The sequence below is a fragment of the Ipomoea triloba genome, chromosome 6 (assembly GCF_003576645.1).
Source record: "Ipomoea triloba cultivar NCNSP0323 chromosome 6, ASM357664v1".
NCBI lineage: Eukaryota > Viridiplantae > Streptophyta > Magnoliopsida > Solanales > Convolvulaceae > Ipomoea > Ipomoea triloba.
In genome coordinates, this window is record NC_044921.1 from 5,956,215 (window position 1) to 6,028,115 (window position 71,901).

General features: G+C 38.5%; 6 protein-coding genes and 1 long non-coding RNA gene across 8 annotated transcripts in view; 1 reads left to right on the plus strand and 6 right to left on the minus strand.

Annotated features, from left to right (window-relative positions):
• LOC116022169 overlaps positions 1–1,520 on the minus strand; it is a 3,890-nt gene extending 2,370 nt beyond the window's left edge. Inside the window, exon 1 of the long non-coding RNA XR_004099143.1 lies at positions 1,298–1,520. This is a non-coding gene — a long non-coding RNA (uncharacterized LOC116022169). The remainder of the gene's footprint in view (positions 1–1,297) is intronic.
• Positions 1,521–15,785: 14,265 nt separating this feature from the next.
• On the minus strand, positions 15,786–18,369 carry LOC116023405 (replication protein A 70 kDa DNA-binding subunit D-like). Its single transcript, XM_031264404.1, has 9 exons — positions 18,220–18,369; positions 17,950–18,023; positions 17,292–17,416; positions 17,125–17,209; positions 16,911–17,043; positions 16,544–16,831; positions 16,220–16,450; positions 16,017–16,126; positions 15,786–15,798 (listed from the first exon to the last, which is right to left on the minus strand). The coding sequence occupies exons 1-9, from the start codon at positions 18,367–18,369 to the stop codon at positions 15,786–15,788; spliced, it is 1,209 nt and encodes a 402-aa protein (XP_031120264.1).
• A 6,627-nt stretch (positions 18,370–24,996) lies between these two features.
• LOC116021533 lies at positions 24,997–25,519 on the minus strand. The gene has a single exon (XM_031261957.1). The coding sequence runs from the start codon at positions 25,471–25,473 to the stop codon at positions 25,162–25,164; it is 312 nt and encodes a 103-aa protein (XP_031117817.1). The 5' UTR covers positions 25,474–25,519; the 3' UTR covers positions 24,997–25,161.
• Positions 25,520–29,638: 4,119 nt separating this feature from the next.
• LOC116023039 (early nodulin-like protein 3) lies at positions 29,639–30,550 on the plus strand. Its single transcript, XM_031263986.1, has 2 exons — positions 29,639–29,911; positions 30,062–30,550. Exons 1-2 carry the CDS (start codon positions 29,719–29,721, stop codon positions 30,418–30,420), a joined length of 552 nt encoding a protein of 183 aa, XP_031119846.1. The 5' UTR covers positions 29,639–29,718; the 3' UTR covers positions 30,421–30,550.
• Positions 30,551–31,587: 1,037 nt separating this feature from the next.
• On the minus strand, positions 31,588–39,786 carry LOC116021850 (nucleoid-associated protein At2g24020, chloroplastic-like). The gene is made up of 7 exons (XM_031262344.1): positions 39,601–39,786; positions 34,516–34,673; positions 34,207–34,307; positions 34,070–34,109; positions 33,528–33,599; positions 32,439–32,495; positions 31,588–31,958 (listed from the first exon to the last, which is right to left on the minus strand). The coding sequence occupies exons 1-7, from the start codon at positions 39,701–39,703 to the stop codon at positions 31,884–31,886; spliced, it is 606 nt and encodes a 201-aa protein (XP_031118204.1). The 5' UTR covers positions 39,704–39,786; the 3' UTR covers positions 31,588–31,883.
• Positions 39,787–46,177: 6,391 nt separating this feature from the next.
• On the minus strand, positions 46,178–49,501 carry LOC116021815 (nuclear nucleic acid-binding protein C1D). 2 transcript variants are annotated; one of them, XM_031262296.1, is made up of 6 exons: positions 49,143–49,501; positions 48,984–49,039; positions 48,520–48,574; positions 48,125–48,205; positions 47,803–48,045; positions 46,178–46,526 (listed from the first exon to the last, which is right to left on the minus strand). In XM_031262296.1, the coding sequence occupies exons 1-5, from the start codon at positions 49,375–49,377 to the stop codon at positions 47,810–47,812; spliced, it is 663 nt and encodes a 220-aa protein (XP_031118156.1). In that variant the 5' UTR covers positions 49,378–49,501; the 3' UTR covers positions 46,178–46,526; positions 47,803–47,809. The 2 variants fall into 2 exon arrangements, with proteins under 2 accessions (XP_031118156.1, XP_031118155.1); XM_031262295.1 differs by having other exon boundaries at positions 47,770–48,045.
• A 21,249-nt stretch (positions 49,502–70,750) lies between these two features.
• Positions 70,751–71,751, minus strand: LOC116023124 (probable acetyltransferase NATA1-like). Its single transcript, XM_031264099.1, has one exon. The coding sequence runs from the start codon at positions 71,739–71,741 to the stop codon at positions 71,037–71,039; it is 705 nt and encodes a 234-aa protein (XP_031119959.1). The 5' UTR covers positions 71,742–71,751; the 3' UTR covers positions 70,751–71,036.
• Positions 71,752–71,901: the final 150 nt, after the last annotated feature.

Here is a 71,901-nt window from a genome sequence, read left to right on the forward strand (position 1 = left end):
ATTACAATACAAGGTTTATGATGAACTACGGGATAGTATTGCTCTACGCTCTCTCATATTTTGAAACCGGTGTAGAATTGTTTCATTGGAAACGTGATCAAAAATACCTTTCTCAACATACGGCACTAAGCAATCATTTAATAAATCATCACTCATCCGGTTGCGTATAGGTGTACTTGACACTTCGGGACTACCTTGACTAGATAAATACTCAAAAGTTGATTTTCTTTTAGGGTGTGTTTGGAAACCCGGAAAATGATTTCCGGAAATCATTTTCCGGGTTTCCTTTGTTTGGGAATGCTTGGAAAATGTGGTCAACGGAAAACAATTTTCATTGACCAAGGAAAATGGTGCCAATTTTCCGGAAAACAACTTCCGGAATAATTTTCCGGAAGTCATTTTCCGGAAATGAGTTAACGCACAAAGCGAGCTGCAGTGAAACCATGGCTAGTGGCCGGAAATGGACCACTGGCCGGAATATTAATCTGGTTTCCGGCGGAAACCTGTAATGGTTTCCGCCGGAATATCCTCGTGACGTTTTTTTTTTTAAATTTGAATTATAATAACATTACTTTAATATTATAATATTTTTTATATTTTAAATAAAATAATTAAAATGTATAATTATACAATTCTACCTATTTTCCTATCCATTTTCCAAAAAATAACCAAACACACAAAAGACAGTCTTACAGAATACATCCAAACACGGAAAATGAAATCATTTTGCGGAAAATGACTCATTTTCCAGAAGTCATTTTCCCGCTTTTCAAACACACCCTTAAAGAATTTTTCTATAACTAATCAACAAATCACTAATTAGCTAATTAACTAATAATTAATAACAAATTAGAAATCAAACAAATAGAAGATTGGCGTTTAGGCAGTGAGCAGTCAAAGAAAAACAAAATACTAACAGAGGGTTGATAGATGGCGTTTAGGCAGTGAGCAGTCAACAGTGAGCAGTAAATAAGGCAAAAACTAATAATTAAAAAAAAACACACAAAATTGAGCAGTGATTACAGCAGAGCAGTCCAAGAGCAACAAAATTGGGAGTCAATTAGGCAGTGAGCAGTCAACAGCGAGCAGTCAATTAGGCAAAAACTAATAATAATAAAAAAAAAAAAAAACACAAAATTGGGAGTTGCGAGTTGGAACAATTAGGGCAAAAACAATCAGCAACTAGTATCAATTGAGTTATGGTGAGAAGTTGATAGTCATCACTGGAAGTTGATTGTAATTAGTATCGGAAGAAATGGAATTATCATAATAAGAATTGAAGAAGAGTAGAACAAACTTGGTGAATGTGGCTGGTGTCGAGAAGTCGAGGGCGGAGGGCCGAGGCAGAAATGCAGAAGCCGGAGGTGGACAGCCGGTGGCGTCGGCGCAGCGCCGTGGACCGCGGTGGACTGGCCGCTGGGACGCAGTGGGAGGCGGCGAACTGGCGATGCAGAGAAGCCGAGAGCCGGAGAAGGGATCAGGGATTAGGGCTATGCTATTTTGTGTTTTGTATTGGGCTATTTGTGTTTAGTATTGGGCTATTAAATTGACCCAATCTATCTATATCTCTATATATTAATTCTTCCCGATCTTTACGATAGTTATGTCATGGCCCGAGTCCACCTTGTAAGGTGGATCCATGTTCATATTTACAATTTTAAAATTTTATATTCACAATTTTAAAATTTTATACCCATAATTTTTAAATTCTATATTGACAATTACATACTAGTATAACAAAATTTTTGAATTTTTCAACCTACTGAAGCCCAACAAAGTCAACATTGCCCCCACTGAGGCTCGAACCCATGACCTCCCACTTGGAAGAATCACTTCATACCACTTGACCACAAAGCCTTTGGCAAATTTTTGAATCTATATAATAAAATTGTGAATATAGAGTTCAAAAGTTGTGAATATTGAATAATGTAATTTTATATATTAAGATTTAAAATTGTGAATATAGAATTCTAAAATTGTGAATATAAAACTTTTAAATTGTGAATATGGAATTGGGTCTACCTTGAGGTGGACTGGATGTCCGGATCCATAGCATAATTTGCCCAATCCTTATATACTAGCAAATTATGCTGTGGCAAGGTGGACCTGGGTCCAAAACTACGTCGTTTTTGTCTTTTTTTTTTTGGCTAAAGTGCCATCTCGCACCATGAACCATAAGCTATTTGTCATGCCGCACCCTGGACTTTTATAAGTGACTATTCGAGTCACAAACCAAATTTTTTTTTCCACCTAGTCTGTTTAGCTGGTTTCCCTGTTGCCTAGGTGACATGGCAGCGGTAAAGTGTGATGTGGCTTTGTTCCTCCTTATTTCCAATATTAATATAGAACACCTTTGTCATTTACCTTCTATACAGTTGTCGAATTCACAGCTCTGGGTGCACAACTACTTGCTCCGGCCGACGACGCAATCAGACACCACCATTTCCTCCGGCGAGAAGCTATTCTTGGACGAAACACTTAGCGTAGAAGATGTCATCTTCCTCGAATACATCTCGAGTGAGAGTAAACATGGATTATGAACCTAGTATTTATTGTAATTGTGAGTTGAAAGCTCTTATTTGCACAAGTAGAGAGTCGGGAAAGCAATTCTTTGCGTGTCAAAGATGGAAGGTAAGAGCTTTGTCTTCTTGTGAATGAATTTTGATTTTCAATTGATAAAGTTAGGGTTTTCTAAAATTTGTGGGTTTTTTTTCGTAATTGAATTGTGTAGGATGGGAATAGATGTGGCTTTTTCCTTTGGAAGGATCAAAATGCAAGGAGGTGCGAAAGTGAGCAAGATGACCTAAAGAATCTAGTGGTGTCTTTGAGGAGTGAATTTGAAGGTGTGAGAGCACTCATTTTAAATGAGTATAGTGCAATGAAAAAAGAAAATCAATTGTTAAGGATGAAGTGTTTTTTCTGTTAATTGTAATTGTGGTGATGCTTTTAGCCAAAAATTGTAGTTAGAAAATGTAAAACGTTGTTAACATTGTAATGAAATGTTCCAAGTTTGCAGAATAGTCTGTACATCTTAAATGAAACGGAATCTGCTAGCTTCTCTCTTAGATTGTCAACAAATTTTTGGGGAATAGTCTACAATTTGTAGTGGTTCGAGAGGTTAGCGAGAGGTCGATTCGCGGAATCTGTTTTACAAGAGTGATGTCTCGAACATACTCTGCGTAACCTCTCGAATGGAATTTGGTTTATGTCTCGAAGGTTCGATATGAGAAGTGTTTTACCTCTCGCGAAGCCTGAACTTTTCATTTGCTATTTATGTCTCGAGTGTTTTGTACATGCACGTGAATGCATATTTTGAATACCTTGGAAATAAAGGGCTTTCACCTCTCGAAGGTAAAACCTTTATCATCATGTAATTCATTCTAATTCCATGAGATCAAATGGACAAAACAACATGCTTGCATCTATACCAATTACGACTTACAGAGCAGCTAGAATAAAAAAACAACCATAAAGAAATACGCGAGAAATGAAGCAGCACTGCATGCAACCCGAAGTTATACTCCTGTTCTTCTTTCTCATTCCATCAATGCTCCCTTTGTTTCTTCTGCCACTACTACAAAAAAACCTTTTAACGTCGGTTATTTTGGGCATACAACGTCGGTTATTTTTCGACGTAGTTCTAGCAGACGTTATAAATAAATTATACGACATCGGTTTTAAAAACCGACGTCGTATATAATTTTTAATTTTTTAAATAAATACATACGGCATCGGTTTTTTAAAAAAACGGACGCCGTATGTCACTTTTTTTTTAAAAAAGAAGATATGGCGTCGGTTTTTTATCTAAAAACCGACGCCTTATGTTGTTTTTTAAAAAAATATATAGATACGACGTCGATTTTATATAAAAACCGACGTCGTATCAATTTTTAATTAAAAAAATTGTAAAAATTAGCGGCGATGCACAACAATTATTTACGGCGGCATGCAAGTTCGCAATGCACCGGCGACCATCATTTTCTCTCCATATTTCTGGTGTTGGTGGCAACAAACCAGTCACTGGAATGTCACAAACCCAACTCATTCAACTACCACCAGAGACAATTCACCAACTCCAACTCAATACACCATTCACCATTCACCAACTCCAACTCAGTAGTCCAACCTCCAATATGCCATTTTCTTTTAAAGTGAGTCCAAGAAGGGGTAGAAGCCTTTAAGTGCAATTAGTCACCAACTCCAACTCAGAGTTCACCGGACGAGTGTAAAAAACAGAGGGAAGCGACGGGAAGACGAGCCACCGTGGGAAAGCGACGGGAGCTCAGTCATCGGCCATGGGAGCTCGTTGTGGACCTCCAACAATGAAGGCTGGCCAAAAATACATACCTGGGGAGCATCATCCAAATAAATCACAGAAAAACACCATGGCTTACAATACGTACGTACCTGGGGAGCACGGCTCTCCTCTCGCGGTTGCTGCTGACGAAGGAAGAAGGAAGATGACGCTGCTGTGATGGCAACGCTGCTGCTGTGATCTGATTTGATCTCGACGCTGCTGTGATCTGATGTATGTGATCGACTATGTATGTGATCTCGACGCTGTTAATGAAGGAATAAGGAAGAACGAAGATGAAGCTGTGATCTGATCTGATCTGATCGTGTTTAATAAATAAATAAATAAATAAATAAATAAACAAATAAATAAATAAATAAATAAATAAGAAATATCACTGTTATCTCACTAACTCACTACGTATTTGATGTTAATATACTCGGTAATGTCTCGATCATATCCCTTGTACAAACATAATTAAGAAAAAAATTATTTAAGACATACGAAGTCGGTTCTACATAAAACCGACGTCGTATGTCTTTTTAAATTTTATTTAGAACATACGACGTCGGTTCTATGTAGAACCGACGTCGTATGTCTTTAAAAAAAATTATTTAAAACATACGACGTCGGTTCTACATAGAACCGACGTCGTATGTCTCTAATATTTTTAAAAAATATTTATGACGTCGGTTTTTGTCAAGAACCGACGTCGTAGATAATATATATTATTTTTGCTTTATTTTATTAACATATAACGTCGATTTGTCAAAAACCGACGTTGTTTGGGCTACGTAGTATCATTTTTCTGTAGTAGTGTGCAATACTTTTTTTAAATGGATACTTACAACAATTTCAAACGTGTTATCCAAATATAGCACAATACCAACATAATTCAGCAGCCAATTTAGTAGCAAAAAAACTGCCAGGACAGTAGCAAAAAACATACAATAATCAGTAGCTAACAACAAACTACAAGTACTCTAATTATTCAATCTGCTAGCATCTTCAAGAGTGCTTTCTTGAGTTCCAACAGTGTTTTCTTCAGCTCCTCTAGCTCTAACACTAGCAGGCCCAGATGCTCCTACTTGGCTTGACAAAGTTGGACAAAATCTTTTGTTGTGCCCTTTCTCCTTACATAGTTGACAGGTCATTACTCTTCCTTTCCTTGACAGCTTTCTAACCTCTGTACTCAATTTGTTCTTGTCTTTGTTCTTTTCATCATCTTGAAGCTTTCTTTTTTCTTTGGCCTTCCAGTCATCTTCCTTGGGACTGGAGCATGGATCTCATCTCCTTCAGTTCTTGGCCAAAACATTTCTCCATTCATTGGCTCTATGACATGCTCATAGGTCTTCAAGTACTTATCCTTACTATACCACTCATGAATGTACTCATCTGGTTGATGGCCCTTGTGAAATATAGCACAAATGGAATGAGAGCATGGCAACCCTGTCAACTGCCAAAGTCTACAAGAACATGTCCTCATTTCTAAATTCACCTTGAATTGAAATCTTCCTTTTTTGACTTCATATCCATCAGCTCCATTATAAACAACTTCCCACTCTGCACTTCCAAGTATGTTCTCATTCAATTTCTCCATCACAAATGACCCATAATTCCCACTCCATCTACCAGCAATTGTCTTTTTCTTTGCAATCCTCTTCATCACAGATACTCTTATATCCTCTAGCATTGGAATAATATTTTTGGACCTTGCATTCAACAATGTCTTGTTGAATGCCTCACTCAAGTTGTTATCCACCAAATTACATTTGACATCATCTTTGAAGAATGCTTTGCACCAAAACTGCATAGGGTACTTCTGTAGATCTTGAAGTGCTGTACCATCTACCTTCTCCAAAGCTTTCAAACCTTCTGCAAGTAGTGGTTGATTAGGGGTCTTAGCAATCTGCAGGTTAACCTTCCCTCTGTGCTTCTTACTCCAGTTGGCATGGACATGCCTAGCACAATTTCTGTGCTCAACTCCATGGAAGACTTCTTGTATGACACTAGATAACCCCTGCATATTCAGATTGAAGTTAATAATATCATGAATATTGTAACTGAACAGATTTAGCAAAGTCAAGTATTCAATTGGAGTTACCTTTTGCTGATCACTCATTAAGGTCCATTCAGTGAGGTCCTCAATGCACAAATCTGCCTTCAATAGCTGCAGAAACCACCTCCATGATGAGTTATTCTCAATCTCAACTACAGCCCAAGCAATTGGGTACATTTGATTGTTCCCATCTCACTACAACAAAATGTTCTTTTAGCGACATATACTTAGCGGCGTTTATATAAAACCGCCTCTAAATAACTATTTTGAGGTGGTTATAGGAACCACCTCTAAATTTAATAGGGAAATCTAAATAATTAAATAACTCCTACCATCTTAAATCACTCAGTTCTCTTCTCTGCCCTAAATCCTAAATCTCGTCACTCTCTCACATATTCAAAATCAGCCCTAAGATGAAAATCTATTCACACTCTTGCCGCTCATCTTTAGATTCTGGCCAGGTGCATTGAAGAGCTTGGAAGACAACGCAGTTGTGGAAATCGCCGGTGCATTGAGGAGCTTGGAAGACATCACTTTAGATATTGGATTTAATATGGGTTTTTGAGAAATTGCAAAGTAGAGCTTGGATTTTACATTCAACAGCCTTGAGCATTTGAGCGTCGTACTTGTGCTCATTCTTCTCAAAGATCATCTTTAGATCTTCTCAAGTAAGTCTTCTGTCTTGTACTATTATACGGTTCCGAATTGAGATGTAATGATTGATCTGAGATGTTCTATGTATTTACCATTCATAAGAATCGATGCATTATTATTTTTATTGAATATGTTTTTATGATTGTGAATTTTAAGTTTATTGCAAGTGAAAGATAAAATTGGAAGCTTCTATCATTTTCACATTTTGCAGTCCCCTGCTCTAGATAATTTTGCTTGTAGTTTCATTTGTGTACTCTTAATCTGCAGTTCTCTATTTGTACCATCATAATAGGTTTAAAAATGTTGTATGCCTCTTACTGCTGCTTCAGATTAATCTAAAAAAATCTAATTCTAGAGAAGAGATAAAATGCCAAGTCCCTTTAATTTAACCCATCTATTCTGGATAATTGAGAAAATTGTTCAAACTTTATAGTTCGAGAATCAGCTAAACATGTTGTGTTGTGTAGGGTCATACATAATAATAATATAAAATGCCAATTCCAGAATTTTCAGGTTGTGTTTAATCCTAATATGCAACTGATACAGTAGCAATTATTGAGAATGAAGAGTGGACATTAGTTGGCATGATACAATGATTATGTCCATTTATGTGTTTGGAGTATCATTATAGGAATGAGTCTAATAGTTGATGTTTCTTTTTGCATTCATTATGCGTTATCAGTTGATGATGTAGAACATAGTACTTCTTCAAATTATTAGGCAACTCAATACAGTATCAATATTCTATATCAGGAATTGAAAGAGCAAATAATGATTAAATTTTACAGGTTAACATGCTTGCTCTCCTAGAGCTTTGCTCTTTTTCTTCTTATTTTGTTGTTCATTTTTGTTCAAACAGAAATTTGTTTTTCATTTGATGTGTAGGTATGCCAATATAAAAAAGGTTCATGGATATGAGTCGGCCAATGTCTCAACTTAACAACAATCTTCTTCAAGATGGTTTGATGTATTTGTGCTGTTAAACTATGTGTTTCCATATTTGAGTTGTAATTGGTTGATTTGTAATGTAGGTACCCGATGAAGGAAGCAAGCACCAATCTTCACAAGGGAGTGGAAAGCAATATTCATCCTCTAGTCATCATGTTAATGGACAATCTTCTACATGATATGCAATCAGATTACTATAATATTTTTTCATGGAGGCAACTGTAAGTAGTTTCATGTTTTATTTTAATTGGTGGATTTTAGCCCATGATAATGTGATATCAATGCAAAGTCCCAAGAAGCCATCTCACTTGGCTAATTAACCTGCGGTTTCTGTGTTGGGTTGTTTATTTGGAACCACTGACTTTGGGTGTTTTCATTGTTGATATAATGCATGATTGCTGTTAAAGATATTTGATATTTGATACATCACAAAGAAGGGCCTGAATTCTACTTGCTTAATTGATCATTCATCATTGAAAACTAGAACCTACTCCTACTTTAATTCAAATTCAAAATGCGTGCGTAATTGATCATTGAAAATTTAGTTTGAAAAACATTGTTGACTTTGGACTCAATTGTTCAAGAAATATAAGTTACACCTGATTGGTTACACAAGATAACATTTTGCATTTCTACATATATTGCTTCTGTGCCCTTTGTGATATTATGGTGGTCTGAATTCGGCTTGCTTCCCATCTCTATTTTCACTGTCAATTCTCCAATGTGCAAAAAGTTGAAGGTATTCAAAGTTGATTTTTTTTTGTTTTTTGCTTAATCCTTTCCTGGTTTTCTACAGTTTAATTTTATGAGGTATCAAGTGGTTGATTGTTGATACCATCATTGATTATCTATCATATGCTTCTTTAATGCTTTCACTCACTGTTGTTTAATGATTAGTAGTACTAATTGTTTATTGTTTGTCGGTCAATCACCTTTTGCCTTTTGTTAATCACACTTCCTTAGTCAGTCGTCTTTGTGTAATAGGCCTCTATTTGATAGTTTGAATTTTCTTTTTGTTGCATCATTTTCTGTTGTAAGTTATTATTCTTCAAGATTTTTGCAATTGGTACTAGGGGTAGTATTCTAACTACAACCTTTGTTTATTCTTTTGAAGTGGACTTTTCAAACTTTGTTTTATGGGAGAGCACTGGTGCCCAGTGGTGGTTTGCATCCCCGATTGACAGCTGCCAATGAACACTATGATCCGGTCAGGGAACTTCTTCGGCTGGACAACAATCACTTGCATGAAATTAATATTTTTGTGCGGAGTTTGTGTTTTTGGTGGGATCACTTGTTATCAAAAATACTATTGAATACAATGCTAAAATTACTAGTGATTGTTGTTATAAAAAATTACAAGCTATTAATTAATATTATTGATTACTATTGAATTTTATTATTTGAATGTTACATAGAGTTTATTTGTGATTGCAATACACATTTGAATATGAAGATTTTTTTTAAAGAAATACTAGTAGTTGCACCCGTGCGATGCACGGATATTAAAATGAACAAATTGTTACTTTTGATGTATTTATTGTGTAGAAAAAAGCCTAAGCAATTTAGTATTAAAAATGAAAATTGAAATTATGGAGCAATACAAAAAAACTCATAAATGAGAAAATGATTTACAAATTGTTGAATACTTCTTTATATACCACATTCTTAGTGGTATTTACAGATTCACCATTGGTATTACATATTAGGACTTTTAACCCTATCGGATTGTTGACCCTTGAAAGTGCAACGTACAACTGACCATGATTAAAGACCGGCTTTCTCAAAAACAATCCAACATGTGATAATGTTTGTCCTTGACTTTTATTGATAGTCATTGCATATGAAAGCATTAGTGGGAATTGTTTTCTTTGAAACTTGAAAGGTAGCCTTGCATCTGAAGGTGTTAGTGACATCCGCGGTACTAACACTTTTGTTCCTACATGAGGCCCACACATAATTTTAGCTTCAATAACACTATCCGCCAATCTGGTAATTATCAATCGAGTGCCGTTGCAAAGCCCTAGAGAGTGATTAATGTTCCTTAGTAGCATTACTGGGGAACCAACTTTCAGTGTAAGTGAATGATTTGGAACACCAGAACATTTGATGCCATTGAGGAATTCCGGTGTATGTAAGTCAGACAGCATATCAATATTTGCATCCGATTTGCATACAGAATCGCAGCTCAAATAAGTTCTCCCTTCTGCTTCATTTAAATTATTCATGTACTCATTGATGTTGTCAACCACATCCAATGTTGGGGCCAGTATAGCACGGTTCTCCAGAAAATGTTCCTCATTAGGTGTAGTTCTAAACATAGGAAAAGTGTTTTCCACAATAGTTGCTATCGGATCATCCCCACTATCCAATAAATGCTTTTGAGGGATAGAGATTTCAAAATCAACATCACTAGCTTTACCAATATCACCGTCACCAACTGCAGCTTTTGGGGAAGTACTTTGAACACTTTCCATCTACCATGCATGGTGAGCTTGTTCGTGCAGGACCGCAGGGGCCATGTAACATGAATTCTCCAACAGCAGCATAATAATCCGGATCAACTTCTTTGTCTGGGATTTCTGCAGAAATAATTGAGTCCAAATAATCAACCGACTCCTCAGCACGATCTCGCTCGAGGAATAGTAAAATATGCGCGTGAGGTAGTCCCCTCTTCTGGAACTCGATTGTATAAATAACTGAAAGATAATAACAATTTCTTAAGCAAAGTACATGTGATTTAAGACATATAAGTGTCGAGTGCACTTGGAATAAACAAAGCATTTAATAAAAGTATTTACCTGCTCTCACGCTCCCAAAAAGCTTTTTCTTACGACAATCGTTCAACAAACCGTCTAACTTCATTTTGAATATGCGGCTCATTATGTCAGGTCGATCTTCAGGACGCAAGCCTTTTGATGATAGGTAACGGTCAACTTCTGGCCACCTAGGATTGGAAGTAAAGGTAATGAAGAGATCAGGGTATCCAACCCATCGACAGATTGCCATTGCATCCTGGTAGTTTTGAATCATGTATCTGGCGCCACCTGTGAAGCTTGATGGTAATATCACCCGTCGGCCCTGCGCGGAAGGATTAACCTCACCTCGAGTTAAAGCATCCGTTAAACAGCTGTAAGATTCCGATCTCAATCTTTTTTGGTGTGTTCTAACATATAGCAGCCTTCCCGCCTCAACCATGGTATATGCATCAACCAAAAACTGTTGGAAAAGCCTACGGGAATAGAAAAGTGTGGCAGTCTCCATTCTCCTTTCGTGCAAGTGGTAAGCAAAATACTCCCTGGGGCTAACTCTTTTCCTACAATTGTTTCCCACACCAGATACTACATTGAAAGGTATATCTTCTCTATACCCATCCTCGCCGTAAGGAAACAACAATGGGTATTGTAATGGTAGATAGGCGGGATTTAGTTCATTAATTCGCTTCAAACCGCCACCTTTTGTCTCAACCAATATGTCACGTGGCCCCATGTTTGGATCAATATCACTGACAATGAGCGCAGCAACCTCAGAAACCGAAGGTAAGTTGTATGCGCGAGCATCCTTGTGTCTTTTCCCAATCAACTTCATTTTAACATTTGTCGGTTGATTTTGGTCTATAAAATCCCTTGCCATCCTAAATGACTTCACCAAGACATTGTGTTTGTCCAATTCATCCTGTATATTAGCAACAATCTCGGTGTGCATTGTAGTATCTTCTCTATTTGGCCTATTATTATATTGGGACAACAAAGAATACAATAAATTTGTAAATGTTTACTCATGTACAATTAATATTTATGAAATAAAAAACATCAATTATAATTTCTACCTTATAGATTCAATGCGATTTGAGATCTCATTTTGTGTATCATAAATGTACAATTGAGCAAAATTTGGTCGATTTCCATCGTCCGGTAGTAAACTCCCAATGAGATGGTAATTTTGACCGTTAAGCCGGAAAGTAGGTGGTCCACCGCCACGGTTAATCGATCTATCAACTCGGCCACCCATTGAGGTGAAACAAAACATGTTGTTGTATGACCTAATGTGTTTAAGAAAATGCTTACTCTTGTCGTCACCATTAAAAAATAAATTTCCTATAGCTGCAGGCGGGGTCGATTTATTTGGCACTTTGATCTTTCCTTGATTGCAACATATGGAGAACTTTGGCTTACCCCGTACAACTGTCTTGTTCATTCGTTCATCATACCAAAATATAGCTCCACAACTATCACAGAGGTATTGTGCATCTCCGTAATCCGCATATTGAACTACATGTTAGAAGTGGGATTAATATAATGATTAAATTAAATAAGATCATGTGAGAACTTTTGAGAATTTATACTTTCTCAAAGTACTTACCAGGTTCCAACAAAGTCTTATCATTGGTACCAATTGTATTGTCCACACCATCAAAATCCATAAGTAGATCTCGGGCAGCTGAGTTATGTTGAGTATTAATGGTGCTATGATCCATTGTCACGTCATTGCTTTTATTGAGACGATGTGTAATCGTTGCTACATTATTCCCCAAAAAAAAAAAATTAGATGGATGGTTAAGGAATTTAAAACAAACCTTGACTTTAATAAAAATAATTTTAAAATTTTAGTGCAAAAAACAACTTGATAATCAAACATATTAGTATAATGTATTAAAGCGATAGAGACTACCATCTATGGTACTTTTGGTGGCCGTAGCAATGCATGAATGAAGATCTTGCGTAGAGGTATTCTCACTATTGGAATGAATAGTGAGAAAAGGAGTACGTAGTATACCTGTTAACGAATTCCACAATTTTATATGTATTTACAATGGGTAATTATTGTATAAAGTATAGGACAATAAAAAAAAAATTGGAATGCTATTGTTACCATTAGTAATAGTACGCATTGAATGCAAATTTGCAAAATTTACAACATTGTTTTCATCTGTACAATAAAAACAAAGATGTATACCAATTTAGCGTTATTAATGAACCAAATATGTTTCCATGACAGTTTAGGATTGATTTATGTTGGTTCAAACATTTCTAATTGAAAATAAAAACTGTTACCTTGAGTAATGCAACTTAACGGTGTACGTAATGAATTGGAATGGGTTGATGGTAGTACACGTCTTGCTTTAGGATTACATATTGATTGAACATGTTCATGTTGGATGTTGCCGTCTTTGACAGAATTATTTTCATCAACTGAAAAAATATATAATGCATTTAATAAAATAAAAACTACTAATACGGAAAATAAAGTGAGATTAGGCCGCATTATGTAATACAATTTATAAATATTATCATATTATACTACTATATCTTATATAACCTAAACTATACAAATAATCAAATTATACATAATATGAATACAACCTCAAAATGTTTAACATTTCGATGTTATGTTACATATAAAATATAAAATCTTACAATATAATGAATCTATAATAATCACAACAAATTAATATATGGTAGAAGCAAAAATGTACCAGCAAATATTAAGCCCATATCATTAATACAACTCTAACCCAACATAGAAGCCCAAACCCGAAACCCATTAGCCCAAATATAAATAGGGGGTCTCAGCCATCTCTCCCCAACCCTAATCGCCGTTTAGTCTTCCTCATGCTTTGCTGCGCTCGTCCTTCTCTCTACGATCGAAAGCTTTCTCTGATTTCCACCACGACCTACGCTAAAATCACCTATTCTTTATGAAGTGTTGTGAAAAATTATCTGATCTTTGATACCACGTCCTTCTCTCTACGATCTAGAGGTTATTGATTCTGAAGATTATGTAAAATCTATGTTCTCAATGCCGCGTTCACTCGATAAACGACGAAATTTCATTACTCCCCAAGAGATAAGTATCAGATTCACTCATATTGTTAGTAGATCTTCTCTTCAATTAGGTATTAGTTTCGTTTCTGCTAGGGTTTCTTAAATTTTGATGTTCTTAACAATAAAATTGAAATGTAATACCTAAATATATGAAATTAAAATTAAAAATATGTATATATGAACGTGTTCCTGGACATCCGAATTTCCTTCATATGATTTTTTTAGAATGCAGTAACTTAATTTGCGTCTAATGGAATTTATTGCCTTTTTAGGAGAAACGCAAGGACCTACAAATTGATATACTATTTCACAGTCTTCGTGGACAGTTCCTGAGTACGCAGTAGGTAATGGTTTTTAATAATCTAAGGGTGTAGAAATCTAACCTCTTATTGTTGACTGTTGTTTCCTCTTTGCTCCTATGACAGTTGAGGTAGTTATTTTCCTCATCTTGATTTGATTCGAATTGTAGAGATGTGTTCTGCATATATGCTTATTTAGAGGAGAAAGAAAAAATGGCTAATGATAGGGTATATATAAGATTTATCTGTAAAATAGCATATATTAAAACCTTACATGACTTTTGGGTTTTTTGTATTCCTTGGAAAAAGAATTAAAGCAGCCAGAATAATTCATCAATAAATGTGTATTAATTATTCAATTGTTATGAATACATACATATAACTCATGTACATATGTTGAATTTATATCATACAGGAATACTAACATTTGCATTGCAGGTTATGGCATATGATGATAAACAAATTCTGATGCCACAGAAAAATCATATGAATTCGTGTTCTATGTGTATGTAATAGTATAGTTTGTTTTTTCATGCCTATGCAATATTTATAGAAAGAATGTAGTGAGTGCAGTTTTTACACTGTTTTGTAAAGCTTGGGTGGTTATAATGAAAACAGTTGAATGAGGAAATGTTTGTTTACAACTTATTATTTGTAGTAATTATTAGGAAGTACAGTAATTGTATAAACTTCAGACGGTTTATCTTAATATAAAGCAGTGGTTCATATTGTTCTATGTAATAACTTTGATTATATTTGTTTTGACTGGGTTGAAGTTTACACAATAAAAAAGAGTATACTTGATTAATTGTTTATCTTGATTAAAAAAGAGTATACTTAAAAAAAATTACCTGATCAATAATTGATTTATATTGTACATAGTATTCAAAATGTTGGTTATGGGTCCTATTTCTATATTGATTTATGTGTGGTTATAATTTAATGTTGGTTCTGGGTCCTACTTCTATATTTTGTGTACAGTATTTGTATAAATTGTAAATGTTTTAATTTTTTTCTTAAAATCTAAAGTGTTATGTATTTCTGAATTTCATTTTATTCTTCTGTAATACCTGGTTAGTGTTTTCAAGATCACTTAACTTGATACTTAGTCTATACTTTACTCTATGCTTTAGACAAATGTTTTAAGGATCAATTGTTGATTCTTACAAAAAAAAGAATAATAATAAATCTGTGCTTATAGTTTAATGTTGGTTATGGGTACTACTTCTATATTTTGTGTACAGTATTTGTATAAATTGAAAATGGTTTAATATTTTTTTCTTAAAATCTAAAGTACTGTGTATTTCTCAATTTCATTTTATTCTTCTCTATTACCTGGTTAGTGTTTCCCAGATAACTTAACTCCATCCTTAATCTATGCTCTACTCTATGCTTTAGACTAATGTTTTAAGAATCAATTGTTGATTTTCCCAAAAAAAAATAATAATAATAAAAAATTGTGTCTGTTTTGGAAGTATATTTAGTATATATATCCTTTTTTTTCTCAATACATTTGTGATTATTAAATGATGAGCATTAAATTAAGTATCATAAGTGTTTACATTATACAAAAATGTTAAAATGAAAATTGCTTTAATATACATGCATTGTAAATAAGTTTTTTTTTCTCTACAAAACATAGTTTACATTTTGAATAGGAAAATAGATGATGATGCAGCCTCCCTTTATTTGACTTGACAGAATGTGCTTTAGTTGTTGTACCTGAAAAACATGTTAGGACAATAGTAGATAGAATGCAGTAGAGAAAGTAAAATGGAATAGGGAAAAACTTCATTAAAGTGAATGTTCAACATAAATGTCCAGAAAACATAAAACACTTAAGTAGTAGGTCTTAAAAGAAAAAGTGAGGCAACTAATTAATTTTTTCCTTCTTGATAGAGTCAAGTTTTCCTTTCTTCAAGTTGTGTGTAGAAGAAAACTGGTCCAGTAGGCAACGTTTAGTTAAAGGACTGAATTGATTGTCTCCTTCGTGTTGAATCTCTTTACATGCAGTATTAGGACTGTTGACTTCATCCCCTTGAGATGCTTCCTATAAGTGTAAAAAACTGATAGTTAGTATACTAAGAAAATTTAGATGGAAATGACCTAGATAAATAGAAGGATGCACTAATCACATCATTACCATATCTGAATCATCATCTGAACATTCTTCAATCATTTTTGATATAAGGTCCCTTTCTTGATCAGGAGCAAGTGATGAACAGTAAGCAGTAACAATGCCATCATCACGTAGGACCCTCATAACAGTAAAAGCAGAACCATATATGTGCTTGTTCTCTTTTTTAATATTAATTTTGAAGACCATTGCCTTTCCAATCATTGTTTCCAATTCTGTGGAAACTTCACCCTTTTCCTATAGGAAATTTTTATTTATATTAGTAGTTGAAAACAGTGTTTGAGCAGATACTGTGAACTAATAAAATAAAGTAAGTGTAATCCCCACTACCTCATTATAATTTGCTATCAGTTCAGCTGCTGGCATACCAAGTAATTCAGAACACTCCCTGTCCCACATAAGGAAGGGAGCATCACTATGTGCATCAGCCACCCTAACTACCACCTTGTACCTAACTACACCCTTCTGCCACTTGCGTTTACACTTTTCACAAAAAAGCAATCCCTTATCATCTGACTTGAGCTTTTTATTGCAGCCAGCTGATTTGCAGGAAATATAGTACCATTCACCACTTGTCTCAATGCCAGTAATAATTGCAGGTACGTAAAAATCTCCACCCTGATATAAGCATACATGCATTAGAGTTTGTAATGTTGTAATGAAATTTAGAAAGTAAGACAGTTCAAGAATTGTGCACCTCAGTCTGCATATATAGATCAGCTAGTGTGCTTATCACAACAGTTCCAGTTATGAAATCATTAAGCACTGTTTTCTGAGAAAGAATAGAAGTAGTACTGATACTCCTCATAGGTGTGCCTTGACTACCCAACCTGTTTTAATATGGATTACATTAAATAATTTACTTAACTGTTAGACAGTGAAATAAGTATTAGACAGGTTAGGGATCTGACTTAGCCCTAAATTCTGTAAACTCAGGTGAACTGTGATTAATCCACATCTTGGTCGCATCATAGGAGCTTGTTATTCTAACCTCACCTAGAAAAAATTAGTGTAGTATAGGTAAAATAATTGTATACACAGAAAACAATTGTATATAGAGTGGAGTAGGATTACATACCACTGACAACTTTTGCCCTACACATTTGAATCAAAACAATAAGGGGCTCTTCTTGAATTGAATTAAAAAATGGGACCATGGCTGCAACGTGATCATCCCATATGGTACACTTGAGATGTCTATCCCTATTGAACATAGATTTAAACTCTCAAAAATAGACAGAATATGGTAGGCAACAAATGAAGTAGTATATTAATCTATATGATAGTGAAATGTCAGAATTAATTAGTTTAGGAACAACAGGTTTTAGAAATACTTACTGTGTGTCTGCAAGTAAAAAATCCATCAATAAGGATTGTTTGCCGGCAATTACTTTCTCGACTGGAGAATACATTTCAACAACTCTTCCCATAATGTCTTGTTAAAAAATGTAAAATAAATGTCAATAAATCCATAACGGGAAAGTAAACACAGGTATGGAGTAGAAGATTTAAAAAAAAAAGTATGGAGTATGAAGGTACCAAATAGCTCCTTATCATTGACTGTTGTTGAGTCCGACAAAGATTCAAATGATTTAAGGCGAAACATGAAATTAGGGAAGTTTCTATTCTTACTTTCCTTGACAGATGTTTTATAATTGAACTTGATGATATATTTGTGGTGAGATGTTTTGTAGGTATAGTAGTTTGTAACCACTAAGAAATTTTTGACTGAGTACACTTTGCCTTCAATCAATAAACTGCGATACTTGAAAACATCTTCCTTAGGAATCGTTGCATGTATGTATGTACCCTACATATAATTGAACTCAGTGTTTATGAACTGTGAATAGTCTAGAAATATAAAGTGCAAATCATACATCATACATAATGGAAATGAAAATACAACTCAGTGTTTATGAACTGTGAATAGTCTAGAAATATAAAGTGCAAATCATACATCATACATAATGGAAATGAAAATACATTGTTGTAAACTTTTAATTTACCTCTTCGTCATGGAATAAGCACTCTTTGCTTTTGCTTGTAATGCCACCTCGCAATTCAGGAACTTCATATGTTCGCACAAGGCGAACTCTGACTGCTCTCCTAGTGTGCAGAGGAGTAATTTGAGAGGCCAGAATGTATTGGTATGGCATGTTTGCAGTAAGTATGTCAAAGCTGTACCGAAAGGAAGGATATCAAGTGGTTTTAAACTGATTTTAAAACCATTATTTATAGATTGAATATGAAACATTTAGGGTTATGTTATTTAATATTTATTTCATAGTTATTACATGGGAGATTCGAAAAGTTTTTCACACTTCATTTATTTTAAGTCTGTGTGTATTCTATATTAATTGTAGATTATAGATGAAAAGTATCTTATGTTAGTTAGTATATACATCCGCACATATAATTGACATGCCTTAAGTAAATCAGAGAAATAAATGAGGATGCATCGTTCAGATAAATGAATATTGGGACTTTACATATTACATACATATTCCAATAACATCATTCAAAATTAAAACTAATACGGCATAATTTAATACAAAATTGAACAGTCACCAATTGATACAATTAATCAGCAATTTTAAGAAATAAATTCACCCATCAAAACGACACAGTTTCATTTAGGCGGGAAGATGACGTGGCAGAAAAGTTTTTGCTATTGTATAGAGAAAGATAATTAAATGATAATTATTTAGCGACACTTAATTATGAAAACACAAAGTAATTTAGCGACACTTAAAATAACCACCTCTAATATTTTAAAAAATAAATAAAGAAAAATATTTAGCGACACTTAATAACCGCCACTAAGATTTAAATGAACAAATAAATAGATATATTTAGAGGCGGTTTTAAAACCGCCGCTAAAAGCAAAAGTAAAATGCATTACTTTTAGAGGCGGTTATAAAATCGCCGCTAAATGCAATGCTGGTCAAGAATTCCCACACTTGTCTAAAACCGCCTCTAAATCCTCCGCGACACACTATTTAGACACGGTTAAAGAACCACCTCTAAACAACTTAGTGGTGGTTGTAAACCGCCTCTAAATAATAAATTAATCGCCGCTAAATAGCCTTTTTGGTGTAGTGTCTCTACCCACAGCACTGAGTATTTCACCCTTTAGTTTCCCCTTCAAAAAGCAGTCATCCAGTCCAATGAACCTCCTACAACCCTCTAAAAAACCCTTCTTCACTCCAGCAAAACAAACATATATTCTCTCAAATACCAAAGGTGAATTCTCCACAGTACTTGTTGTTTTTATCTTCACTGTACTCCCTTGGTTAGAATTCAAGCACTCTTGTGCATAATCTCTTAGCCTTTTGAACTGGCTTTCATACCCAATATCTAGCTTCTTCAAAATCCCTGTAATTTCCATTCTACATATATTGACAGTTACATTCAAATTCAGTTCAGATATAATGTCCTTGCTCAGGTCTGAATACCCAATACTTGGATTTTGCCTCACCTTCTCTTCATACTTCCATTCTACCCATTTCTGACTAACTATCCCTAAGCTAAACTGAGAGTTGCATTTATGCTCCAACATAATGGCTTTCACCTGAAAGCACCTAGTTCTTTCTTCCCACCCTGCACTAACATGAAACTCACACCCCTTTCCAAGGCACTCAACCCTAACATATTTTAACCCATTCTTTTTCCAAAATAAGTCTCTCTTTGTGTGTACAACATATGAAATCATAGCAAGCTTAAATTGCACATTGTCATCAAAGTACATACCTAATTCAATAAAATGTGGATTTGATTTAGGGTTGTACTTAGGGTGTTTATCGTTGTACTTTGATTGCACCTCAACCCCATCCTCATTCTCCAAATCTTCTTCAACTGTTGGAGGATCTTGTGAATCATAATACACTGAGTCTGCATCATCTCCTAAGGGATTTCCATATGGTAGCACATAAGGTGGTATTGGTACATCATCTACTCTACCTTTTGTTTTTCTCTTCAGCCCCCTTTTCCTTTCTATGTGCTCACTGTCACTTGTTATGTGCTCACTGCCACTGGTAATGTGCTCACTTCCAATGCTTAAATCAGTATCCTGCTCACTGTAATAATCACTCCCTAGTCCAGAATATGCTTCTGCCTCCTCAACTCCAAAATCATCCCCTGGTTCTGCCTCCTCACCTCCATAATCAGCCCCTAGTTCTTCCTCCTCACCCCTAAAATCAACTTCTAGTTCTGCTTCCTCACCCCTTATGTTAGCCTCTACTTCATTCCCCTCATCCTCAGCTTGAACTACACTACCCCTTTCAGGCCCAGGTAAAGATAAAGCACCCACCTCAGGCTCATCTATCCCATGTTCTACATAAATCTCACACCTTTTATTTTCACTTGCAATCTGAGCTAAGTGGAGACTAGTAGCATCATTATGAAGTAGTTTTAAAGCTGTAAATGGTTCTGTGGTCAACTTATAAGTCAGTGAGGATATTTTCCCATATCTTTGGTCTTTTATATACTTAACTAGGTGGGGATAACATATTAAGTCAGGGTCCAAGTGCACTACTTCAGTCTCACCATTCACATATGTAAGCATAGGCTTTTGCATAAAATTTCCACCATGATGAATAATTAGTTCCACACTTTCACACATCCTGGAAAAAAAAAATCAATGCATATTTAAACATAAAAGCAACACCACACCACACTGTCTCACTTTATACACACAATGCAGTATACCAGGACCACTACATCACGTTCAAATACTTTGGCGCAAAGCAAAAGACATACAGCAGGCAACAGGACCCACTACATCACTTTAATCAAATACAGCAGACAGTAGGACCACACCACATCAAAATCAATGCAAAATCTATACTTTAATCAAAGCAAAACCAGGACCACAACACATCATATCCAAAGCCTNCATCCAGTCCAATGAACCTCCTACAACCCTCTAAAAAACCCTTCTTCACTCCAGCAAAACAAACATATATTCTCTCAAATACCAAAGGTGAATTCTCCACAGTACTTGTTGTTTTTATCTTCACTGTACTCCCTTGGTTAGAATTCAAGCACTCTTGTGCATAATCTCTTAGCCTTTTGAACTGGCTTTCATACCCAATATCTAGCTTCTTCAAAATCCCTGTAATTTCCATTCTACATATATTGACAGTTACATTCAAATTCAGTTCAGATATAATGTCCTTGCTCAGGTCTGAATACCCAATACTTGGATTTTGCCTCACCTTCTCTTCATACTTCCATTCTACCCATTTCTGACTAACTATCCCTAAGCTAAACTGAGAGTTGCATTTATGCTCCAACATAATGGCTTTCACCTGAAAGCACCTAGTTCTTTCTTCCCACCCTGCACTAACATGAAACTCACACCCCTTTCCAAGGCACTCAACCCTAACATATTTTAACCCATTCTTTTTCCAAAATAAGTCTCTCTTTGTGTGTACAACATATGAAATCATAGCAAGCTTAAATTGCACATTGTCATCAAAGTACATACCTAATTCAATAAAATGTGGATTTGATTTAGGGTTGTACTTAGGGTGTTTATCGTTGTACTTTGATTGCACCTCAACCCCATCCTCATTCTCCAAATCTTCTTCAACTGTTGGAGGATCTTGTGAATCATAATACACTGAGTCTGCATCATCTCCTAAGGGATTTCCATATGGTAGCACATAAGGTGGTATTGGTACATCATCTACTCTACCTTTTGTTTTTCTCTTCAGCCCCCTTTTCCTTTCTATGTGCTCACTGTCACTTGTTATGTGCTCACTGCCACTGGTAATGTGCTCACTTCCAATGCTTAAATCAGTATCCTGCTCACTGTAATAATCACTCCCTAGTCCAGAATATGCTTCTGCCTCCTCAACTCCAAAATCATCCCCTGGTTCTGCCTCCTCACCTCCATAATCAGCCCCTAGTTCTTCCTCCTCACCCCTAAAATCAACTTCTAGTTCTGCTTCCTCACCCCTTATGTTAGCCTCTACTTCATTCCCCTCATCCTCAGCTTGAACTACACTACCCCTTTCAGGCCCAGGTAAAGATAAAGCACCCACCTCAGGCTCATCTATCCCATGTTCTACATAAATCTCACACCTTTTATTTTCACTTGCAATCTGAGCTAAGTGGAGACTAGTAGCATCATTATGAAGTAGTTTTAAAGCTGTAAATGGTTCTGTGGTCAACTTATAAGTCAGTGAGGATATTTTCCCATATCTTTGGTCTTTTATATACTTAACTAGGTGGGGATAACATATTAAGTCAGGGTCCAAGTGCACTACTTCAGTCTCACCATTCACATATGTAAGCATAGGCTTTTGCATAAAATTTCCACCATGATGAATAATTAGTTCCACACTTTCACACATCCTGGAAAAAAAAAATCAATGCATATTTAAACATAAAAGCAACACCACACCACACTGTCTCACTTTATACACACAATGCAGTATACCAGGACCACTACATCACGTTCAAATACTTTGGCGCAAAGCAAAAGACATACAGCAGGCAACAGGACCCACTACATCACTTTAATCAAATACAGCAGACAGTAGGACCACACCACATCAAAATCAATGCAAAATCTATACTTTAATCAAAGCAAAACCAGGACCACAACACATCATATCCAAAGCCTTTTCACAGCATATTCGCATATACTTCTCAATTACCAAATTCCTATATTATTCGCATATATAGTCCTACGTACCTTACTTACTCGTCATTCGCATAAATTCCAAATGCCTTCGTTCGTGCTCCATCGTCCGTCTAATGGTTCGTCCACTACCTCGTTGCGCTTAGGAATTTAGGGTTTCAGTCGTCGGAGGCTCGTCGTCCGTCCACTGGTTCGTCCTTAATTCAACGCGATTTAGAGTGAGAGGAGAAATTGAAATTAGGGTTAGCTTTTGTGTATCAAATTTGGGTTTAATTGAAGGAGTTGATGAAATGGCTACCACCTCAACTAATTTTAACACGTCAAGAAGTAAACACATCCACATCAACATCGTATTACCTGTTACCTAAACGAAACTGGCTAAACAGACTAGGTGGAAAAAAAAATTTGGTTTGTGACTCGAATAGTCACTTATAAAAGTCTAGGGTGCGGCATGACAAATGACTTATGGTTCATGGTGCGGGATGGCACTTTAGCCTTTTTTTTTTTTTAATTAGTAAACATATTGCTGAATATAGAGTTGTCCAAAAATGTGTGAATGTAGAGGTTTCAAAGTTTGAATGTAGAGTATAAAAATCGTGAATGTAGATTTATGATTGTGTGAATGTAGAGTTGCCCAGAAATGTGTGAATGTGGAGGTTTCAAATTGTGAATATGGAGTATAGAAATCGTGAATTTAGAGTTATGCATGTGTGAATCTGTAATAGAGTTAAGAAGTTCTAGCAACTTATAGCCATGTAATGTGTGAATGTAGAGTTCTCAAGTTTTGAATATGGAGTATAGGACATGTGAATATAGAGTTTTGAATGTGTGAATGCATAACAGTGATAATATAGTTACTAAACATATAATCCTGTAATGTGTGAATGTGGAGTTTACAAATTGTGAATGTAGAGTATAATGTATGTGAATGTAGAGTATAGTGTATGTGAATGTAAACCCAGGTCCACGACATAACAACCATTATATACTCGTATTAATTTAGTTTACAGGTGGATGTCCATCAGTCCATGGTATGATGGTGTAATAATAATCAAATCCAACCCAGAGCCTTAGAGCTACATGATTCGTTGATTGTGAAACAATTACTCCGTAAATCAATACAATCACTAATACTACAAGATTATTCATTTTGTTTGGATGTGGTCACTGGGATGATATATTGTTTGCATTAGTTTAGTCAACTATCGATTTTACATACTAAAAATCTCAATTCATTCGCAACTTGAAAAATTTGACATCATTTTGTATCTCAACAGTTCTAATTTGATTACCTTTGTTGCTTAATAAAAAAAATCAAAAACTATTATGATAATATTTTCACATGCCTAAACACAATGATCAAGTGATCTTTGTTTGTATTAAGTCTTAAATTTGTTATACGAGAGTTAGATTCCTAACAAGTCATACTGAAGTTATTATAATGCTTTTAAAATTGAAGAATATTGAAAATAAGAAGCTAAGAAGTGAAAAATAATGTTGTAAAAGTGATTTTGATATAAGAAAGAGAATAAAATGTAAATTTACTGTTATACTCCTCAAATTTCAACTAGTTTTAAATTTTTCCGTTAGTTTAAACTGTCGAGGACCAAATGCGCCACTATAACTAGGGGACTAAAGTCGGATATGGTCATAACCCTGGGACTGAGTCGAAACTTAGTTAAAACTCAGAGACCAAAGACGTCATTTTTACAAAAATTTAAGAGCCTAGTTAACTCCTAGTATAAACTATAAAGTTTAGAGACTTATTTTGATTATTTTTATAGTTTGTTTTTCTTTTTTCTTCATCTCCCCCTTAAAAACTAACCGAAAAAACTCATTCACTATAAGGCGGAGGGCAAATTATGCTATTGATCCGATCCACTTTGTAATATGAAATAGCGTTCATATTTACAATTTTAGATCTCAATATACAAAATTACATTACTCAATATTCACAATTTTTGAACTTTATATTCATATTTTTGTTATATAGATTCAACGAATTGTGTTATACTATTGAATGTAAAATTATGAAATTGTGAATATAGTGTTCCAAAATTGTGAGAATAAAATTTTAAAATTGTAAACATGGATCCGAATCCACCTTGCAAAGTGAACAAAGATTCATGGCATAACAACCGGATGCAGAGAGCCTGTTATTTCTGGGCTCAATTAAAACCATAATTCCAGTCCTTCTAAACTTTGTTGATGTGTTATAGTATTGATAAGCAATAACGATTGAAACAAAATGGAAGATAACGAACTAGCCATCGCTACTGTATGTAACAATGGAACAAAACTACTTCCGGGGGTGAGTACTTTCCGGTCCACCGCCTCCGGCGGCGACTTTGGCAACATCGGCGGCGCTAGCTTCCGGCTTTTTCTTGGCATACAAAGTGAAGTACCAAACGGCACCGGAGATGGCGACGCCGGCGATGGCGATGGTGGTGAGGCTGAAGGGAAGCTGGCGTCTCTGGTGGAGAACGGTGCCGGGGTTGTGGCCGGGCGGCCGCTTCGACTCTTCCACTCCGGCCCTCTTCACTTCCTCCGGACTCATCTTGTGGGTGTCCGCCGCGTTTCTCCGTTCTTGTTTTCCCGTTCCCGACTCCATTGTTAACTGTTTGGTTTGCAGATCAAAAGAGAGGCTAGCAGGGGTTTCAATTTGAACGGTGATGATGGTCTTTGGTGTGTCTGGGCAGGTAGTTGCTAGGTGTAAGTTTTGTCGACACGTGTCCCTCTCTGCTCTCTCTTTGCTTACGGCTATGACGAGTGTCTGTAAATTCATGAACCCGCTAAATAATATTTTAAGAAATTTTCACTTTCGTCCCCCAATTATGACATAATAACACATAACAAGTGTCAATTTTGATCTTAGGAGTATTAGCAAAATGACAATTTTGATTCACATGTTTAATTATTATTAATTTTCATTTACTATTATTATTTTTGTGTCAAAATTAATCACTTCGGTCACACCTCTGACTAAAACATGCTACAATGTGTAATTTGTAAGTTATTTTTGTCCATTCATACATTAATGGAATTGACTTATTATACATAAATAGACGAAAATACCATTACAAATTACACAATACGATATGTTTTAGTCAAAAGAGTGATCGGCGTGATTAATTTGACACAAAAAAATAATTGTGGATAAAAATTGATAGTAATTAAACATGTAAACTAAAACTATGATCACTAGTACAAAATTGAACATAGAAAATTGACTTTCCGCTACACTTAAAAAAAAAAAAGAAAAAAAAAAAGAAAAAGAAGAAGAGTAGCGTATAGTTGGAAAAAAAAAATACAGTCGTGGATAACCTTGTACAAGTGTAACAAATATGCAGTCGCAGATACCCTATAGGTTCATTGATTAGATTATTCTTTCATAAGACAAGATCGATATACTCTATGCATACCTTCAGTAGATTCACTCATCAAATTGTTTTCTCACAAAGCAAGATATATTGAATACATACCTTCTTATAGTGACCGCAAGCCTATATATATGAAGATACACTCCAACTTATTATCGACATGAAAATAACAAATTATTTAAATTAATAATATTTATTTCAAGCAATAATATTTAGTAAATTCAGAATCAAAATAATTTTAAAATTTTAGTTACACTTTAATAGTTAAAAAATTGTTTGTCAATCTCAACGATTAATTATTTAACACAAAATGATATAAATAAAAAATAACTAAAGTCTCACTTTAAAAATTTAAAATCCTATTATTAATATTAATATAATTTATTAATGATAGATACAATCTGCCACTACACATAATTAAAAGAAAATTTATTTATTATATAGTAATAATTCATGAATAATATGAGTATAATTAATGGATTAAAACTATTATCTTTCTTAAAATTAATCTTGTTTAAATTGTTACTTAATTTTTTTTTTATTAAAAACATAAATACGAAAATATACATAAATTTCCTTTTTCTTCAACTCTGTTACACTATATTATTGTTTATAACTATTTTCTCAAAATACAAAAAATAAATACCCACTATGTTCTCAAACACAAAGAAAACTCATGACCACTTTAATTTGTGGCTAACCTTTGTACCATTAGACCTTTAGACCGCAGGGTCATTGCGGCATAAACTTACTTAAAAAGTAAGAAGCTAAGTTTTACGATTTAAGAATTCATTTTCATTTTAAAAAAGGAAAATGGCACTTTTTCTCCTATGTTATGTGCATATAGCACTTTTTCCTCATGTGTTATTAAAGTGGTTATTTTTCCCCTTAAAATGTTAAATTGGCATTTCTACCCTTAAAAATAATTATTTCATTTATATTTCTTCTCCAACAAATTATTACTTATATGTATGGATGATCACGATTCGGTTCGAACCTAACCAAACACTGTAGCAATCATACCGAAATAGTATGGACGGTTTTGGTTACGATTCAGAACCGAAAAAAATAAAATTAAATAATTGTTGAACCGTGAACTGGAACTGAACCACAGTCATATATGGTGAAAATGATCAAACACTTATTTTGATCAATCGGTACGGTTCAATTACAATTTCGATTTTGAACCGCCAATAAGAACTTATTTATTTATTTATTTTTAATTTTATTCTTATTTAAAAATAGTCTTAATTCAACAATTATTTTATTTTGTTTTTTCAGTTATGAATTGTAACCGTAACCGTCCATACTATTTAAATTCAATTGTTACAGTGTTCGATTAGGTTCGTATCGAACCATATCTTCCATACATATTAGTAAACTTGGATGGAGAATAAAAATAAATGAATAATTATTTTAAGGATAAAAATGTCAATTTAACATTAAGGGGGGAAGTTACCACTTTTAAAATAACTGAGGGTGGAGCCACTTTAATAACACAGGGAGGAAAAGTGCTATATACACCTAACATAGGGAGAAAAAGCGTCATTTTCTCTTTTAAAAATTCTTCAATTTTTTTTTTTGTTTGATTGATCCAACTCAAAAACAAGAGTACATACATGAATTATTATATTATTCGAGAATAGAATTCATATATACTCAAAGACTTCTTCTACAAGTGTTAATCGATCACTGTACTACTCGATTTTGCATTTATGCAACTACTAATTCGTTTGTCAATGGCCTCGTATAGAAACATAAAACTAACGTTGTTCTAGGTTGCTAGAAAGTATGGTGATACAGCCTGAGGTTATATAGAAATATGTCAGGAGTTAAGTTCCAGAAAATAAGAAAAGAAGACATATATAGTTAAGTGACAGCACTAATTTCAAAAAATATAATTGAAATAAGAGAATAGAATATCACCAACAAATTTAGTATATATTCTTTAATCTCTTTCTTCAAATTATTCATACAGAATCATAAAATTATCCATTACCCTATAACTATGTTATAATAATAATAATATAACATGGTGTATGATATGGGCGGAGAATCATATGATATGCAAAAGAAGTCTATTTGCGGGGATGCGTCTCCTCCGGACTGGCTGCCCCGGCGGATACTCTGGCGACGTCTCCGGCACTCGCTTCCCGCTTCTTCTTGGTGTAGATGGTGAAATACCAAACCGCGCCAATGATGGCGACCCCGCCTAGCGCCATGCTTGCCGGGCTGTACGGCAGACCTCGCCGCTGGTGCAGCACTTCTGCGGCCGGGTTTGCTCTCTTTGGTCCCTCCGCCGCGCTCGTCCTCGGCGCATCCGCCATACTCGCGATATATGATAAGGGGATAACTTCCTTTAAAAAAAAATAAAATTAATTTATGTTTTGTTCAGATTTGCTATATGCATATATGGATTGCTGAATCATTTTATGGGGAGATCGTTTTATGCGTGTTTGAGTTGGTGCGGCAGCTTGGGCTTTGCATGAGAGAAGACGTTAAAGTCCGTAGAATATTAACGCGTGGCAGATAGCGCTGCTGGTTGATGACACCTGGACTCCTGAGTCACAAGTACAACTGCAACGTGTTTTCCCTGAGAGTTATGCTACATGCCAAAGGCCTTTTTCATCGAGCTGCGTAACTGTGGCCGTCCCAAGTGAGAAGTCACAGGTTTAATCTCCTGTGGGGCGTTGGCTCATATTAAAAAAAGAGTTATGGCTGTTATGCTACATGCCAAAGGCCTTTTCCATCGAGCGGCATAGCTGTGGCTTTCCCAAGTGAGAGGTCACATGTTTAATCTCCCGTGGGGCGTTGGCTCGTATTAAAAAAAGAGTTATGCTACTCTTACTTTTACCCCATGATGTGACAAATAAATATTGAATATTTTTATTATTCTACTTTTACTTTTAACTTATGATGTGACAAATAAATATTAAATATTTTTATTATGTGGGTTCCAAGATAAGTGTCTATATCAAAAATTTGTAAGATAAAATACTTTCCGTTGTAGAGTTGTGTAAGATAATATTTACTTAATTTTGTTAGAAAATGTGTAAAAAGTAATTGTGACAACTAATTCCGGGCCGGGGAGTATAATCAATGGTGAATAACAACAAGACAACGGTCAGGATCAAAATAAAGTATAATTAAGTCATGCAGTGAAAGAAGCGTTACACATAAATGCCTTTGAATCCTGACCGTTAAAGGGACAAATACTTTCCGTTGTAGAGTTGGCGACAAAACAATATACTCCGTATTCCAGTTCTCGTAATCCCAGAACATAAATTAAACAAATGCTTTTCAGCTACCTGACAACTCCAACGGCTAGTTTTCACTTTTCACTCTCCCTCTGCGCTATATATACTCACCATCCCTTCTTCTCTTCCCCAGCAACCATCTCATCTCTTTTCTTCTCTTCTCTCCTATTCTCTCTCGCTGATAATAGCGTTTCTTCAAGCAGAGAAAATTAAACAAAAATGGCTGGTTTTTCTTCTTCTTCTTCTTATTCAGTGGCGGTTCTGTTGTTATTCTTCCTCTTCATCAGCTTCACAGAAGCTAGAGACCACTTGGTCGGCGGCAAATCTGACGCCTGGAAAATCCCTTCTTCTCCTTCCGATTCTCTGAATAACTGGGCCGAGAAAACTCGCTTCCTCCCCGGTGACTCTCTAGGTAAAATACTTACTATAAATAATATTCACTTTGGAAAGTTGCGTATTCGCAACTAGTTATAATTGTACATAAAATTGTGTATTCGCTACTAGTTATAATTTTTTGCCTAATTAGTGGTATCGACTTAATGTTTTTGTGGTGGTTTTGCAGTGTGGAAATATGACGGCAAAACGGACGCGGTGCTAGAAGTGAGCAAGAGGGACTACGTGACCTGCAACACATCAATGCCGATCGGGGCCCACAATGACGGGGACACGAAGATAGTGCTGGAGCGATCCGGGCCGTACTACTTCATCAGCGGTGCAGAGGGGCATTGCCAGAAGGGGCAGAAGTTGATTGTGGTGGTTATGTCTGAGAAGCACACCAGGAAGTTCTTGGAGGCGGCGGCGCCTTCTCCGGCGGATGAGGTTGAAGCTCCGGCGGTGGCTCCGACTAGCGGAGCTGTAGGCTTGAAGGGCAGCTTGGGTGTGGGACTTGGGCTTATGGTTGGGTTGTTGTTTCTGATGTGAGTGAGAGTGAGACATTTATAGAATTTTGGTAGATCTCCATTTGGTGTATGGAGTTTCATATTCTTTAATTTAATTCATTTATTTTGATGGTATTTTAATTTAATGATATTAATATATTGGTGTTTTTTTTTTTTTTGGTTAACAAAATATTCTTTACCTCCCAAACGAACAGAATAAGCAATTCTGAAAATTTCTTAAATTTTTAATGTTTTAAAGTATCCAAATTTAGTTTTTTTTTTTAATAAATCAATACCGATTTTTTTGTTTTGTTTTTTTTAGTTAATTTAAAAGAATTACTTAATTCTTGTGAGTATTAACCATCATGAATTAATTTCACTTTTGTTCCTATAACTTTTGAGGTTCTCTATTGCACAGTTTTGATTTTTTTAATTTTAATTTTTTATTGGTTTTGGTCATTCCAACCAAATTGACAGCGAAATGTTGCCAAGATTTTATATTTTTAGTGGTAAATTTGTCATCACAAGGAAACATCTTTAATAAACAAAATCATTGTAAAATCATATCTATGAGATTTATAGCTTGCTTTTCTTTTTCTCTTAATATGATTTTTTTTTTTGTTTAAATATTGAAGATCTTTCCTCGGGATGACGATTTTCCCCGTAAAATATAAAATTCGGCAACATTTCGCTGTCAATTTAGTCTAAAAGAACTAAAATTGATAAAATTAACAAAATTAGGCACAAAATTTGAAAATTTTTAAAATTATACACAAAAAGTAATAAGAACTCAAAAGTCATGAAATTAACTCAACAATCATTATTGTGTTGATCATACTATCAAATAATGTACATTGTATTAAAAAAATACATTATTTGAGTACTAAAAGTATATTATTTTGTATAATGAACATTCAATACACAAACAATGAATTTTTAGTATACTAAAAATGTAAATTTTTTTATGCTCCACAACATTGTATTGACCATAATCCACACAATAATTTGCCACTACTAATGTAAAAAGATATTGAGCAACTTCAACCAAATTGATAACCATAAAGTTGTAAAAATTAATTTAATGACAGGCTTCACCCGGTGAGCACCTTTGAATAGAAACAATAGGCTTTTCTCATAAATCAGAGAATATAATTTTCTTATAATTTATCATGATGCTTTGTTTTTAAACAATTTATCTAATTTGCTTTAATTTTCACCAAATAACCTTTTTTCATGATTTCTTTCTTCATACAGAGTGAGGTTGTGCAATGATTTTTTACCTAGAGAGGGTTGTTGTCCAATCTGTCTTATTATTCCCCTTACAGATGTTGAAATAAAAGTACATACAGAATTTTAAAGAAGATATGACTTGAAAACTGGTGAAGGTTAATTCTCTAAGGGACAAAAATAAATAATACTATGGGGGTACAAATTGAAAACCTAGAGAGAAAGGGACAAAGCAAAAACTAAGATACAAATTGGAAAGAAACACCATCATCATCATCATCACTTCAATCCATCACTTAGGCCCTGTGGCATTCCTAAACTCTGAGCAAGATTACTCATTCTCTCCTTCATCCCCTGCCAACACCATACAAAGTTTTAAGAAGCATTAATCTCCGGAGACTCACATGCTAAAGAAGAGTTAGGCATGGGCGGTGTCAATGCGGGCTGGTCCACCCGCCATGGGCTTTTTTTTTTTTTTTTTTTTTTNTTTTTTTTTTTTTTTTTTTTTTTGCGGGGCGGTCTGTGAAGCCCCAGGGGGCTAGGATTACGCAACCCTAGCCCGCCTCATGCGGGCAAACTTCAAAATTTAAAAAAATAAATTTATTATAGTATTATATACGGAGCATATTCTAATAATTTAACCTGAACAATATTAAGATTCCGTGTTTAGAAATTAAAATTTTTTAATTTTTAAAGTTTTTAATGTGTTGTGTGTGTGTGTGTATTATGGTAGGCCGGCGGTACTCGCAAGCTAACCCGTGATTTAAGGGTTGGCCTGCGGACTTCGGCCCACCTTAACGCCACTAGCCATGGCCATGGGAATTGGTTTCTCACCTGTACACTTTTCTGGTGTGCATCCTTGTATGCCTCAGTCACCAAAACAGAGAGCTTCTGCATCCAAGCAACACATTCTGTTACCACTTCTTTTCAAGTTACCCAAGTTCAATCCCATTTGACAAAAATGTGTATAACTTTTAAAAATTGAACAAAAAGGTGCGATATACCATCATCGCCAAATGAGTTTTATAGGAAACGCATAAGAGTGATGCGTTTAGAAATTTTCAAAAAATTTTCTTTTGGATATTGAAATTTTGAATAAAGCGTGTGCAATCGATTTTGCACCATATATATATAATAATGCACATTTCTACAAATTTTAAGTTTTTTGAAAGGGAAAAGAACAGTTTGTCCCTCCAATTGTAAGCAAATAGTGAATTTAGTCGCTCAATTATACATGTCACCACCACACACCACCACATTTGGTACCCGAGTGTTGTGGTGGAATTAGTCCTATGATGGAAATGTTAATTTTTTATTTTTGAATATTGAAAACCCAACCTTATTAAAGTTATTTTTGTAAATATAAAGCTTTCTTCCTAATGAAGTACTGTACAGCTTAGAGAGTGTAAATATAAACCTTTCTTCCTAATAAAGTTATTGCATGCTGCAAAATTTACAAAAATAACCTTATAAAGTTGGAGTTTTGTGTATTTAACCATCAATGTAATGCTAATGTTACCATTACTTCAAGGACTAATTCCACCACAACCTTGACAACTCAAAGACCAAATGTGGTGACATATAATTGAGTGAGTGATTTGACTATCTGCCCATAGTTGGAGAAACAAAATTCCATTTTCCCTTTCCGGAAAATTGCAAATTTTTAATTTTGAGAAGAATTTCTGGAAAGCTGATGAACGCATTAGTTATCCTGAAGACGCATTACACAATGCTTATTACACATTTTTGTCCAATTTTTGAAAGTCACACGTTTTGAGAAGTTCCTTTCAAACTTCCTCTCTTCCCTCCCAGAGGGGAATTGGTGTAAACAGTAAACATTCTATTTAGGATTTGATGAGCAAATGATGTTGAAACAGTAAACTAATGTTGAATTTGACGTGTAAACATATGAAATCTACTTACCTCGGGTCCCAATTCCATTGCCGCTTCAGTTATTTCAATCCGCACAGGCTGCTGGTTACCAGAAAGTGTTGCCTAAAACAAAAACGAAATTACTTCCACATACTCACTCTTTATCTGAGATCTAGATAGAGTCTAAGGCAGAGCTTATTATGGTAACAAAAAATCATCCCCTTTCTTCAAGAATAGGTTTTTTACAGTAGATAGAAACTGGTTTTTAATCAATTATAAGATATAATGTGATTTTCAAGGAAAACCATCAATAAGATTATACTACGTAAATCATTCGAAACATGTAGGAAACAATAATGTAATTTCCAAATAATAGGCACAACATAATACACTACGATGATGCAAACTAGATGAGTATCCCAAAACTAACTACCATGTATTGCTCATGGTGTGAAAATCGGATGTCGACATTAATAGATAGTTCCAAGCTTTGTTGTGTTTTCTTCCCCACTCCTCTAAACTACACTAAGATAGAATCTATGCATCATGAAGCTTGTGCCATGTGAAATATTTCAAGGAAAGAAATGTTATACCTTTATGAGCTCACCTTCACAATAACCATCAAACTCTGCTCTGTAAAGAGTGGCAACGATAAACAGATCTTAAAGAATTGAGATAAACATCTTACACAACATTATATGGAGAAGGAGAATCTATTGGCAAAACCTACGCTGCAAGTTCTTTCTGTACACGTACTGCCTCAACTTGGACAACCATCTGTGCTTTTTTTACAGTCTCATAAAGGTTTTGCATGTTTCCAAATATTCCAGCCTGGATATTACAAGAAGGTTACAACAGTTGCATCAATAGAAAACTCCATTTTTTATGGCTAACTTTATTGTGTTTATTGTTTGCTGAGTTTCTCAATGGAACTCAAAGATGTTCATCTAAGGGGTAGCTCACAATATACATCAAAAAGTCAAGTTCCCATTAAATAAAATCTTATGGAATAATTAAATTTGAATTTGAAGAGAGAAACCTTTGAAGCATTATCATTATTGTCACCATTGTCATTATTGTCCTTTTTACTGCCAAATAAACCATACACTTGTACAGATCTCCTAGCCTGCCTACTCTGGCCACCTGGGCATGACAAAACTGGAGTACCAACAAGTCCTGTCTTCAAGTTTAATTTACCTATATTACCCAAAAAAAAAAAATGTCAGTAAAAGCTTCAGCATCATAATAAACAACTAAAAAAGAGAAACAAGAAGTAGAAAAGAGTTTCCTAGCGGGTTGATTAGTGGTAGGCGTTATGCATATATATTTAGTATGTATATATTTAGCCTTTATTACAGCATGATTTAGGCTTAAGTTTAGGGATATTTCCAATGGCAATCCTTACCATAGTTACTATTGGTTCTAATTGTATATATACATGTATTCCTTCCTCTTCATATAATTGAAATATACATATTCTTCTCTAGATTACATCGTATCAGAGCTTTAGGTTCGAGAAGGAAATTTTTCTCTCTTCTTCTGTACTCAACAGAAGTTTGGGTCGTGCTTTCTGCCAGCCGTTTGTTGTCACCGCCCATGTCAAGAGAATCGCCAGTCACTAATCGACCGGACTGTGAAATTTGGGGTTGATCTGACCTGAACGTGACTCTCACACGCTGCAGTAGTCGCTTGCCAGATTCTCATGTGCTAGCGCATGCGTCGTGTTGCTTTATCGGAATCAACTCCGGCTGCCCTTCCCAGGGTTGCCTGATCATTTACAACGCTATTTTGGACTCAATTTTTGCCATTGGAGGCTCCGGTAACATCTTTCTATGTTATTTTAGTTTAGACAGTTTCTTAATTGTTGCGTTGCGACTAAAAATTATTTCCTTGCCTAAGTTGGGTGTACTCTTGGTTTGTGTGGTGTGTTGGTGCATCTTCAATTGTCATAATGGCTGAAAATAAGTCCCTAGTTGTGTCTGACATTCTTCCGATAAATGCAAGAATCACAGAACACAAACTCACGGGTTCTAATCGCCTCTACAGACTTAATTTATCATGCTGAAATGCTTGACAAACCTTTACAGACTTACATTATGGAATTCAAGAAAACTTATGAGGCCCTTAATGAATTAATGCCATTTACATTGGATACAAAAGAACAATAAAAGCAGCGTGAACAGATGGCTATCATGCGCTTTTTGGTTGGCCCCCATCCTCGGCTAGAACCACCCAAATCCCAAGTGATGTCAAGTGAGGAGCTCATGTCTCTATCTGATGTATTCTCCAGAGTACTACGTACATAGACTTTTCACACTACTCAGTTAAGTAGCGTACTTGTGAGCCACAAATATATGGGGTGATTCTGAGAGGCAATCTTATCAGGGTAGGGACTCTCTAGGACAAAGCTCAAATGCAATAATTTGTCATTATTGCCAGGAGCCAGGGTATATGAAGAAGGGTTGTCAGAAGCTTCAGAATAAAAATCAAGGGAATCGATTTGCAAATGTGGTTTCTTCAGATGCTAATTATGAGAAAACGGTTTTAATCTCTACAGATGACTATGCTAAGTTCCTAAAGTACTAGGAATTTTTCATCTTCTGCCTCAATCATAGTTGTTACCAAATCAGGTAATCCAAATACTTGCCTAGTCTCTTCCACTTCCAAATGGGTTATTGATTCGAGAGCCACAAATCATATGACAAAAAACTCTAGCCTCCTATCTACCTTTCAATCTAATCCATCCATTTCCCATGTTACTTTAACAGATGGATCCACCTCAAAAGTGTTTGGGCTTGGCACTACAAATCTAACTCCTGACCCCTTGTTATCATCCCTTTCGAGTCTTCCCAACTTGTCTTTTAATTTGCTTTTTGATAGTAAAATCATTCATGCTTTGAACTGTTTTGTAACTTTTTCCCCTACACACTGCATATTTTAGGATCTTACAACAAAGAAAATTATTGGTAAAGGACATGAATCTAGTGGTCTCTACACCCTTAATCCCTATATATCAAGAGTTGTACCTATTTGGGGATGGGTACTCGCTTTGAAGCTCATTGTCGCTTGGGTCATCCTTCTTTACCTTTGTTGAAAAAGATGTGTCCGCACTTTCATCATGTGTCTTCTTTAAAATGTGAGTCCTATCAGTTTGCTAAACATCATCGGGTTAGCTTAAGTCCTAGAGTTAATAAACGAGTTAGTGCTCCATTTGAGTTAGTTCAATCTGATGTCTACCCATGTCGCGTTATATCCAAATTTAGGTTTCAGTATTCTGTTACTTTTATTGACGATTATTCTCATATGATTTGGTTATATTTCATGAGAATTGAGAAGTCAATTTGAATTGTTTTCTCATTTTCATGCTTTTTGTGCTTAGATAAAAACACAATTTAATATTCCTATTCATGTTTTACGAAATGATAATGCTAAAGAGTACTTTTATGATCCCTTTACCTCATATGCTTGAACATGGTTTTCTACATCAATCATCTTGTGTTGACACCCCATCCCAAAATCGAGTTGCTCAATAGAAAAATAGATATTTATTAGAAGATGCTCGGGCTCTCTTGTTCCAAATACAAGTTCCCAAACACTTTTGGACTGATGCAATCTCTACTGTTTGTTTCTTAATCAACCATATGCGATGTTCGATATTACATGGAAAAACGCCCTACCATTTTCTCTTCCCACAAAAGTTTGTGTTTCTTATTCCTTCGAAAACATTTGAATTTACTTGTTTTGTTAGGGATGTACGGCCCCATGTTACAAAGTTAGACCCAAAATCACTAAAGTGCATTTTTTTGGGATACCCATGTGTCCAAAAGGAGGTATAGGTGTTATTGACCAAATACGGGAAGATATCTGGTGTCAATTGATGTAACTTTCCATATAGATGTTCCCTTCTCTTCCCCTTCAACTTCTCATAGTCAGCAGGGGGAGGGGGGTATGATCTTCTAATCTAAGATATTCCTTCATGGTCAATTTCAGACTAAAGATCTTGAGGTGACAAGGAGTACGAAAGGTATATTTCTCTCTCGGAAATATGTACTTCCTATTAACAAAAACAGGAAAATTGGGAGCCAAGCCATGTAGTACTCCAATGATCCTTAATTCACAGTTACCACTAGAAGGGGAGCCATTTGATGTAACTCGTCCATATATTGCATATTCACTTTTCAATCAGTGGTGTAAATCAGATTATGGCATCTCCAACCGTTGACCATTGGAGAGCTGTAGAACAAATCTTGAACTACTTGAAAGGGGCTCTAGGGCGTGGAATTGTATATAAAAAATATGGACATATGAGGATTGAATGATTTGCAGACGCGGATTATGCATGGTCTAAGGAAAACCAGAGATCTACAACCAAATTTTGTGTCTAATTTAGTGGGAGTTTGATCTCATTGAAAAGCAAAAAGCATAATGTTGTCTTGTGGTTGAGTGCAGAGTCAGAATATAGAGCAATGACACAATTAACATGTGAAATCTTGTGGTTGTGGATGTATCACATTCTGAATAAAATAAAATTCAAGGCTCCTATTCATATGCAGTTATGGTGTGATAATCAAGTTGCTCCCCGTATTGTAGTCAAAATTGTCTTTCATGAACGAACCAAGCACATTGAAGTTGATTGTCATGTCCATCCGAGAAAAGAAACAACAAGGCCTAATTTCTACAGAGTTTGAGAAGATAGGATAACAATTAGAAGATCTTTTTACAAAAGTAGTAAATGGGTCTTGGGTGGATTACTTATGTAACAAATTGGGCATGGCTAATATCTATGCTCCAACTTGAGAGGGAGTATTAGACGTTATGCATATATGTTTAGTACGTAATATATTTAGTTATTACAACATGGTTTTAGGCTTTAGGGATTATTTAGGGAATAATCCGAAATATCATAGTTAGTATCATTCTGAGGTATATATACGTGTATCCCTTCCTCTTCATATAATTCAATTGTATGTATATATATATATATATATATATATATATATATATATATATATATATTCTTCTCTTGATTACAATTAGCTATAGTGGAAGAAAATCATCTCGCCAGATGATGTGTTTAGATTGGAAAGCAGAAGATTGTGTGCCCCAAAGGGCTCTACAAATGTTTATTCAACATAGAATGCCTATTGGCTTTACTGAACAAAAATAATAAATAAAAATAAAAGGCATTCTAAGTAATCATATTTCTGATTCAAACAAGTTGGTCCTTAAAAGTGTAATACTGCAATCCAACTGTCATATTTTTTTTTGGATTAACGAGGTAAACCCCACTCCTCACTGTGTGAGTATGTGAGTAATCCAACTGTCATATTATTGATGAGGAATTGAGGATAAGAACTGCCTTAGAGCAGCCTCACCAGTCACAACAAGGTTGAAGTAACAAGCCTAAGCTCGACCAGCAAAAGCATCCATCTACTACATTATCAGTCTCTAAATCCTAACCTTGTATGCTAGGCTACATCAGTTTCCAGGATAATAGCTTTTCACTAAGCATTCATAACACATAGTCACTCACCCTCCCTTCCATTACTTCTCTATTCTACAAATACACAAGTGAATACGCAGACACACACTTAAATCTGATACCAAGTCTCAAACAAGAACTTGTTACCTCATGTACCCACCAAGATTATATTTTGTGCAGATAAGGGCAGGGAGGGAAGGAGTGGAGTGTAATAATGTTAATCAAAGATTAAATTTTACGCTAAAAGTTACCATTTTTCACAAGTTAAATCCATTTAAGAGTTCAAATGCCCAATCCCCAAATACAGGCATTGCCTATCCCTATTTTCATCTTCATCAGTTTTTTGTTCCTGCTATTTCTTTAAAACCATTAAAGACCCACAGTTTTCCATGTTCTTAACTTCATATTACCAGAAGGGGAAAACGATAAATAAAAGAAAAAATATTCCCACACGCTGCCGCAGGGCAATGGTGAAATCTCAAAACGCCACAGTTCCTAAACCAGCAAATTCAGAATCTGAAGAAAACCATTTGACACAAGAAAAATACCCAATACCCAGACTGAAAAACCATAAGCTAACGCAAATTTACAACACAGGAATATTAAATGCATCAAATCAAGTAAAAGGGAAAACAAGCTTACAGAAATTGAGCGAAGAGAAACACAAGTTAGGTCTTTTCTGTTCAATTACGGAGTGGCAGCTTGAGAATTTAGCCGAAAGGGCTGCGCTCGGAGAAACCGCCATCTCTAGGAAGCTCAGCTACGAGAAATGGGCATTCGGGCCACGGAAGAAGAGAGGGGGCGGTGGTCAGAGGTTTATAGCATTAGCTTTGGATGATAAAACTCAAGCGCATATTTTTCTTCAGAATTAAATTAAATTAAATAAAACAAAAATCTTTTTTAAAAAATTACTCCGTAAAACTATATTATATATTATTTTGAATTTTAAATTTAGTATTTTTAAAAGGATTGGTTAGCAAAATGTGTAAATCGTGTTTCCAGAAAACTAGAACACTTCAAGAACATATAAACACGACATTTTCCCAGGTTTAATGATATTGGTATTGTTTACGATCCGTAGTTAGTAAATTAATTAATAGATAGCGAATTATAATAATGATTCGTAAAAAATAAATATATAAAATTAATTATTTATAATTTGTGGTTAATATGAAAAACAAAAGACAATATATGGATTTGCGAATATTTTATAAAAATAATGTACTAATAATTATATAATAATTACTTATTATAAAATAATTATATTTAATAATCAATAAATTGATTTTATGTAGATATTTAAATAAATAAATAAAAATAACTTTAAATGATTAATTATATGAAAATTTAAATAATATTGTTACTAGTATTATAATATAATTAATAAGAATTAAGAAAAAAAAAGTAATACGAAATTGGAAGACAAGTTAGTAAGGTATCTCCAACCCAAAATGACAAATTATGTACCAAATTTTACATGAAAATGGATATATTTATATATTTTTTTTCAAATTTTATTCATTTTCAACCCATTTATATCAAAGTTTATTCATACACCAAAATAATTTATATTCTCATAAATAAAAACTTTATATTAATACTTTAATTATTTTAATATAAAATATAGTTGTAATACAAATAATATTTTTATTATAGAATTTTAATTTTGTTGAAATTTTGATTTATGTAGTTTAACTTTTAATTAATCTATGTTTGTTTGTTCCGTAAGAAAGGGGTACAAGTCTAGGGGAGGGTGAATAGACTTGTAAGATTTTCAAAAATTTTATGAAATGTTAAAGTATCACAGAAGTAACTTTAACTTCTCGAGAGTATGCACAACGGAAATTAGTTTATCCCCTTTTTAAAGTTCGTGGCACGTAAGTTTGTTCTTGTAAAATTTTAAGTTTGGTTCAAGACTATATGCGATGAAAAACAATAAGTAAAAAAGAGAGAGGGATAGGGAGGGAGAGAGAGAGATATTTTATAGTGGTTCGGTCAACTCAGCCTACTCCACTCTTCTCCTTGGAATTCCTAGGAGGTTTGCACCTCCAGTATAAAATCCAGACGTTCATGCTTTGAACACAAAGTCAGTCGTGAACTCCACCAGATTTTTCAACTCTTCACTGAGTTTACTCCGTCCTTTTCTACTACTACCGACGAGTAGAGAATACAAGTTGGAAGAAATCAATTCCTCTTTCTCCAACAAAGAGAGCTTGGCTTGATGATCTTAATTTTCTCTATGAAAGTAGCTCAAGTCTCTTGTAGTCTGGATGTAAATTTTGTAGCTTGTCTCTTTCTCTCACTGACCACTAAATGTGAAAAATACTTGAATGCTTTGAAAGTTTTTAACACTAAAAATTTTTTGATTGACCAACCCCTTCTTCAGTCTTAGAAGAGGGTATTTATAGGCGTGGTGAAAAAGGTGGAGGGAAACCAAATTCAAACGGCTATTAACCTGGGTAGAGACCGGCGTGTAATATGGATGGTAGGTGAGCGTGTCAGACTTTCCAGCCATTAAGGACTTAATTATTGCGTTGAACATAACTTTTTGTTCTGCAGAAATTGTCTAGGCTTTTAAGGGAAAATCTTCAATGAGATTTGTTCCTAGGACTCACTTTTCCTTGAACACATTCGCTCAGACTTTAAGGTTTCAAACTGTTAGCTCAGAGAATGTTTCAAGCAGTTCTTTCGAATTGTTAACTAGGTTAATAGTTCAAACCTTAAACCTCTTGGATACGAATGGTTGACTTTATCATTCGTCCCTTGTTACACTTTGAAAGGTAGGTCTTTCCTGTTAGACATGTATGCTCTAGGAGTCAACATTTATTGTTTTGGTCATTAATTTCTTATTAAATAAATATAATAAATAATTGTTTTATTTATTTTTTTTTGACTTAATTAGTATTTGATATTATTCTGTACAATCTTTCTAATTCTTCATTCTTAAAGAGTTAAGAATATGAGTGATTAAGAATTAATAAATGAAGTATTATAAAAATATTTATAGTCGTAGGAATTCTAATTGGGCATTAGAATTTCGATAAGACTAGCACATTGTCCTTATGGTAAGTCTCATGTCATTCTGTATGAGATTAAGAGAGTGACATGTGGATGATTATTAGAGAACAAGTCATTAAACAATGACTGACAACAACGTACTGCATGGTGTTTACCTACGTGTCATCGGTATGTTGTATGTTACAAGTATGCAATAATCATTTGACTTGAGACGACATGGTTGTCTCGTACATATGGTGGACTAGTTTTTGCTAGTATGCGTCTTTTGTATTTAGTATTTAGTATTGTCAAATGAAATTGTAGTTATATTAAAATGATACTTTAGTTGTGTTGTAATGAAACTACAATGTATATAAAATGAAACTTAATAACAATTTCACAGGTATTTAATTTGGGTGTATATTGTCCAATGAAACCGTAGTTGAATTAGAATTATAATTCAGTGGTGTTGTAATATGACTACAGTATGTATAAAACGGAATTCAATAATAGGTCTCAATGTAATAAAACTATTGTATGCATAATGTCAAATGAAACTGTAGTTGAAACAAAATAAAACTACAATGTATATAAAATGAAATTGAATATGTTATACAAACAAAATTAATTACACAGAACATGTGTCGTTTCATTTTATTAAAAGAAACGACATTGTTATGGACCATGGTCCACACAGTTGTGTGAACCATGATCCAGAGTAAAATTTGTCGTTGACTTATAAGCTCAACAATATAATCTATGATGTAACGTGTAAGGCAAAACATGATTGGCAATCAAATTGATATTTCGACCATATACATCCAAGAATGCCCAACGGTTAGAATGATGCTAGAGATAATTATGCTCAACAAAATATGTGCTAGTACATGTCAAGATGAATCGTGACAGGCACGATTATAGAGGGCACACATAATTACCGCATTTGTTATCATTTCATACATTGTAACACTAAAATAGCTAGTATAAATATTATCTTTGTAATCAGAAAAGAGGGAGGAAGAACGTGAATATATTTTTCACTATTGACTTTGATCTAAGCTACTCAAAGACCTTTTTTGAAAATTATCAATTAGCGGATAACAGATTGTGTCAACAATTTTGACCGACAAATTGTATTAGTTGTTTGTAAAGAGATGTTTGATTAAATTAGTTATGAGCACTAAGGCTCCTTTAATAAATGAGCTCAATGACCTTATGATATTCCCTTTTGAGAAGCCTTAATGCTCCAAATTATAACAATTAATTTTTTTTTTCTTTTTTTTTTGAGAATAGATAATATATTAATAATAACTTCGAACGATTACAACAAAGCACAAAGAAATGGTAAGCCATTTCTTACAGTCAGATACAACTTTCCTAGCTAAGCTAAAAGAAACTTGATTTGCAGACTGTGTTGCAAATTGGAAGCTTTCCTTGAGGAAATTTGTTGCTTCGTTAACGTCATTTGTAGCCTGGCTAAATATAGGCAAGACTAGTTGGGCAGTCTTGCACACCACCTGAGTACTCATCTCCATTTTTATGCTCATTGACAACACTCCCTTCTCCATAACATGGTTCAGAAGAGGCTCTTTTTTGTTGTCATCTTCATTGCCCAGGATGGATTCCATATTCACCATGACTGTTATAATCAATAAGCGCTCCATGAAGACCTCGTCAAAGAAATGAGAGGAAGACAACTCGTGAAAGTAACGAGAGGAAGACAACTCGTGAAAGTAACGAGAGGAAGATGCAATCTGCAAGAAAAACAAAACAAAATAGCAAAGAACAAACCGAAACATGTTAAAATTGCAAACCCCACCACACAAGACAAAAGCAAAAACAAAAAGTGGGTGGCACAAAAAAAGAGCACTCAACCCCAAATAACTTTTCCAAACCCCAGCAGACAAAGCAAAAGTGGATTCCAAACCCCAACTCCACTACTAAATAAAATAATATTATTTTTTGAAATGTAGCTTATCAGGAGAAGGAGGAATGCCGGGGAAAGTCGACGAAGGGGAAGGGAAGGGGCGGCTTCAACCGGAGGATGGCCAGGGGCCTGATGGAGAGAAGAAAGAAAGAAAAGAAAAAAAGAAAACGGCTGTTGTGGGAAAACAGATGTAAAGAAAGAAAAGAAAAAAAGAGAACGGCTGTTGTGGGAGAACAGATGTATGGTGGAAGGCGATAGGGGAGACGAAAAAGGAGAGGAGAGGAGGCGAGAAGCGAGCAAAAGAAGAAGGCGAGGGTGAAGAGGAGCAGACGCCGCCTCCGCTAAGCAAGCGGTTAGCGGAGGCGGCGGCCGCCGCGCAACTTAGAAGGAGAAGGAAGAGCTTTAGAGAGAAGGAGGAGGGTTTTCTCCACTCTAGGTTTTCTGAAAAACTTAATTATTGGCAATGCTCTATCAGGAAGAGGAGACAACACCGGTCGGTGAAGGTGAAATCATTGGTGCAAAGTCTGGAGGATTTGAAAAGTCCTAATTAATTTTTTTTCTTAAGAAGGTGTTTTGTGGAAAGATTTTCTTTTTCCGCAAGGCCAATATGAGACACTACTTTTAGCCGCTTTCGGATTTCAACGATTTGGAACAAAAGCTATGCATCAAATTGTTAATTACCAAACATTACTTTAAGCAAGTCAAAATGTTGAAAGTGGTCAAAATAACCAAACTTTGGAACCAAACAAGGCCAACAAATCTTCTTCTCCATTACTTTGACTTGATAGAAGCTTAAACATAGACATGTGGTTTGATGTTAGGCCATAAAGTTGATATTTACACTAACCAAACTGAAAGTTGATCCAAAAAGCTCTATACCAAAGATGACCATAATTAAATTTTTTTAAAAAAATACTTAATTATACATCTAAATATTTAATTAAAAGAAGTCTCATTTATATGCCTAATTAAAAGATGACTAAATTTAATTAAAGTCATTTATAATTTAATTTTTCATAATATTAAATTTAGAATTAATATATACAATATATTTAAAAATTACATCAAAAGTATTATTAACACAAAATCAATCAATTTATGAATGATTGGCGAATGTCGACGGGTTCTTTTCGTATTATTTTGTTAACTCGCAATACAATCAATCAATTTATGAATAATTAGTGAATATAAAGAATTGTGTTATTATATTTAGACCTGACAATTCGTGTATACGAGTTCGTTAACGGGTCGACACGATAACGACATGAACATGATAAGGCTAAACACGGACACGACACGTTAATGTTAACGGGTTCAAATTTTTAACAAGAACACGAACACGATTTGTTAACGGGTTAAACGGGTTGACACGATGACACGTTTTGTTAATAGGTTTCGAGTCGTGTCGACACGATATGACACGAAACCTGTTTAAACCTGTTAAACCTATTAATATATTTTTTTTAAAAAAAGACAAATTTTAAAGTTAAGTTATATGTGTGTGTGTGTGTGAGTGTATATATATATATATATATATATAATAAAACCTACAATTCAACCCATTAAACAAAAAAAAAATCAATTTGTAACATTCATAAAATGACAAAATAACATGCAAAAATCATAATTAAAGAAGTCCATACTAGTTTTTAGAATAAAATTGAACACAATAAAAATTCAAAATTTTCATATTATTGAACATAAATAATATTCATGATATCTTTTTGTAATCTCATTAATGACAATGGTTCTTAGTAGGTTCTAAACAGATTTGTGTAGACAAGTTAACACGATAATATTAACGGATTGACCCGTTAAGACACGAAACATAACGGATTCTTAACGGGTCAACCCATTAACAACCCGAAACACGTTAAGCTAAACACTAACCCATTATTTTCGTGTCGTGTTAACGAGTCGTGCCCATAATTGCCAGGTCTAATTTTTTTTTTTTGAATACTATTGACCCTATTACATGTAGTATCTGTCCATATACTTTCTCAACTTACTGAAGCGCAACAAAGTCAACATTGCCCCCACTAAGGCTCGAACCCATGACTTCCTACTTGGAAGAATCACTTCATGCCGCTTGACCACAAGGCCTTTGCCAGGTCTAATTATATTAGGAGAAAGTGCACTTTTCTATATTTAATTACAATGTACTAATTATTGTATCAAATAAAAATACAGTGTGGGAGGTGTAAAGGAATTTTCAAAATCTGAAGTATTATTTTAAGTTTTTAACACCACTCAAGAGCTCACTTTTACAGCAGAAGACAACATTTTGTTAAGGAGTGAGATCGAGAAAACATTATCTTTGAACCTTAAATACAAAAACAAAATTCACATAATGCTTCTGGCAAGCATCATAGAGTAGCAGGTTCCAAAATCTTTAGAGTGATGTTTTACTAACAAGAACATAACATAGACTACTGCTATTTATGAAACAACATAACAAAAGGAAAAAACAACATAGACTATCGATATAAACAAACATCAAAGCTACTTATCCCTGAAACTGAGAAGAGTATAACTGCATAAATCATCTTCCGTGTCAAGGAAGGGAAAAGAAATGAGACAGAACCGACAGATCTACTCCATGGTTCAGGTCTTCTTGCAAACACAGGCACAAAACTGGATAATCCTGCAGGAGTATATCAGCAGACAAGTGGGTCAGATCACACGATTCAACTTTTCACATCATTACAGTTTACACATATATTCAATATTCTTAAATCATAAATCAAGTAGCCAAATAAAGGAATTAACCATTGGGAAGAGAAAATGTTCATCTATATGGTTCTGGCATAGAATTGCAAGTATGTAATTTTCACACATAGCACATGGAAATATCACCTGAAGTGATTCCCATGCAAGTAGGTATAATCATCATGTTCGTTCAGATTGTCATGACTAGTATTATAGTCTAATGTTCGTTCTCTAATCTGAATGGACTTTTATAAATGTAAAAATTATTGCAATTTTTTTCACCTTTTTGTTTTTGCCCAGCACCATAAATGGCAATCACTCCAAAAAAATGAAAGCAATGACCAAAGCAAGGAGAATAACAAGAAAAAAGCTAAAAGTTCAGTCTTTAAGATGGTAAATAGTAATAGTAAGTCCAGTCATTTGTACCAAAAAGACGTATGCTTTGTGTAGGAATTCAAGATGGCAATTATCAAAGCAATGTAAAGGCAATAGAAATCATCTAAGAAGAAGGCAGGCTGGGGTTTAAGTCCATTGGAAAATAAAGCTAAGGTTGCATACATCTTCCTTCCCCAAACCGTGCAAGATCAGAAAGCTCTGTGCACCAAGTCCAACCTAAAGATTTGTCAGGTTCATGAATTTTCATAACAGAGTTAGACACTTAGACTATATGCAGCTTATCTTTAGGTTCACCACGTTATTGTTAATGGATTTTTTAGTTACTAAACTATTTCCAATGGTAGAAGAGCAGCAAACACTAAGCATGCAAAATATGGCCATAGGCAATTAGGCATACAGTCAACAAGTTATAGATGATGTAATAATTAGTTGAATAGATTCTTTTGGTAAGTACTCACTGGTCGAATAAAATGAAAACCAAAAGCAATTAGAGCCCTACTAGCACAAAATGGAAATTAGTCTGCCTCACATTTTTTAACCACTAAAAAAGCTCCACTAGACTTCAACATTAAGCCTTATGAATCAAGGCAAACTCATAATATGCAGTAGTTTTTGTGTGTGTGTGTATTGGGGGGGGTTGAACAGTATACCAAAAATGACAATTTCAATTCATGTAAAAATAGGATGACAATAGAATCAGAATATTGAACATAGATGTTTTATAGGACTGTGACACGAGCAGAATAGAAAATGCCTTAAAGTAATAAAATTAAAATAGTTACCAGATTGTAGGTCAGAGATAAGATGAAATCTACCAGAGGATTAAGCGATGGGTATATCTTCATCAGAATCCTCGGGTGGGCGTAAGGGTCCCTTAAAACCATTTTTATTGTCACCAAGAAGCTCTCGACTGGCTTTCTCAAGAAATTCCTGGGCAGCACTTTGAACAGATTGTTTATCAGTTGATTGATATTTTCTCTTCTTATGGACAACTCGTTCCAAATATTTAATCCTTGTCCCCTCCCCTTTGCTGATTTCTCTCATACTCTGCTTCTGCTCTGCAAAACAGGCCTGCTATTATGCTATAATGGTAACAAATCAAATGGAAAACTTTCTAGAACGGAGCCAATCACTCACCAGATGTAAGATCAGGCAAAGAATGCTCAATAAACCGAGTTGCAGCTTGAGCATTTATGGTGGCCGAGGGACGCAGTGGTGCTTTGAGAAACCCCGAAAAAAAAAGTCAAATAATTGCAACATAATAACAATATGTATACTACTACATTATGCATATTCTTCAACTAACTAACTATTATTCATTGATCTAGTAAATACTAGCCTATCTAGAAATGTTTCATTTCCCGTTTCTACAAACCAATAATGTAGATTGGAGATCATTCAATCCCATCCATCTGAGACATCAACTATTTTCTGAAATTTATGTCAACTTGGAACAAACAAAATATGGAGTAGAAAAAAGCATGCCCTTTCAATCCTTGTGGTCATAATGAATGATATGGATCAAGTAATACCTTTATTCAAATCCACAGAACGCTGCAGTTTCTCTTGATACAAGTTTAACCGCTCCTACATTAAAGACCATCAAAACCTCAGATGCAATAATAAAAAGATAAAATTAAACAAAAATTAGGCAAAATGCAATTGATTTAAATCTTTTAACAGGAACACCCAACTGATCAAGTAAACAATCCCAACGTAATTTACCTAAACCAACCAAAATATATTTACTAAAAGCAACACCCTTCATCAAAAGCTCAAGAGGTAAACAAGGCATAATAGTAAAATTCCATCATTTGCTCTACACATCATCTCAAACTCATAAATATATCAATCTAAGGAACACCAATCTCAGAATATCAGGAAATTGAAAGGAGAAAGATAAACCAATAAACACCCATTTGTTCCAATGCAACAAGAAAAATACTAAAAAGCCATACATCTTTAGAAATAATATTATGGAGATAAGAAGACATACAATCTCCGACTTCACAGGATGTTCATCTGGATTCACCCCTTTGCATCTCAGCCTCACTGAAAATAGCAAAAGATCAGGAATTAACTCAAATTAAATGCAAGAATCCAACAAAACGCAATTCCAATATAATACAAGTGTATGCCCACGGGTATTCCATACATGCATAAACAGTGGTGGCGGCTTTGGAGAGCAAGAGCAGACAGTGGGCCCTCTCAAGAGGGCTCATTCGAGAAAGAGTATCGGCGTCGCAGGCGGACAAGAACTGGTCCATGTTAGCATGCAGTTCGTCGATATTTTTGGAGGTTCTCCTCAATGCATCCATCGCCGCCTCCGGAATCACTTGCCGGCTGCTGCCGCCGCCGCCGCCGCCCCTCTCCTCCGCAACTCCTTCCATCCCTTCGGAGATTCTTGACCTCTCCTTAACCCGATTAGAGTGCACTCTGGCTGTTTGCGAAATTTACAGTAATGAAATCGAATGAAGGTTTTAGGGCTTTCCGATAGGGACTACGTTGTCTACTGACTAAAGTAGGCCGTAAGTGACAGGGTTTCCCTCTTTAATTTACTTTTTTTGTGTTTTTTTTTAATAAATAGAGTAAATATCTAAAATATCCTCGACTATAACATAATTCATAAATAAGTTTATAATTATCAAATTTAGTAAATTAAGTTTTCAATTATTCAATTTTCACTCAATAAAATTTTTAACTATTTAATTCTTACTTAATAAAGTCATTAACTATTCAATTCTTACACAATAAGTTTCTCAACGAAAGATTAATTTGTAAATTATTGAGTAAGAATTAAATAGTTAAATATTTAATTAATAAAATTAATAGTTAAGGGCTAATTTGTAAATTATGATATAGTCAATGGACCATTTTAAATATTTACTCTAATAAATATGCATATCTTTATTTGGATTCAAGTTTCAATTGACGCTTGACCAACGCCATTGTAAACTAAGGGTCCGTTTGGAAAGCAGGAAAATGACTTCTGGAAAATGTTTTCTGGATGATAACGCAAAATACGGAATAGTATGCTTGTATTTATACGAATCGGGTACAGGTAGAACTACCCTAGTCGAGACCGAGCTACGTGACAGTGGGTCAGAGGTTCCCGGTCTCTTCAGCTACTATTGTAGAAGAAATAGCCAAAAGTCCACTTCCCCGCATTAAATGCACCTTTTATAGCGCCCCCGACAATACCTCCGGTTTGACGGCATGTAGGACGCGTGGCGGACATGCACCGGTCACCCTGTCGGTCCAGCGCGCCCGCGAATACTTATGCGGGCGTAGGGTCTCTGGTTCGAACCTCTGCAAAGGCCCTGACTGTGGCCCGGAGCGCAAGGTTGCCCGGCCTGGTCAGATCGGGCAGAAGTTTCGGAGGGTGATCAACCCCTAGTTGAACATGCAGACGGGAGGCCGGGATGCGTAGACCGGGATTTTATCCCTATCATCTAGCCCCCCAGCCCGGTCTTTTACGACCACCGGGAAAGAAAGTCCGGGTTGTTCGATCAGTCACCGTCGCCCTCTTGGGCGTGTACTTCTCCGCTAAATCGTATCTGGGGGGCTCGAGGTTCGCCTCTTGGTACTGCTCGGGCGACCAGAAGATCTCATACTCGTACTCCTCGGTTGAGATTTTTACGGCCGCATCGTTGAGAGCCCGGCTTTGCCTGGGCCGCTTGTGCTCCGTCACGAGGACCGGCCATTCTCTGTCGACCGGAAGAGGCCATGGATATTTGACCGACAGGATCCGATCCTTCCAGCCTCTGTTGTTCTCGGGCAGATGTAGAATCTTGCAGAAATTCTCGCGAGATTGTATGCACAAGACGCCGCCCCTGTGTTTTACCGATAGAGGCCGGACCGAAAAAAGATACTGGAAAAGCTCCAAAGTCGCGGGGAGACCGTGGCGAGCGCATATCTGCGGAAAGCACGCCAAGGTGCGGTGGGCGTTCGGGGCGATCTGCCCGGGCAGAACCCCGTAATACTTCATGAAGCCCAATAGGAAGAGATGGAACGGAAAGGTTAACGGGGCCTTGATGGAGTCCAAGTGCATCCCGAGCCAGTCCCCGTTCGTCCGGTCGACGACGTTCCCCAATGACCGTTTGGTGTCAAATTTGACGACCCCGGTCAGTAGGGTCGAGATCTCTTCGATCTCCCCACGGGTCAGGAGACTGGTATATTGCCGCAGGCCGCTGTTTTCCAAGCGGATCCTGCTGGCGGTCACGGGAGGAGTGGAGTCGACCGGCAAACCGGCGAACCAATCTCTACCGTGAGCAGTAGGGGTGGGTTTCCCTCGACCCGAGGGCCCTGCTTCCGTGGTAAGGGGCTCTACGGCGGGCCGAGAGTCTGGTTCGTCGTTCCCGGTTCCCAGTTGGTTATGAGGCCGGGCTAAGCCCTCGTTCTCCCCGGAGTAGGTGTCTATGGCGTTGATCACGGAGTCATAAGTCGAGACCGTGAACGATCCGACTTCGACCGAGCCGCCGTAGCTGTGAATGGATAGGTTCTGGCTATCCGATCCGCTCATGGTTGTACCTAGCAAGAACAAGGAGGTGTCTTACTAAGGGCAGCCCGGGACCCGAAATCATAAGTCGAAAGTTTCTAAAAGAGTGAGCGAGGAAGTTACCTGTTCAAGGAAGCGTGAAAACGTGCTGCAGTTGACAGGGATGAGCTCGGGAAGCTCTAGTTTGAACCTTTATCCGTAAAAGGGGGAAAGGGCGTGAGAACTCCATTTTATAGAGGGAAGAGCAAGATGCCGCCGTTTCAGTTCCCCACGACCTAGGCCTAGCCTAGGCTCAAGTTCCGAGGCCCACGGGAACACGAGGCGTGGGTGTTAAGGCTGACGACTCCCGCTGACGTCGCCTCCCAACCTTGCTCTTCGGTTGAACGAGAACGGCGCAACGCGGGACTGATCGAACAGCCCGGACTTTCCTTCCCGGTGGTCGTAAAATACCGGGCTGGGGGGCTAGATGATAGGGATAAAATCCCGGTCTACGCATCCCGGCCTCCTGGTCTGCATGTTCAACTAGGGGTTGATCACCCTCCGAAACTTCTGCCCGATCTGACCAGGCCGGGCAACCTTGCGCTCCGGGCCACAGTCAGGGCCTTTGCAGAGGTTCGAACCAGAGACCCTACGCCCGCATAAGTATTCGCGGGCGCGCTGGACCGACAGGGTGACCGGTGCATGTCCGCCACGCGTCCTACATGCCGTCAGACCGGAGGTATTGTCGGGGGCGCTATAAAAGGTGCATTTAATGCGGGGAAGTGGACTTTTGGCTATTTCTTCTACAATAGTAGCTGAAGAGACCGGGAACCTCTGACCCACTATCACGTAGCTCGGTCTCGACTAGGGTAGTTTTACCTGTACCCGATTCGTATAAATACAAGCATACTATTCCGTATTTTGCGTTATCATTTTGGCGCCGTCTGTGGGGACGAAGTGAGAGAAGCCGACCTCTGTTCTGCCTGACTTCGACTCCCAACCATGTACCCTTACATGGACTATTTTGCCGCTGCCGACCCCGAGCAGGAAGCACCTTCTGATTTGCGCTCCCGCCTCAGTTCCCGAGGCGAACCGAATAATATGACTAACCTTCCGCAAGCCGATCCGGTCAATGTCATCTACCCGCCTCAAGCGTTTCCCATTCCAGTCGGACTAGTACCTTATCAGTACCCGCTTGACCCTACCGCCCAGCGGTGGGCCAACTCTCCCTGGTTCTATCCGCAGCCGTACGCCCCCTCTTTCCCGTTTCAACCGGTGCCACCCATTCAGCCACAGGCCCAGCCTCCGGTCCCTCATCCAGACACCACAACGATCGAGGCTACAGCCACCCCCTCGCCCGCATTGAGGAGGGCACAGTCTGAGAGGCGACCGGTATCTTCCAGATTGCAAGAACCGGCCGCGGCGTGCCGCCCCGCGCTGTCTCGTTTGAGCGCCTCGGGTTCCAGGCCACCTGCAGCCCGGGAAGAGGCGCCGCGAGTCAGCGTTCTGGACAGAATAGACCCGCCGATGGAGAGAGGGCGCAGATCGTTACACATGCCGACCGCGAGCGAAGCCGATTCGAGTGAGGCCAGTTCCTCGGACTCCCGTCACCGTCGACACCGTGATCCACCCCGTTCATCTGGACTCTCACGGGGAATACTCGATTAGGTCCGAGCAGAGTTTAACAGATGGAAGCGCGAGGAAGGCGCTAATCGACCCACCGACCGGGCGAGCAATCTACTCCGTACGCCCTTTACACAGGAGCTCATGAGTGAGCCTTATCCCATAGACCTGCGCGTTCCCGGGGACAAAGAGTACGCAGGCAGGTCGGATCCCGAACAGCATGTCAACGTCTACTATGGCAACATGCTCATGATGGGGATGTCCGAGGCCGTCATGTGTCGGGCGTTCTATTCAACACTGACCGGGAGAGCTGCAGAGTGGTTCCGCACCTTGGAACTTGGTTCTATCTCGAATTTCCGGGACCTGGCCCAAAGATTCGTCGACCGCTTCGCCATGTCCAAGACTGTAAAGAAGCACTTCTCTCATCTGGAGAACGCCAAACAGTTGGACGGCGAACCGCTCTCTATCTTTATCGAGCGATGGAACAAGGAAATGACGGAAATTGAGCCTGTTGACGACGTAACCGCCACCAACTTGCTGTTGAACTCTCTAAGGGCGGGAAACCTGTACCAAGATCTTATACTCTGGCCGCCGACCTGTTATGAAGACGCTGTGCGCAGAGTAGTGGCCTACGCCACTGCCACGGAGGCGAACTCGGCCAAGAGGTTGATGGAGACTGGGGGGCCGCGGAGGGATCAGAACCAGAGAGACTGTCGCCCGAACACCCCGCGACAGAAAGATCGTGATGGAAACCCGATCTATACCCCCTTGACTAGACCGGTTGCGGAAGTCTTGCAATTTGCCTAGAATTGTCATCTGATCCAGCTGCCCGCCCCGGCGAGAGACGGCCCGGACAAGGATAAGTACTGTGCGTACCACCGCAACCGGGGACACGACACCGAGGAGTGCCACGTGCTTAAGGGCCTGATCAAAGATTTGCTGCAAACTGGAGAATTGGCTCAGTTCGCCGAGAAGAAAAAGAAGAACCGGCGGGGGTGGAGAAATTACTTCAAAAAGGATAAGGATAAGAAAGATAAGGACCCCGACCTGGATAGGGAGCCCCCGACAACCGCTCAGAAGCAAGTTATACATGTGATATTCGGGGGACCTGAAGGCGGTGACACTGCCGGGGACCGGCGTAACTGGGCTCGGGATCTACACGTCGCTCTAGTCGAGGAGACAAATCCGGAGAAAAGGACGAAATTGGAGCCCATCGTGTTCACTGACCGGGACTTGCCGAGCAGCGCCGACTGCGCGACCGAAGCGTTGGTGGTAACCATAGACATCAACGGCGTCGACGTCCAGAGAGTCATGGTGGATACGGGGTCGAGCGTGAATGTTATGTATCTAGACGTCTTCCAAAAGCTTCAGTTAGATCGATCCGAGCTAATGCCTGTCAGAACCCCGCTCTCAGGCTTCACAGGAGCAATGATCCATCCGGAGGGAGTTGTCCGTCTGCCCGTAGAGGTTGGGACCGTTCCGAGAGTGCTCCGTGTGATCATGGAGTTCGTTGTCGTCGACCTGGCCTGCGTTCATAACGTCATCCTTGGCAGGCCGGGGATCTCGCAGCTCGGCGCAATAATATCGATGCCACACCTATGCAGAAGTTCCAGACGCCGGAGGGCGTGGGTACGGTCAGAGGGAACCCCCAATCGGCGAGAGGATGTTATGTCCGGGCTGTACAGAAGCAGGATGCCAGCGCATCCCGGGTGAACACTATCAATAAGAAGAAGGAAGATGTCCGGATTGAACGCCCCGAGCCGTCGGAGGAGGTAGAGTTGGTGGCACTGTCGGACTCCAGACCGGAACGTACTGTGAAGATTGGCTCGGCCTTATCTTCTGATTTGCGGACTGCGATCATTGCCGTCCTTCGGGAATATGCCGACATCTTTGCTTGGGGCCCAGAAGATATGCCTGGGATCGACCGCCAGACTATATGTCACAGGCTGGCCGTCCGCCCGGGCTCTCGACCAGTCAAGCAGAAGCAAAGGCACCTGGCTTCTGACCGATGAGAGTTCGTCCGCTCCGAAACGAGGTCCTTAGCAGCGGCTAGACATATACAGGAGGTCCATTACCCTGAGTGGTTGGCGAACGTAGTCCTCGTCCCTAAGCCTCCGGCCTGGAGGATGTGCGTGGATTACACTGATCTCAATAAGGCGTGCCCACTGGATCCGTACCCCTTCCCAAGCATCCACCAAATGGTCGACGAGACCGCAGGCGCCGAACTGTTGAGCTTCATGGATGCGTTCAAGGGGTACCACCAGGTGATGATGGCCGAAGAAGACGAGGCGAAGACCGCGTTCATTACGCTGGACGGCCTGTACTGCTACCGGGTGATGCCATTCGGCTTACAGAATGCGGGCGCTACCTACCAAAGGATGGTGAACGCCCTATTCGGAGAGCTGATCGGCAAAACGATGGAGGCCTATATCGATGACATGCTGGTAAAGAGCAGGAGTATGCGCGATCACGCTTCCTACTTGAGACGAAGCATTGAAATCATGAGGAGTAACCGGTTGAGGCTCAACCCGACAAAATGCACGTTCGCTGTACAGACCGGGAAATTCCTTGGATTCATGATGACAAGGAGAGGGATCGAGCCGAACCCCGCAAAAGTGAAAGCGATCATGGACATGAGGACGCCGACCACGGTCCGGGAAGTCCAACAATTGACCGGCCGGTTGGCCGCCCTGAGTCGTTTCCTCTCGAAACTCGCCGAGCGGGCTCACCCGTTCTTCCAAACGCTAAAGAAGACGTCCGCCTTCGCATGGACTGACGAGTGTCAAACGACTTTCGAGAGCTTGAAAGAATATTTGGCCTCGCCGATAGTGTTGTCCAGACCGGAGCCCAGTGAGGAATTGCAGATTTATCTCTCCGCGTCGGACCGTGCGATCAGTGCAGTGCTTTGCCGAACCGACCCTGAAGGGGTATAGCGCCCGGTTTATTACATTAGCCACGCCCTCCAAGGTCCCGAGCTACGATACTCCAGGCTGGAAAAGGTTGTGTTCGCATTATACACGACCGCGAAGAAACTCACGCTATACTTTCAAGGCCGGGTGGTTCGGGTGTTGACTGATCAGCCGATGGGCACCATACTCCGGACAACTACGTCCTCCGGTAGATTGATCAAGTGGGCGATGATGTTGACCCAGTTTGCGATCGAATACACACCGAGACCGGCTATTAAGGGGCAGGCCCTAGCAGACTTCGTCGTGGAATGCTCGGCGAGAGACACCAGTGGGACGACCACCGTTGAACCGATCCTGGTAGAGTAGGAGATCGCGACGGGTCGAGTTGTAAGTAGGGCGCCGGCGCTGGAATAGTACTCACTAGCCCGGAGGGCTTTAAAGTCTACTACGCCTTGTTGCTCTCTTTTTCGCCGACCAACAACGAAGCGGAGAACGAAGCTTTCATAGCCGGCCTATGCTACGCCCGTTCCCTAGGGGCCCGACATGTGAGGATCCGAACCGACTCGGCCTTGGTCGTCGGACAAGTCACCGGTGCTTTCGAGGCGAAGGGAGAACGGTTAGCCCGGTACTATGATCACGCCATATCTATTATGGGATCGTTTGATGCGTGCGTTGCCGAGCACATCCCGCGGGCTGAAAATGCGGACGCTGACATGCTATCCCGGTTATCGCACGAAGCCCCAGAATACATATCCAAGGTGGCCCGGGTGGAAGAGCTATCGACTGCTTGCATTGATGTGTTGCCCGTGGCCCCGGTGGATGCAGACACTGACGAGTGGATCTCTGACCTTCGGCTGTACTTAGAAACCGGAACCTTACCGGAGAACGGGCAGAGGGCCAGGAAAGTGAAGCTACGCGCACCCCGGTTTCAAATAGTCGACAACCGCCTATACCGACGGTCGTATGGAGGGCCGTTGATGAGATGTTTGTCCTGGTTCGAGGCTGAATTAGTGATGACCGAGCTGCACTCCGGACTTTGTTCCGCTCATCAGGGGGGCCGGGCCTTGGCAAGAATAATTATGCTGATAGGTTATTACTGGCCGTCGATCCAATTGGACTGTGAGGCACTGGCCAAATCATGCGAGTCGTGCCAGCTGTACGCCCGTGTCCCGGGCAGACCGGCCACTTTCTATCATCCGGTCAGTTCTGCAATACCGTTCGCTAAATGGGGGGTGGACATTTTGGGACCCTTCCCGCAGCTGACCGGACGACGCCGCTTCATCATCGTCGCCGTGGATTATTTTTCAAAGTGGATCGAGGCCGAACCGTTGGCGACGATCACCTCTCAGCAGTGCGCCCGGTTCTTATGGCGGAACGTGATCTCCCGCTTCTGGGTACCAGTACAGTTGGTGACCGACAACGGAAAGCAGTTCGAGGGCGAATATTTTCAGAACTTTCTGGCGACAGTCGGCACCAGATCGATCCGGTCTTCCGTGGCGTACCCCCAGCGGAACGGCCAGGTCGAAAATGCAAACCGGACCATTTTAGAGGGGCTCAAGAAGAAGCTGCATTCGGCTGGGCGAAGCTGGGCGGACGAGCTCCCATATATCTTATAGTCATACCGGACTACACCCCGAGAGGCTACGAAAGAAACACCTTTTGAACTAGTCTACGGCGCCGAAGCCCGTTTGCCGGTGGAGGCGTGGATACCGACCTCACGAGAGCGGGGTTATGATGAGAACGACAATGATTCCCTGATGGTCACCGAGCTGGATTCCCTAGAAGAAAGGAGAGATGCCGCAGCCCGGAGGGTCGAGGAATACCAGAAGAAATTGAAAGCATACCGCGACCCTAAGGTGCGCCCCCGGTACTTCCAGGTCGGGGACTACGTGCTGCGAGAGAGACGGGCCAGCAAGCCGCTTGAGGGCGGGAAGCTGGCCCAGAGTTGGGAAGAACCATATGTTATTTCGGCCGTGGTGAGACCGGGAACCTACCGGCTCGAAACCACTACCGGCAAGCCGGTCGACTGCATTTGGAATTCTCAGCACTTGGTTCATTTTTATCAATAGCTTGTAATAGGGTCGGGAGCCTACGTGCCCTAGTTTACATTCGCCCTGCGCGGCCAATTCGGTAGACCCTGCGAGGTCATTCTGTTTGAAATGTAAGACCGACCGCTTAGGTCGGCTTTTCTTTTAAATGTTTTAACCTTAATGGTGAGAGCAAGGTGCTCACCCCGGGAGTAAGGTGCCCGGTTACCAGTCTTCGGACCTTAATGGAGAGAGCAAGGTGCTCACCCCAGGAGTAAGGTGCCCGGTTACCGGTCTTCGGACCTTAATGGTGAGAGCAAGGTGCTCACCCCGGGAGTAAGGTGCCCGGTTACCGGTCTTCGGACCTTAATGGTGAGAGCAAGGTGCTCACCCCGGGAGTAAGGTGCCTGGTTACCGGTCTTCGGACCTTAATGGTGAGAGCAAGGTGCTCACCCCGGGAGTAAGGTGCCCGGTTACCGGTCCTCGGACCTTAATGGTGAGAGCAAGGTGCTCACCCCGGGAGTAAGGTGCCTGGTTACCGGTCTTCGGACCTTAATGGTGAGAGCAAGGTGCTCACCCCGGGAGTAAGGTGCCCGGTTACCGGTCTTCGGACCTTAATGGTGAGAGCAAGGTGCTCACCCCGGGAGTAAGGTGCCCGGCTACAGGTCTTCGGACCCTAACTAACACGCGTAAAGCTAAATAACGCAAAGTAAAAACAAATACACACGGTGAAACGGAAAGTTTTTATTAATCGGCTCAAAGGCCGGCAAAATAACGTAGCGCCCGGCACAACGAGGCTGGGCTCTCGGTTCGCGTTACCTAAGCCTACTTCGCCTCAGCCGACGGCTCGACTCTGGGCTCAGCGTCACCCTCCGCCGATGGTCCGGCACTCGGGGCCGCCGCTGACTCCGCCGTTGGTCCAACGGTCGCCGCGACCTCCGCCGATGGTCCAGCGGAAACCTCAACGACAGGGACCGGTAGGGTACGCCCGTCCGGAACCTTAGAGAACGGTGTCGGGCCGGGATCGGGCACCTCCTCCGGGAGAACGGCCAGGATCTTCGGAAGGTCGTCGTCGTCGATCGCAACCTCCAGCACAGTCCTAACGTCGTTCTGCATGGCCCTCCGGCCACTGTTGAAAACCCAGGACCCGAACTCGTACATCAGGTCCTCCCCGATCGGGGTCCGCGAGATGGCTTCGAGAACGGCTTCTCCGGTCTCCTGCCCTCGGCAGATTTGCCGGGCGAGCAAGACGGGGTCGGTTAAGATCTTTTCCCCGAGGTCCGCGCGTTCCAGGATCCGTCTACCGGTCTCCTCGGCCGTCCTCAGCTTGCCCTCGAGCTCTTTGATCCGCTGCTCCCGCTTTGCGAGGGACTTCTTAAGCGGCGCCACCTCCCGACGGTGGATCTCGTCCCCGTCCTTCGCTCGGGCGAATAGGTCGGTGACCGAGTGAGCCATCTGCAAAACCCCCGGTAAGAGGCCGTAACCAGCAACCAAGCAAACCAAAGTAAGTTCGCATTACCTGTATCAGGTCGCAGGCGATGCGTTCCCCGACCAGAGCGGTCGACCACCCGCTCGTCTTCTCCGGAGGAGGGGCCGCGGCGCAGATCCTTGATAACAGGGCCGCGGGAGGCTCGTCCCCGTGCTTCATCAGCACGTCGATCACCGGGGTCGTAGACCCGGATCCGTCACGGCGAGGACGTTTCACCGTCGCGACCTCCTCGACCTCAACAATCTCTTTCTCCTTCCCGCGCTTGGCAGCTCGGGCCGCGTCCTGCTCGCCGCTCAATCCGGCAGGGCGCATAGTGGCCAAGGGCAGGCCGGTAGGGACTGACGCTTCGACGTTGGGGTCCGTTGGTTTCGCGGGCTCGGCCTTCTTGGACCCTAGGCTGATCTTCGTCGCTGGTGCAGGCGGGCGGGCAGAAACCGAAAAACTCCTCATGGTGCCTGAAACATAAACAGAAAAAAGAGGTTAAGATCCCGTTCTCGAAACAACCGACCTTAGGTCTGCGACCCCTACGAACCTCGTGAACCGGCCTCAGGAAGGGGAGGCCCAACGGCTACCGTCACCGCCGCCCTCTTGGGCGTGTACTTCATCGCTAAATCGTATCTGGGGGGCTCGAGGTTCGCCTCCTGGTACTCCTCGGGCGACCGGAAGATCTCATACTCGTACTCCTCGGCTGAGATTTTTACGGCCGCATCGTTGAGAGCCCGGCTTTGCCTGGGCCGCTTGTGCTCCGTCACGAGGACCGGCCATTCTCTGTCGACCGGAAGAGGCCATGGATATTTGACCGACAGGATCCGATCCTTCCAGCCTCTGTTGTTCTCGGGCAGATGTAGAATCTTGCAGAAATGCTCGCGAGATTGTATGCACAAGACGCCGCCCCCGTGTTTTACCGATAGAGGCCGGACCGAAAAAAGATACCAGAAAAGCTCCAAAGTCGCAGGGAGACTGTGGCGAGCGCATATCTGCGGAAAGCACGCCAAGGTGCGGTGGGCGTTCGGGGCGATCTGCCCGGGCCAAGTCCCCGTTCGTCCAGTCGACGACGTTCCCCAATGACCGTTTGGTGTCAAATTTGACGACCCCGGTCAGTAGGGTCGAGATCTCTTCGATCTCCCCACGGGTCAGGAGACTGGTATGTTGCCGCAGGCCGCTGTTTTCCAAGCGGATCCTGCTGGCGGTCACGGGAGGAGTGGAGTCGACCGACAAACCGGCGAACCAATCTCTACCGTGAGCAGTAGGGGTGGGCTTCCCTCGACCCGAGGGCCCTGCTTCCGTGGTAAGGGGCTCTACGGCGGGCCGAGAGTCTGCTTCGTCGTTCCCGGTTCCCAGTTGGTTATGAGGCCGGGCTAAGCCCTCGTTCTCCCCGGAGTAGGTGTCTATGGCGTTGATCACGAAGTCATAAGTCGAGACCGTGAACGATCCGACTTCGACCGAGCCGCCGTAGCTGTGAATGGATAGGTTCTGGCTATCCGATCCGCTCATGGCTGTACCTAGCAAGAACAGGGAGGTGTCTTACTAAGGGCAGCCCGGGACCCGAAATCATAAGTCGAAAGTTTCTAAAAGAGTGAGCGAGGAAGTTACCTGTTCAAGGAAGCGTGAAAACGTGCTGCAGTTGACAGGGATGAGCTCGGGAAATTTCGATAGCTTGGGAAGCTCTGGTTTGAACCTTTATCCGTAAAAGTGGGAAAGGGCGTGAGAACTCCGTTTTATAGAGGGAAGAGCAAGAGGCCGCCGTTTCAGTTCCCCACGACCTAGGCCTAGCCTAGGCCCAAGTTCCGAGGCCCACGGGAACACGACGCGTGGGTGTTAGGGCTGACGACTCCCGCTGACGTCGCCTCCCAACCTTGCTCTTCGGTTGAACGAGAACAGCGCAACGCGCGACTGATCGAACAGCCCGGACTTTCCTTCCCGGTGGTCGTAAAAGACCGGGCTGGGGGGCTAGATGATAGGGATAAAATCCCGGTCTACGCATCCCGGCCTCCCGGTCTGCATGTTCAACTAGGGGTTGATCACCCTCCGAAACTTCTGCCCGATCTGACCAGGCCGGGCAACCTTGCGCTCCGGGCCACAGTCAGGGCCTTTGCAGAGGTTTGAACCAGAGACCCTGCGCCCGCATAAGTATTCGCGGGCGCGCTGGACCGACAGGGTGACCGGTGCATGTCCGCCACGCGTCCTACATGCCGTCAAACCGGAGGTATTGTCGGGGGCGCTATAAAAGGTGCATTTAATGCGGGGAAGTGGACTTTTGGCTATTTCTTCTGCAATAGTAGCTGAAGAGACCGGGAACCTCTGACCCACTGTCACGTAGCTCGGTCTCGACTAGGGTAGTTCTACCTGTACCCGATTCGTATAAATACAAGCATACTATTCCGTATTTTGCGTTATCACTGGAAAATGAGTCATTTTCCGGAAAACAGTTTCATTTCCAGTGTTTGGATGTATTATGGAAAACTGTCTTTGTGTGTTTGGTTCATTTTCTAGAAAATGGATAGAATTGTATAATTAAACATTGTAATTGTTTTATTTAAAATATAAAAAATTATAAATAGTTATTAAAATAATAGTATTTAATAAAAAAATAGAATTTATAAAAAAATAAAAAATAAAAAAAAAATGTAGCAAAGGTTTTCGGCGGTTTCACCACTTCCTTGGTCCATGGTTATGGGTTATATGACTTGATTGTGGTCGAAAACATGCGAAACAACTATTCTGGCGAAACACATTTTCCGTTGACCACATTTTCCGGACGTTGCCAAACACAGAAAACTCGGAAAACATTTTCTGGAAGTCATTTTACAGGTTACCAAACACACCCTAAATTAAATATTCTTTTTTGGAATATTAAATGTTGAATTTTATTAGAATATAAGTTTGTATTCATGTAATATATTATAAGTGAATAGATGATATATTAAAATTAATTATTATAAAATAAATTACATTATAATATGGTCAATGTGGATCATAATACACAATTTAATGATCGTCTTGGCCTGGGTAAGCAGCACACAAGATTACCAAAGACCTTATGGTCAAGCGGCATAGTTGTGATTTTCAACTCAATGGGTTAGCTCAAGTGGGAAATGAGCTCTCTTTGTGGGGAAGAATTTCGGGAGAATCTGAATTTGATTCCCACAAGTGACGATTCCCTTTGGACTAGCTCCCGTGCCTTAGTTAACTGATTAACCTATCTTTTTAAATTAAAGTTTTAAATCTTAAAAATAATTAATATAATAATAAATTCAATTAAAATAATAAATATTATAATAAATTCATAAGAAAATATACAAAAATAATACCACAACAACACTACAAATTTATAGGTATTTTAGATATTAGAATTTTATATATATATAAAATTTTGGTTAACAGTTTGTTTAATTCAGTTAACCAATGTTTCGAACCGAATTAACCGTTAACCGAAATTTAAAAAAAAAAATTAACCTTTAACCGAATTGCATGTGTAATGTTTTTTGAACTGAATTAATCGTTCACATCTATATTGTTTTAATGGACATACATGTGTAATGTTTTTTCTGGCTTGTCAACAATATTGTTATTTAACCTGCAGATTTATAACACAGAAATAGGCAGGAAAAACCAATAAGAGTGACGAAATAAAATGTTTGCTAGCGTATATAAGCTAACGACAATATAAAAATTTAAAGCGTAACATAATATATAAACCATTTGTTAGTCATTTAGTCCACTTAAACAAAGAAAAACATAATCACAGTCTAATGGTGCGGAAATAGGAAATTTAATTGTCCGGAACACAAATATATATTGTTTGTTGTCAATCAAAAACCAATCGGTCAAGGTTATCATGTATTGGGTTTGATCTTAGACTTCTTCAAACCCTTTGAAGACAATGAACAGTCCACGTTTATTCTCTTTAAAGACTGTTGCAGAGAGTGCTTTCATCAACCAAAATGACTTCTGGACTTGACGAAGATGTAGCTTCTGGTGGTGCTATATATGCCCTGGATGAAACTAACTATTAAGAAAAGCAAGGTGGAAAAAAAGATATTATTGCAAGAGGAAGAAACATGTTTAATGAGAACTAACTTGTTTAACATTGTCTTGTGGAGCGTTGATATTCCCTAGACAAATAACAACGCATCAAGTGAAGCCTTATAGAGCTTTTCCTCGTCTTGGGAGATAGATCGGAGGAAGAGACGAAAACAGACTCCATTAGTCAACGATAAGGAGAAATAGCAAAAATATCAGAGAAGAACAAAAAAATAATCGATGGAAGAATTGTTCACGATTAAGAGAGTATTTATAGTGCAATTTCAATATTATTATTTGCAGAAATAATGATGCATGTTTCATGTATAATTGTATTAAGGTTAGGAAAATATTTATAGTATAATTTCAATCAATATTATTATTTGGAGATTCTGTAAAATAATAAGTATAATTGTATTACGGATAAAAAAAGATTTATATTGTAATTTTTTTCTAAATTATTGCAATTTCAATATTATAATTTGAAGAAAATAAGGATGCATATTTCACATACAATTGTATTACTGTTAGAAAAGTATTTATAGTGTAATTTCTTTCAATCAATATTATTATTTGGAGATTTTGTAAAGAGTTTATTACCGAAATGGTCCCTCAACTATTGCGAAATTATCAATTTGATCCTCGACAATTTTTCATTCCCAATTAAGTTCTCGACTTTGAAAAAATTAACCAATTTGGTCCTCCGTTTATTTTGGTGTTAAACATCCGTTAAATTCGGACCAAATTGGTAATTTTCCTATAGTCAAGGGACCATTTCGGTAAACCGCACACTAAAAAAAAAAAGGATACTCTCTGACTCAGTCGGGGTATAAGTGTCTTGATCCAAAAATAGGATGAGTCTACATATCTCGTCATGTGCGGTTTATTGTTCATGTGTTTCCGCATAGCCAAGCTCGTACAACTCTAACCTCCTAATCCTTTTCAACCTACTATTTTTTGTTCTCTCGTCCTATTATCTTATTAAGGTAAAGTAACTTCGACTTTAATTGCTTTAATTTAGATTAAAGTTAATTTGGCACTTTATGAGGTGGTGTGGAATCACATATGCCTGACCTTTGATTCCACTTTGGTTTGCCAATTTTTGCTCTTAAATTATGTATATGCTTTCTCCATTTGAACATATATGATTGCATATATTTTTGAATACTTCATATGTTGCGAAATTCTTTAAAATTTAAAAAAAACTCATTTTTTTAAATTATGGCATGAGCAAATGGGTCACTTTGGGCTAAATATGATAAGTCAACGTCATAATATTGATAGGCATCACATCTAAAGAGGGTTTAGCGATCAAATTTATCTATGGAGACGAAGGTAGCCAATCGCCGTAAACATCATGCATGCATGTTCCTCATTTGCATTAGTGGCTCCCCCGTGAACTGATCCTTCACAAGAAATTAGTTTTGCACAGCTTAGAAATAGAGATCAAAATTTTCTGTAGTTTCAGAACACAAAGAACATTAGAGAGCTTTAAATCACAATTTTGTGTGGGGATAACAGTGTGATCGGTGTGAGTAATTTGAAGAGTTTTACCGTCACCAAGTTGAATCTCGTTAGGACCACAATAATCAGAGACTGGTTGCAATAATGAAGGTGATGAAGCAGCAATGTGCGAGGCCCATGAATCAAATAACCACTGCTGTGAACTAGTATGCGGCGCTGTTATAACATTTACTGTTGCCGACTGTTGGCCAAAGTTGTTCATGTTAACATTATTATTTTGAAGAAACCGCATAAGCTTCTGACAGTCTCTCACTTCATGACCATAAATATTACAGAACCTGCATGTGACATTTATACGACCAAATTTATTTGAATTAGAAAAAGACTAAGTTGGACGAAAACCAGTGGAGCCTGAACTGTTTGTCCTAGCATGCTGATTGTGGGAAGTTTGACTGCTAGAGTTGCGGTTGGGATGATATTGTCGATTAGAATACTGTTGTGTGGCATTGGTTGTAGCAAGGAGGGAGTGTTGTGCCTTTTTTTTTTTTTCTTTTGCTTACGCTCGAAAGCAGTCAAAACATTTTTTAGTTTGGAGAATTTAATGAGCTCCGGACAAATCCGAATAGCTTCGACTATGGGTTCAAACTCATCTCCCAATTGCGCCTAGGTGTTCACTACTAAATCCTCTTCACTTACTGGACTCTGCGCAAAGGCAAGTGCATTAGAGATAACATATCATCTAAAAATTCTTCAATGGAACGACCATTAATCAGATTGGATGCTAATTTTGACTTTAGCAAAATAATCTGAGTGCGACATGGGCTAGCAAAGCTTTCCTTCAAGCGATCCCATGCTTCTTTTGATGTTGAAGCATAAAATTATAGTTGGCAGGATCAGTTAATTGAATAATGGATACAATTGTTTTTGTACTAGTGGTCATGAATAGGCAGAATGATAACAATCGAAATATAAATATGAAAAGAACTTCGCTAGAATTTTCTAACTCTTGATACCATATAGAAATGCAATGGAAGTGAAAACTGATACATGCTATTCATTTATCACAAACTTTTATATACATGAAGAATTATGGTAACAACTAGCTATCTATGTGCAAACTAACAGAGGACAATAAGGTGAGCCTGAGAATTCAAATACAAGGGAAACAACTCTAAAACCAAAATAACCATCAGTAATACTATTCCTTAATAGCGGTGTCCAAAAATATCGGGACATTAACATAGAGTGGACGGAGGCGTCGATCACGTCGGCAATCCTTGACAGAATCATTGTAACGTACACACGGCGGGTGATTGACGGGGAATGACGGTTGTGAGGGTTCTTTGGTTATGAACTACTTTTCTGGTATACCTTTGATTTTTGTTGCTACCAAAGATTTCTTCTTGTAGCAGCGCAAATTATTGGCGTTCACCGAGGTTATTGAGCACTCGTACCGATAACGTAATGTATTTTCGCGTGAATAGTATATCGTTTACATCTTAGGATATACCGAGTTCTAGTATAACTATAAAGGATGTAGAGGTATTATCATAATATAATACCTCTAGTAGTGTCTACATCTAATTATTTACAAAAAAAAAATTCATTTTAATTCTTTTTTTTAATGAAATTTAAATCCCAATCGTCATCACATTTTTTTTTTTACTTGACCATAACTATTAGAGTTGGATTTTACTCATGTCACCCCTTGGTCCAATTCAATAAGAGGTATTTAGTAATTGAGCAAAATTTAAATACTATTAATTAAGAATTTAAAAAGTAGCTAGAAAAGTTATTATTATCAAATCTGGTGGTGTTTTGACTTGAAAAAATTTTAGTCAATTATGTTGGGGATGAACCAATCGATTTTCCAGCAAATAATATATATATATATATATATATATATATATATATATATATATAGACTGGTTTATCCCCAACAATCTTAAAATCGATTCCTCACATCCCGTAGGTTCTAGGAGCGTTGTGATGTCGGTCTCCCAGAATAAAATGAATCAACAATACTATGTTTGAGCACTCAAATCATAGTACCTTCGGCGAATTAGAACAAAGGCTTTGAACACAAGCTAGTTTACGAGAGAATGGACAGAAAGAGAGAGGACAAAGCTAGAGAGAAAATAGAATTCTCCTTTGCTTCTACAATTCCTACGTTGGTTTCCTGGGATGCAAAACACACTGCCCAAACACAAGGATTATATAGAGGATACAAAACCTCTAGCATTCATGGCTCATAAACAATGCAATTAATATTTAGATTATAACGTTTGAAACGGTTGTACTTATTATTTAAAAATAATACAAAAGGTCACGAATTAATACGCAACTGATTTGTACTGACCACAATGACCGTGTTTAAAAATATTTGAGTGATCGAGAAGTTCGTAACATCCGAAATTTAACCTTCGGAAACTGTGGAGAATTGCACAAAACTGCACCTCACGGAAAGAACAATTATTCGTATGTACCAAGATTCAATTAACACAATGGAACAATTATATTTTTATTCAATAATAAAAATATATTACAAGGTTACTACAACAAATTTATTTTAAAAATAAATAAATAGGAAAAATATATTGGAAACAAATTCCCTTGTTCCTATCTCGTAGTAATCATTCAAACCCGTGTGTCATGTTCCACTGTTTAGCCGTCCACTCCCACAGGGTGGTACCTATCCGCACATCGGGTATACCCGTTAAAGAAGTCAGGTTGTGACCTCACTCATCCAACCATCCACATTCTTTAACAATAACGAAACTATCCTCAACCTTTTCACCAGGATGACGGTTCGCTTCATAGTGGCTGATCACCTTCTTCTCATAATCTTTTTGAAGACTAAGCTTCCGCTTGCCTTTCCTTTGGTTATGGTTGAAGTAGTTGTTCACACTACACTAATCCTCAGACCATGTAGCGATCACATAGTCACTGGATCTTTCGTGGTTGTTAGCCGATCTACCAAATATCTCAATAGGTACCAATTGTGTGCCACCAATCACTAGTCTACCGATTTGTGAACCAAAATTCTCCGGAGCACCATCGTGTGATTTTACAACTTCCATGGAAACATTACTTCCAACGTTGCCAACATTTACCGGATTAACGGTATTTGAACGTGCACCACAAGCATCATTCACGGTTCCACCACTCGTGGAATCCATCGACTGATTCATAAAAAATTATTCAGTTTTAAGGAGAGAGTGCATACTCGACTTGAATCCTTCATTTGTTCTTCATCTATTTCTTGGTACGTGGGATTATATTGTAAGTATTATATTGTGAGTATATATATGCACACAATCCATGCACCTTAAGCACAAAACCCCACGCACCATAAGTACAAAAACCGCGCACCTTAAATTTTGATCTAAATGCAAAAATTACCAATTGCCACCACGTTTTTTTAAAATGTTTTTTTATTTTGACCTGGACGTTGATTTAAGCAAGATCAATGACTCAGATTTAACCGCACAACCGCACGAGAACTGAATTATATATATATATATATATATGAGTAAATTACCAAAATGGTCCCTCGACTATATCGATTTCACCAATTTGGTCCTACTTATTTTGACTTGGCTAATTCCATCCTTCGACTATCAAAATTTTAACCGTTATAGTCCTCCGGTCACCAAAGAGAGAAGATGGCGAAGGGAGATAGATTTGATGGAGAATGGAAGAAATTTGAGAGAATGAAAGAAGTAGAGAGCAAGAAATGGAAGAAATTTGAGAGAATGAAAGAAGTAGAGAGCAAGAACAAAGAAAGGGTTGCGAGAATGAAAGAAGTAGAGAGCAAGAACAAAGAAAGGGTTGCCGTGAATCGACTAGTAGAGAGCAAGAACAAAGAAAGGGTTGCCGTGAATCGACTCAATTTTTTGCTGCAAAGCAATTTGAGGGTATGAAAAACCCTAACTATCTGTGTCCCAAGCTATTAATATAGGATGCAGATTATATTTAGCGGAGACATGGAATTGCATCCATCCGCCGTGTCGTCACCGTCGAGAGACATGGAATTGCATCCATCCGCCGTGTCGTCACCGTCGAGAAGCATGGAATTGCATCCATCCGCCGTGTCGTCACCGTCGAGAAGAATGGAAAGCGCCATCTTTGTTTATTATTTGAGAAGGCCAAAAGAGACAAACTTGTAGTCTCGTAAATCATATTGATCCAAAGCAACAAAAACTCACTAATTAAATAAACCATAAAAATCGGAAAACAACCAAAATCCAAGCATTATCGGAGGAAAGCCAGTCGGTGCTAAGTGAAGTTCCAATAATATCCCTCAAAATAAGCCGTCTAAGTGACCGAAGGACTAAAACGGTTAAAATTTTGATAGTCGAAGGATGGAATTAGCCAAGTCAAAATGAGTAGGACCAAATTGGAGAAATCGACATAGTCGAGGGACCATTTTGGTAATTTGCTCATATATATATATATATATATATATATATATATATATATTATTTTGAGGAAAATCGAATGGTTCATCCCCAACAATCTTAAAATCGATTCCTCACCTCCCGTAGATGCTAGGAGCGTTGTGATGTCGGTCTCACAAGATAAAATGAATCAACGATGCTACGTTTGAACACTCAAACCATAATACATTCGGCGAACTAGAACAAAGGTTTTGAACACAAGCTAGTTTACGAGAGAATCGGCAGAGTCTGGGAAGAGAAATGACAAAGCTAGAGAGAAAACAAAATTTTCCTTTGCTTCTACAATTCCTACGTTGGTTTCCTGGGATGCAAAACACACTGCCCAAACACAAGGATTATATATAGGGGATACAAAACCTCACACACTGCCCAAACACAAGAATTATATAGGGGATACAAAACCTCTAACATTTATGGCTCATAAATAATCCAATTAATATTTGGATTATAACGTTTGAAACGGTCGTACTTATTATTTAAAAATAATACAAAAGGTCATGAATTAATACGCAACTAATTTGTACCAACCACAATGATCGTATTAAAAAATATTTGAGTGACCGAGAAGTCCGTAACATCAGAAATTTAACCTTCAAAAATCGTGGAGAATTGCACAAAACTTGCACCTCACGAAAGGTGCAAATTAAGCACCTTTCGCAAGGGCTAATTGAGCACCTTTCGCAGGTGCTGTGCTAAGCAAAGCTAAGCACCTTTCGAAGGTGCAAAACTGAGCAAAGCTAAGCACCTTTCGCAGGGGCTAATTAGGCACCTACGGTAGTGCTTAATAGCACTATTATAGTGCTTAATTAATTAGCACATTAAGGTGCCAATTTAATTAGCATTTTCTTAGTGCTAATTCCACTGCATTCTCCAAACTTGCTACACAATTAGCAATTCAATTTCGACTTCTCTCAAATAGGTTTACTTTGAGAATCAATTTCTCATTCACCTATTACTCATTTTGAACGTACAATATATCAATATCTTCATCTCAAATACGAAGAACCCGAAGACCCGACCCATATCAGAACTGGATCCCGCAAATATTTGTACCACAAAATAGCCATTTTAGCTAAAAATTCTAACAAATTAAACCTGTAATTCCTTTAAAGTGGGAAAATCATTCTAAGTTAGTAACCGAATTGAATTATTTTTCCAAAGGAGAATATGTAAATTTAACAAATTATTTTGTTCATTTATTTTTATTTTTTTATTTAGTTTTTTGGAAATGACTTAATTGTTTAATTAATTTTTCAATTTTGACCGAATTTTAAATTTATTTCATTCATTATGTGCGTAATATATGCATACATTCAAGTATATAAACACACATATCTGTGTAATGGGTACAATAATAAAAGACAAATCAAATAGCAAAATAGATATTTGTAGGGTGGGGAACTTGCAACTACTATCAGATAATCTTTACACTAAGGCTCCACGCCACGAACGAGATCAAGACAATATTGACACGACTCAGACTTGTAATTTTTAAAATGAGAATCATAATGCTTCACCAATTCAGCCACCTCTAAAATAGATGGATGTATTTTTGTTAAATACTTGCATGGATGATTTTATTGTTCATCTTGCTCTTTGGCAAATGCTTTAAGCCCTTCACCAGACAGCCTAAACCGCTTAACATCTTGCATGATTTGACCCCCCATTCCCACGTAAAACTCAATCGCCTTCACATTACATCCCACCACCAACCAATCCACAGTCGAAAACCCCAGCGTTGCAGCCCTGGCTGCCATGGCCGACAGCAGCATTTTCCCAAGCCCAAACTCCCTATAACACTCTCTCACGTACAAGTTCTCCAGGAAGATGCTGGGCTTTTCGAAGTACCCCGAGTAGCTAGGATAAAAAAGAATATAACCAGCAACAACAACAACGTTATTATCACCTTCCTGCGGCGATTCATAGGTTTCTGATTCTGGGTCTGCCACGGCAGAGCCAAGAGGCAGTGTCTTGTAAACCGGGTCGAAACCGGCGGGGCCCGCAGGGAGGACGGCGGGCGGGAAAGAGTTAGGGGAGACCTCAAGAATGAGCGCTGTGGCAGAGTAGAAAGGAGGACAAGGGTTGGAGTCGAAGAGGTTAGTGGAGATTGAGGTTTCGGTTGACGTAAAAACCTTAGTGTAGTCATGGTACGAGGCCATTTGTTGCATGAGTTTGTGGAGGTGTGGCACGTCGGTTTTGACAGCAAGGCGGACTCTGGCGTGGATGCTGTGGGTTTGGCCAAACGTGTGGTCATGAGAGGATGATTGTGGGTTTGGAGCCATATTCAAGAACGATTTAACAAAGGAAGCAAAATGTTTTTGGTGGATAATAGAGGATGATGATTCAAAGATGAAGATGGTAAATATATATATAGTAGGGGAGGTCAACATTGGAGGCCTCAAGTGATAGAGAAAAGACAAAAATGAATTATTCATCACTTGT

Coding starts and splice junctions, on each gene's coding strand:
- LOC116023124 (XM_031264099.1), bottom strand. CDS start 71,741: ATGGCTCCAAACCCACAATCATCCTCTCATGACCACACGTTTGGCCAA.
- LOC116023405 (XM_031264404.1), bottom strand. CDS start 18,369: ATGCCATACCAATACATTCTGGCCTCTCAAATTACTCCTCTGCACACT. Junction 17,417..17,949: donor TTATTGATTGAAGGCAAAGT/GTACTCAGTCAA, acceptor TATGTTCAATAG/GGATAGACATCTCAAGTGTA. Junction 16,832..16,910: donor ATCTATATATGCAGACTGAG/GTGCACAATTCT, acceptor TGCTTATATCAG/GGTGGAGATTTTTACGTACC.
- LOC116023039 (XM_031263986.1), top strand. CDS start 29,719: ATGGCTGGTTTTTCTTCTTCTTCTTCTTATTCAGTGGCGGTTCTGTTG. Junction 29,912..30,061: donor CCTCCCCGGTGACTCTCTAG/GTAAAATACTTA, acceptor GTGGTTTTGCAG/TGTGGAAATATGACGGCAAA.
- LOC116021533 (XM_031261957.1), bottom strand. CDS start 25,473: ATGGAGTCGGGAACGGGAAAACAAGAACGGAGAAACGCGGCGGACACC.
- LOC116021850 (XM_031262344.1), bottom strand. CDS start 39,703: ATGGCGGTTTCTCCGAGCGCAGCCCTTTCGGCTAAATTCTCAAGCTGC. Junction 33,600..34,069: donor GTGAAGGTGAGCTCATAAAG/GTATAACATTTC, acceptor TTTTTGTTTTAG/GCAACACTTTCTGGTAACCA. Junction 31,959..32,438: donor CACACCAGAAAAGTGTACAG/GTGAGAAACCAA, acceptor TGGTGTTGGCAG/GGGATGAAGGAGAGAATGAG.
- LOC116021815 (XM_031262296.1), bottom strand. CDS start 49,377: ATGGAAGGAGTTGCGGAGGAGAGGGGCGGCGGCGGCGGCGGCAGCAGC. Junction 48,206..48,519: donor TTCTGTGGATTTGAATAAAG/GTATTACTTGAT, acceptor GGTTTCTCAAAG/CACCACTGCGTCCCTCGGCC. Junction 48,046..48,124: donor TTTGCCTGATCTTACATCTG/GTGAGTGATTGG, acceptor CCTGTTTTGCAG/AGCAGAAGCAGAGTATGAGA.